A 72,089-nucleotide genomic window follows, 5' to 3' on the forward strand; every position below is an offset into this window, starting at 1 on the left:
AAAATAATAAATATAACAATACCAATAATAATAGAGAAAAATAATAAATATACCATATATACTTGAGTATAAGCCCACCAGGACCCTCACCCGAGTATAAGCCGAGGAGCGTTTTTTTTTCAGTCCTAAAAAAGGGCTGAAAAACTAGGCTTATACTCGAGTATATATGATAATTCTTTATCTTAACACTTTTTCCACTGTTTTAAAAAATACCTCTGTTTCTTTCTCCTCTCCACTTTCCTCTGCTGTTCTGAGCTCATTCCAATTGCTGAAAACAGAGTTCAGAGTACAAAAGTACCATATTTACTCAAGTCTAACACCTTCTTTGGCTAAATTACATCACTAAAATCGAGATGCACATAACTTTCTATGGAGCATTGTACTCAAGTAAATATGGTAGTTGTCATTCAGTTAACTCAAAGGGGAGAAGGTGGAATATTGTTTTTCCCAGTTGGCTCAGGAAAAAGCAAACTGCACTGATTGTCCTAGTTGGTGAGTTCATCCTACATTAAGAACTTCTGCTATCTCAACCATTATTTGATTCTGCTGAAGAGTACTCTGTTTCCCCGAAAACAAGACACACCCAGAAAATAAGCCGTAGCAGGCTTTCTAAGAATATGCGCAATATAAGCCATGCCCCAAAAATAATACATAGTGATAGGTATGGCTATGCAGTGTACAAGGTTGACTCCCCTTGACAGGTCCCGGTTGTTCTGTGTATTTTTTATTTATTTATTTATTTACATCACTTTTACCCCACCTTTCTCCCCGAGGGGACTCAAAGCAGCTTACAATAAATAGGCAAAAATTCAATGCCTAAAAACAATGTAAAAACAACAATTCATATAAAAAAATCTACAAAACAACAATTCATATAAAACAGATACCATTGCAAAATAAAATCACATTATATAAAATTTTAAGCATGTCCAAGATGAAGCCTAGAGGGAGACATAGAAAGTGAAAGTAAAAGTCTCCTCAGTGAAGTGAGGAACAGGACAGTCTGCTTTAGGTATTGTGTGTCCTCAGGGGGAAGAAGTAAAGTTGTGGCTACCATTTTACTCAGCACTGTGGGTCTGTCTCCCACCAGCACCAACCAGCAACAATCTGTGGGTCTCTCTCACCCCCCACAAACACCAGTAAGCTGCTGCTCCCCAGCACTGACCAGCAACAGTCTGCGTCTCTCTCACCCCACACAAACACCAGGTGATCAGTAGCAAGCAGTCTGCTACTGAGCCCAGAGAGATCATCCCATAAATATGGATTGTTGTACCATCTATATATATAAAAGAGTAATGAAATTTCGGCCTAGGACAAAACAACAAAACTACACATCCCAGAAACACGAAACTTGGCAGCACAACCCCTCATCCATGCCTCTACGTTCATACAACAAAAGGAAAAGAAAAATAAAGACCTAATTATAGAGAGAGGAATAATTGTTTTTATCCAATTGCTGCCAGTTAGAAGGCTAAGCTCCGCCAACTTGGTCTCCTAGCAACCCACTCAGCCCAGGGGACAGGCAGACTTAGGCCTCACTTAAGCCTCTTCCACACTGCCTATAAAATACAGATTATCTGATTTGAACTGGATTACAGTATATGGCAGTGTAGACTCAAGGCCCTTCCACACAGCTATATAACCCATTTATAATCTTATATTATCTGCTTTGAACTGGATTATCTGGACTCCACACTGCCATATAATCCACTTCAGTGTGCATTTTATACAGCTGTGTAGAAGGGGCCTCATATAATCCAGTTCTAAGCAGATAATATAAGATTATAAATATAATATGTAATAATTACTGTGATATAATCATACAGAACAATATAATCTCTAAAATCAGGACAGTAAATAAAGAGCAACACTCTGAAAGCATAAGCCACAGCAACGCGTGGCTGGGCAAAGCTAGTCTATATATATAAAAGGAGAATGGCATCGCTCCACCGGGCAAAACAACAAAACTAAAGGCCCCCCAACCTCAAAATTTGATAACAGAACCCATCATCTATGTCTCTAGGTTCATACAACAAAACTAGACATCCCCAACCTCCATGGGGCCTAAAACCCCCCAAAAACTGGAACGCTCCGTCTGCGCCTGCCCCCAGGCTTACAAGCAGCGAGTCTACTCACTGCAATTCCAATTGGCTACAGCAATGCGTGGCAGGGCACAGCTAGTACATAATAAAAATAAGACATCTGAAAATAAGTTATATTGTGTCTTCTTGAGGAAAAATAAATATATGACAGCGTCTTATTTTTGGGGAAACACTGTATGTCTTAATTGTCAAAAATACCAATATGTTTCCAAATAGTTTTCATAATAACAACACTACATTCTCACTAGGAAAGTAGATCCCATTCACCCCACTGTGAGGAATGCAGGGAGAATAAGGAAATTGGAGAGTGCCAAAAAATATTATTTTTACCTCCATATTTAAAATTCCTGTTTTAATCCTGAGAGCCATGGGTGCAGTACACTACTAGACATAAATAGGCTTTGATTCTTCACATTTTACTCCAAACCTTCTTAATCTGGCTGTCAGAACAGAGATATATTTGTTTCTGATATTACACGGCGCTATTCTCCAAAATTAACATGGAATCCAGAAGTTTAGGAAACCATGACTGAAAATAAAAGAGTTGGTACTTTCTTGAAGAAACAATATAGCAGAACCCCCAGGGATATTTCTCTGGACTTCGTATGGATAGGCAAAGCTGTGCTCCTATTAAAATGAAGGACATCTGACCCAAGAATTTTAAAAAATGACAACGTAGATTAGCAAATGTAGTAATTTAGTAACATGAACATGTAGTACATGTTGGGCTGCAGTTAAAGGGATAGGGGTGGTAACTAAAAGTGAAATCAGGAAAATGCAAGCTGAGCCATGTAAGACAGAAAGGCAAAAGGTGTCTAAAAGGACTCAATGGGGAAAGAAGTTCTGCCACAACTGGAAACACCCCTTTCCAAAGTCCTCAGTCAAAAGGTCAGAACAGAAGAACCTTATCAACGCTCTATTCCAGGCAGCAAAGGATGCATCATCTCACTGAATAATTGAATCAGAGCACCTATTTTGCCTGAATCTCTTAACTCTGCATGTTACAAACTTTTGTGTTGTTTCCCTGCTGCAAATTATTAAGAGGTGCATCCAGGCCTGTAGTCAGAAAAAAAAAATTCAGTTGAAACTCCCCCCCCCCCCCCCCAGATGACTTTTGAGGTCAGTGTCTCCTGATCTGGCATGAGATCTCAAAAAGGCCCTGAAATTACCACCATTGCGCAAAGGTTCTTCACAGGTAATAGATACTGAATCATTGCTCCCTCTTTAAGCCAGTTCTTGTTGACTACAAAGGACAATAGTTTCCACAATTGGCAGTAGTTTCTTTCTGTTTTCTTCTGCTTTCTTCTTCTTTCCTTTATCATGATAATGGGTTACATCAAAACGTTTTCCGCTGTGAATTAGCAAGAATTTTCAGCCAAGCACAAGTTGTTCTGATGATATTCTGTTTTTTGGTGTCTGTTGAACACTTGTATTGCAACTTTCCATCACACAAATGGTTTAGCAACCAATACACCAAGCTTCGGATGACCACCTTTACCCGCAACTTCTCCTCCAAACATCACACAGTATTTACAGAGTGAACATCGTATATGAAATGAGTAGGCCAACCAGGGAAATCTGCTGAACCATTTGGGTTGGAAACTTAGATTCTTATCCACAGGAAATCATATCCTGGCAATGGAGTCTGTGGATTTTGTACTAACCAAGTTTTCTCTTGCTCTTCAGAAACAGTCATATTCATGTAAAGTCCAAGGTCTAACAACAACACGGCTTCTTGATTTTGCTCGTGTTCCATGGTTTCTTTGGCAGGGGTTCGATTTGAGTTGAAAACTTAGATTCCTCTTCTTTTCCACAGGAAATACATATCCTGACAATGGAGTCTGTGGATTTTGCACTAGTTAAGCTTTCACTTGGTCATCAGAAACAGTCTTGTTCATATGAAGTCCAAGGTCTAACAATGGCACAACTTCTTGTCTTTGCTCCTATTCCATGGTTTCTTTGGCAGGGCTTGATGATGAACCGGTGGGATAGGTCACCTGCTTCCCTCAACCATATAGCATGTACAAATGTTCTAATAAAACCTTACAGCCTTTTAGAATCTGACATTCGCGGGATAGTCATGCACAATATGCCGTGTTCATTACTCAGAACAAATAACTAACATTTCAAAAGTCTTCATTCAAAACTGTGGGGAGGGAGAAGAATGGATGCTCTTGAAATTGGAATTGAGGAATCCCCGAATGCCAGCTCTGCATTTAATCCACATACGTCAGTAACTGTGTGGATGTAATTGGGAGTTCTTGCAACATCTAAGTCAGGGCTGATAAGCAACTCTAATCAAGATTTGGAAAGAAAATCCCTTGTATTAACAATTCTTTGTATGTCACTAAGATTTTTGCCTGGCCTTTCCACACTCTAATCTAAAGCTTACCAATACTAGATATTGTTTTTGATCTCTATGCGCCACCTGCTGTTAGAAATAACACTATGTAACAAAATTTGACATTTTTTCTGTTTCTGGTTTGAAAGTGTTATTTCTTGTTTAATTTTGCAGTACAAGTAGAGTCTCACTTATCCAAGCTAAATGGGCCGGCAGAAGCTTGGATAAGCGAATATCTTGGATAATAAGGAGGGATTAAGGAAAAGCCTATTAAACATCAAATTAGGTTATGATTTTACAAATTAAGCACCATAACATCATGTTATACAACAAATTGGACAGAAAACGTAGTTCAACACGCAGTAATGTTATGTTATAATTACTGTATTTATGAATATAGCACCAAAATATCACGATATATTGAAAACATTGACTACAAAAATGGCTTGGATAATCCAGAAGCTTGGATAAGCGAGGCTTGGATAAGTGAGACTCTACTGTACTTACTTTGAATGTAGTTGTTATACTCCAGAAATTTCATTTTTGTGGCTGCCACAAACTATGTTGAACTGGTTGAGACTCTATGAAATATTCATTGAAAAACAATAGCAAAATGTGATGCAGGGTGCCCTGCAAAAACAAAGTTTTTCCAGTTTAATAAATCCTTTCCATTATTTTATGATTGAATCAATTAGGAAAAAAACATTTATAACCCAGGAACAAAAATCGTGTTACATAGTGTAATATGCTAATCACTTTTTTGGTACCAAGAAGGATGTAAGACAGGCCACAAAAATCCTGTGATACATTTGTTTTAGGGCCGCCATAAATTGGAAATAACTTGACAGCACACCATAGATAAATAGATAAATGTATAGATAGATGTTGAGTTTCTAGAAAAGGAACTGGTTGATTTCAAAGTAGCATTGGTGAAGGTAAAAATCATTGGTTCTGAATCAATAGGATGAGTACACACCAAAATACTGAGACAGGTAAGGATTCCATCTGAACATGATTACTATGGGCCAAGTTGCTGGCTAAGGCAAATGGTTAAAATGATACTCACCTGTTCTCCATTCAGAAGTAAACTGCACCAGCTGTTGTATTTTATATCAAGTTTAACAAAGGCAACGGGATTTATCCACCCTCCTAAGGAAAAGCAGTAGTTTAGGAGAGGCTGTGCTGGACCACTCTCTGCTTCAATAAAAGGGAATAGCCAAAGAGGTCAGAATTTCTGTGTCTTAGGATCTTCCTTGGAAAGTAGTCACCTCCAACTATCTAAGAGGCATTCCCAACACAATGAGGAAAAACTGGGGTCAACTCATGGCACTTAGCAGCAAAGAAGTTTTCTGCAAGTTGGAGGCACCTGAAGGCGATTGTACTTAAGAAGTAGCCCAGGAATTCTTCATTACTCTAAATTAATTCAATTCTACAGGGCCAGATGAACCAGTATTGAAGGAACTAGCAGAAGTCATTTCAGAACCATTGGCATTAATCTTTGAGAATTCTTGGAGAATAGGAGAAGTCCCAGCAGACTAGAGTAGGGCAAATGTGGTCCCTATCTTCAAGAAGGGGAAAAATAGGACCCAAACAATTACCATCTGGTCTGCCTGACATCAATACCAGGAAAGATTCTGGAATAGATCATTAAAGAGGCAGTCTGCAATCTCTTAGAAAGGAATGTTGTAATTACTAAAAGTCAACATGGATTTCTCAAAAACAAGGCATGCCAGACTAATCTTATCTCTTTTTTCGATAAAGTTACAAGCTTGGTAGATGCATTTCTTGATTTCAGTAAGGCCTTCAATAAATTCCCCCAAGACCTTCTTGCAAGCAAACTAGTCAAATGTGGGCTAGGCAATACTGCTATTAGGTGGATCTGTAACTGGTTAAGCAACTGAACCCAAAGGTTGCTCACCAGTGGTTCCTCTTCATCCTGGAAAAATGACTAGTGGAGCTGCAGAGTTTGGTCCTGGGCCCAATATTGTTCAATATCTTTATTATTTATTTATTTATTTATTTCCAATATTTCTATCCCGCCCTACTCAGGGACTCAGGGCGGCGTACAATTGGCAACAATTCAATGCCGACACCTCATTAAAACAAACAGCATATAAAATCTATTACAAATAGTTAAATACAGTATAAAATATAAAACATATGGTTAAAATCCGTTCATCCAATATCCTTGTGCTTTATCCATACATATTGGATGAAGGTTTAGAAGGCGTGTGCAGAGGACAGGAGCAGGGGGAATACACAAGACTGATATTTTGTTCATAAGGTGTTGTTTGTTAAATTAATTTATATTTCTTCTTTGCTACTACCAATTAACTATTCAGGGTTTTTTTTTTTTTTGCTGCCACCATTTAATTTCACTTCAGCCACCTCCTTGTCACTGACAAACCACCTCTTTGTTAGAATTGTCAGGAAGACACACCAACTCTTTAGATGATGTAAAACAATAATATGATGTTTATTTGTATTTGAACAGTAAAGATGCATAGTGGTTTCAATTAAAGATTAGGCTTAACTCTAACAAAGAATAGTTTTATAACTTGAATTCTGTGGAGATATGTTCCTTCATACAGGCGTACAGTTTAGGTCTATGAAACCCTTTTAAAAACCTTTTATCTTGTTGCTTGACATCAGCACTCTAAACTATAAAGTCTTAATATAGTTCTTAGCCCTTCTTCCCTGGAGGATCTTAACTATGTTTCTCAAAGCGGAATAATGGCTTTAAACTACAGGCAAGGAAATTCCACCTGAACATCAGGAAGAACTTCCTCACTGTGAGAGCTGTTCGGCAGTGGAAATCTCTGCCCCGGAGTGTGGTGGAGGCTCCTACTTTGGAGGCTTTTAAGCAGAGGCTGGATGGCCATCTGTCGGAGGTGCTTTGAATGCGATTTCCTGCTTCTTGGCAGGGGGTTGGACTGGATGGCCCATGAGGTCTCTTCCAACTCTATGATTCTATTATTAAAGTGGTATCTCTCCAATAACAGTTCCTAAAATTAGCTCTATCTTCAAACACCATCCAAAATAAAATCCCTAACTTAACTGAATAAATTCTCTGGCTGCCTAGCTCCAACTGTCACTTTGGCTCTGCCCATCTCCAGTTGCTAAGCAACTCTCCCCATTTACACCAGCCAATCAGACTGCACTTCCAGCAATGGCTGCCTGATCACTTCTTTCCCCTGCTCTGCTTAGCTTTAACTTGGTTAAAGATACGCAATTCATCACAAATTCCCAACAAAAATATCTTTAAAATTGTATTTTGAAGGGAACTAGTAACAGTTACTCTTTACACTGATGAAACAATGGTTTTCAAACATTATTTAAAATATGGTCTTATTATGCCTTCTTATACTCCCCCAGCAACCCAAGTGAATACAGATAGAATTATCTCTAATTTGTCACCTCTAAACTATGCTTTTAGGGCCACCTTACAAACTTAAAACAACTTCACCTTCCCAGTGAGAAAGATGACTAGACCTTCCTAAATACACTTATATACATTGTTTCCATAAACAAATGACGGAACCCTTGCCTAGACAGCTCCCTGACATGCTATAATTTTGTTTGGGGGAGAACTACAGAAAACCTTCAACCAAGCAAACTGCCACTGTGATCTCAATCCAAGTTGTAGCCTGAGCATATTGCCATCCAAGATCCTGCTGATTCTGTAAACAGTTTTTACATTCCAGAGCATTGTTGTAACTTTGGAAGTTGGGAGAACAATACTATTGTTGGACTGAGATACATGTCATATGAAAAGATGTAGTTTCAGCTTTCCAAAACATGGTGATTTGATAGGAACTGACTTTGTAGAATGTGGAACTTGTTGGCGCAATGACTGTTCTCTAAATGTGCTGTAATGGAACAGATTGCTCATTGTAAAACTGTCTTGGAAGCCACCTCCTTGGACATTCTAGCCAGAGCCTCAACATGAACCGAGCTAGTGAGTTTTGTATAGCCTTTGGCTGTCTCTTTGTATTTCATTCATCCAGTGAGATCCTTAGGGTTGTGATGTACATGAGATTATGCCATTCATTCAGACATGTTTGTGAGGTAGGTTAGGCTTGGCATTCCCAGGATCATTCAGAAAACCAAATGGAGTGAAAACTCACATTTCAACAGCCAAAACAGATCTAATATTATACTATTAGTCATACTAATCTTCTTATCCTAGAACAGTGATTCTCAACCTGGGGTCCCCGGATGTTTTTGGCCTCCAACTACCGAAAATCCCAGCCAGTTTACCAACTGTTAAGATTTCTGGTAGTTGAAGGCCAAAAACATCTGGGGACCCCAGTTTGAGAACCACTGTGCTAGAATCAGCTGTGGAACAGACACATCTTGAATATTGGTCTTTCAGTTATGGAACATCTTTCCTTCCAGTTTCCAAGGACTAGCTCATATCAAATTCTTTTAATACTATGCTGTGTTATTGATTTTTATCTCTTGCCTGTTTAATGAATTTGTTTTAAATGGCCTTCATTCAGTAGATCATTCAGTTGCATTTTAACAATAACATTTACATGTTTTATACATGTCTTTTTATCCATATTTCTTTTCATTTTTGTGGCCCACCTGAGGAAGAGATAGGAGAATACTAATAATGGTATAGATAATATAGTTTAGCCACAGTTCCCCATCCCCTGGTAATATTTAGGTTGGATTACTGCAATGCACTTTATATGGGACTGAAACCTACAGCTACTTCAGAATATCCTGGATAAACCACTGGCAGAGACTGAGCAAAGAGCTAACCCTATTTATTTATTTACAGTATTTATATTCCGCCCTTCTCACCCCGAAGGGGACTCAGGGCGGATCACATTATAACACACATAGGGCAAACATTCAATGCCCATAAACACATCAAACAGAGACTGAGAGACACACGCAGAGGCAAGTTAACCTTCTTCTGAGGGGATGTTCGATTCTGGCCACAGGGGGGAGCAGCTGCTTCATCATCCACACTGACGGCACTTCCTCATTCCAGGTCGTAAATTAGTTAATCTTGCCTCCCCACTTTATAAGTGGTACCTTATCTCCTACTTGATAGATGCAACTATCTTTCGGGTTGCTAGGTCAGCAACGAGCAGGGGCTATTTTTTTTTATTTTTAATTGACGGGTGCTCACCCCGCCACGGGCTGGCCTCAAACTCATGACCTCATGGTCAGAGTGATTTAAGGCAGCTGCTCAACAGCTGCGCCACAGCCCGGCCCCGACAGGACTGTAGACAGGACTAACCCTAGCTATGAGATAATCCCACCTGCTTTCATGTCTTTGTAGTAATGCCAGGAGAATTAATGCAAACTGTCTTGGTTGTCTTGGAAGTCCAAGATAGTATTTGTTCTGTCACGCGCTGGGCCTGTAACTATTGTTTTTGTATAGGACACATACTTTATGCCCAGCGGGAAGCCAGGGTGCCTCGAAAGAGAGGTTGTTGAGAATTTTCCTGAACAAGGATAGTCCTTTGGGTCTTTAATGTGATAACAAAGTCTTTATTGATGAACAAATAATAAATCTTCAAGGAGTCAAAAATACATCAAAGTTTCCTTAATAAACTGTTGGCCCTTTCAGTCCTGCCCCCAGGGGACAGGCAATTGGCTTTGGATAACTGTGAAAACCCTCTTATAACCTCTCCCAGGCTGTCTATCTTATGGGCTTAGCTGATGTGGGACCCACTACTGATTCCAAATGCGTCTGGGTATCAAGTGGACCTACCAGCTAAGGCTTGCAGATGTTTCAGCTGGAGTTCCGTGGATCTGGGGTGCTGTTCTCTCTCTGAGGTTTCTATGAAAACTTCAGGGCTGTTTCCCTCAGGAGCTGTGAGGCTGAGAGGCTGCAAGCTCTCAGCTAGAGCTTTTGGGACCTTTTCCCCTGGAAATTCTGTTTCTGTTTCCTCGGATATTCTATATCCCCGGATGTTATTGAGATATGAAGCTTTTCTACGGGACAAGCTGGTCTACGTCCTATAGCTTAGCTTCCTAAGTGAGACTGACTTTAAAAATGGCTCCTTCCCTCCCAGAGCCCTGAACATGGGGCGGAACCAAACTTAATGATGATTGACAGGTGGCCTGTCCTATGATTGCAAACATTTGCAGCAAGAAAGTAAAGTTGAAGGTTCTGGTACAGCCATACCAGCACAGTATTAAAGTATAGAATCATAGAATAATAGAGTTGGAAGAGACCACATGGTCCATATAGTCGAACCATGCAAAAAAGCACAATCAAAATTTGTTTAAAAGCTTCCAAGGAAGGAGCCTCCACCACATTCTGAGGCAGAGAGTTCTACTCTTGAACAACTCACAAGGTCAGGAAGTTATTCCTAATGTTCAGGTGGAATCGTCTTTCCAGTAATTTGAACCCATTGCTCTGAGTCCTAGTTTCCAGGGCAGCAGAAAACAAGCCTGCTCCCTCTTCCTTATGGCATCCTTTCACATATTTATACATGGCTATCATGTCTCCTCTCAACCTTCTCTTCTGCAGGCTAAACATGCCCAGTTCATTTGAGTTGCCTTCCTCAGGACACCTTCTAGCTTGTCAATATCTCTCTTGAATTGTGGTGCCCAAAATTGGACACAGTATTCCAAGTGAGGCTTGACCAAAGCAGAATAGAGAGGCACCAGGACTCTGCTAACAAATGCTCCAGGGTGTCAAATGTCTCTGCAAGTCAAAGAGCAGAAGTGAATTTATCTGGAGCTTTGTGCAAGTAAATGAAACATATATGTTCAGTTTAATGTCCAGTTTTACATGCAACTGAGCAGATAAAATCCAAAATTAGCCCCATGGGCTAAGAGTGCACCTACTAGAATAATTAGACTTAGGTTAGTTGTCATTAATAAGACAAATTCAAGACCATGGATCTACTGTAGACAGGACTAATGTATGTGGCAGCAAAGTTGACATTTTCAGTCTTCTTCTCTCCTTCACAGAGCTGATTGACAAGCAGCACCTGAGAATTCTGCTACAAAATGAAATCTTTACGGACTTCTTTAATACATTCTTGAACCTTCCTGTAAGTTTTTGTGTTATACCTAGCATCTTTTACCAATCCTTTTTCCTAACACAGCGGGACAAATTTGTGCACCAGGAAAATAAAACATGCAGTAGACTGTAGGATTTTCTTTAGTTTACAAGATGATCTTTCATTGGGAACAAAGTTAATTCTTTAAAAAGTAGATGGGGCAAAAATAAAGAAACAGAAGTTTTTAAAAAAACTACTGCTTCCTTTCAGTCTGTTAATACTAATTGTATATTTTGGGACCAAATATTCCATCTGTGTCCAAGGAGAATTCGAGCACACTTTGGATTCAATCATGTTGCTGCAAGGATGGTTAGCTATATCTGTGCAGCACTTTTTTGCACTATGCCTTCAGGCTTCACTACTGTATATGATCCTTTATTGTATTGTTGTAATTGTATTATGATATGTTGTTTTTATATTTTGTTATATTGTATTTTCCCCGGGCATGGCCCCATGTAAGCCGCCCCGAGTCCCCATTGGGGAGATGGTGGCGGGGTATAAATAAAGTTTTTTATTATTATTATTATTATTATTATTATTATTATTATTATTATTATTATTATTCACTAGCATCTTGAAAGTACCAATTTTCATCAACAAAATCTGCAATAACTTTTTGCCATTGCATACATTATATCTGTTATGGTTTAATCCACAGTACTCTCAGATCTCAGACACAATGCTAGTATCTCCAGTTCAAGGCTCAGTGAAGTTGTCTTGTGGCCGTAGAAAATAACAAATGGAGCCAAGTAGATGAGGGAGAAGTTTTTCTTGTAGTTTCATGTGCAGTAAGAAAATAAAATTTTAGAATAAACTTTGTCACTTTCTCTATATAAGACATTTCCCAGCAAAATGTCAAACATTAGAATATGGGTGAGTAATATGTGACTCTAACTGAAACTGTATGTTGTGTAATGGGAGCTAGCGGGCTCCGTGCTCTAAGGGAAGGCAAAGTGGAGCATGCTGCTGATTCTATCCCCCCATCTATTGAATCAAAAATGACTTGAAGGCACACAATAAAATGAGCTCTCATCTCTATCTTCTTCTCCTGGTTTTTTTTTTCTATGTAGGTATTTGGCCAGACACCCATTTTCATCAGCGGCATTCGTCAGTGGCACCTTTGGCCAGAGATGCCATGCAACCTGGTAGGTTTCAGGAATTTCTGGAGCATGGTAGACTTTTGTACAGATTGCTAAATAATGCTAATACTTTCACTGAAATTTGGCCCATATCCCAGTGATATAGCACAAGCAACTGTTGCCCTCTATCCCTAGCCATCCAGTATGAAGTATTTGTTGTTGGTGATATTTAGCAACATGTCTGATGCATGTAAATATAAAGCATATAAACAGTCTTCTTAAAGTCAAGCCAAAATGAAGGTGGTTATGAATGGAACATATGGTCCTCTAAATGTTTCACAACTCTACAAAAAATGGCAGCATTGTCAATAATGAGAGTTAATAAAAGATGAAGATCAAACACAACTGGAAGCTATAGGTTTCCCCATCACCGACTGGGAGTTAGATAATGGGGATTTTCTGCCTTGATATTCTGGGATATAGAGCCTCAGCAGGGGAAAAGACTTCAAAGGATTCTGCCAATGTTAAGCTTTCTCTTTTTTCTCCATAAGATGTTGTTCTTGCTCTTCTATGTCTCTCCTTTTTTTAAAGTTTGCCTTTGCTTTTCTTTGGCTGAGATGTTTTGTGGTCCTGACTTCTGGGGTAATGGTTAATTCTGAAGTGCACGCATTCATCATGAGGACTTCTCAAACTTTTTCAGCCACGGAGCCCTTTTTGAAGTAAAAGTTTGTCATGTAGCTCCAAGAAATGTTTATATATTCTATATCATATATGATATTGCATATAATGTATATATATCAGACATGGGAAAATGTTTGTACACAGGGGCCGCATTGCATTTTGCAATTTGACAGATGGGTCGGGACAGTGGCAGATGGACAGAGAGTGTTTGTGTGAACTAATTGAAAAAAACATGAACAAATTCCTATGGTTGCTGCACATATCTTGTTTGTAGTGCAAAAAAAGAGAGAATGCAATATTTAAAATTAAGAACAATTTTAACCAACATAAACGTAACAGTATTTCAGTGGAAGACCCAAGGGACCATCCAACCCCATTCTGCCATGCAGTAAAAGCAGAATCAAATCATACCAGATGACCATGTCTACGGACAACGCCAGCTCTTCGGCTTAGAAATGGAGATGAGCACCAACCCCCACTGTCAGACACGACTGGACTTAATGTCAGGGTAAAACCTTTACCCTTTACCTTAACTACCACCAATTCCTCAATACTTTATTTCCCATACCACCAGACTTCACCACAGCAGCGCGTGGCCGGGCACAGCTAGTATAATAATATAATAAGTGTAATAATAAAATATAATAATAATGTAATACAATTATAATAATATAATATGTAGTGCTATCTCTTGCTCACTTCACTGGGGCTCACAATAAAGATTTTCACTCTCAGTATTCCTCCTTTCCATGGCTAGGCCACAGAGCCTCAGCTTCCTGTAACTTACCAAGCCTAACTGAATGGCTAGGAAGCAGGCCTAGGTGTCCCTTGCAGCCCCTCCCACGCCGGTTGCTAAAGGGAGGAGACTGCTTGGCCGTTGCTAGCGCTGTTGGTAAGGGGAGAAGCCATCTGCTACGGCGGTTGCTAAGGGAGGAGGGGACTGCTTGGCTGTTGCTAAGGAAGGAGGAGACTGATTGGCCATTGCTAAAGGGTATGGTTTTACCTGTCTCAGGTGTGACAGGTTTGTGATTGTAGGTATGTGCATAGCTTAAAACACTCATCAGTTCAAATGCTACATTGTGTCCAAATTTAATAGCAATCAGTGAAATAGTTTGGGAGATATGATGTTCTCATAAACTGACATTTTCTATATATATAGATTGGTGCAGCTTTATTATTATGTTATTACTTTTTGGAACAATGCAGGTGCCAAAATACAAAGGCTTGTTAAACTGGTTGGAAAAATACCGAGTGCCTTTCTTCTGCAAAACTAACTTGAGCCTTCACTATATTCTCTGTGAGGAGCTCATCAGTTTCATCAGGTCTCCAGAAGCTGGTGAGAGTTGAATTCAAATATTAAAAGTAATGTTTATGTGCAAAAACACATGGAACTGATGTTGTTGACTGCATTTCAAGTTGACACTTACCAAAAGGGAGAATGATTGATTTCCAACAATAATTTTAAAATACATTCACAACCAATATCTATATCTAATGCTAGCCCCAACAAAAATACCCCAATTGAATCAATTACGGAGTGATTAATCAACATTTGCCTAAATCTCATTGGCTCACCACCAGTTGGGATGAACAATTGAAAATAGGTTTTAATAACCAGTAGAGATGAAAGCAATGCCAATTTTTTGAATAAAATATATAAATATGTCCATTGCTACAGCTACAATCAACTCTGATTTTATTATGATGGTTGAGCATATCATCAGTTGATGTCCCATCATCAGTAGAAGATAATTCTTACAAAAGTTATTATATGAACTGAAAGAAAGGGGCAATCAGACAGCAAAAATAATCTGGCAATTTCAAATAACAAGCAGAGAAAGGCATGGGGAGAAAGAAGGGCTGGAAATAAAGTAAGTAAATAAATAAATAAAAACAGAGCTGGAGGCTGGAATTAGCAGAAACTGGGGCAGAACAACACTCTCTACTAGTTTGTTAACGACATATCTGTTCTAAACGTTGTATGCTTGCATATTTGTAATAACACATATGCTACAAAGCATTAATTTGTTCTCATCCAAAAAGGAGAAAATTTGTTAGCTCCAAGGATAAGAATGAGAAACTCTACGAACAATGTGAAAAGATGAAAATCCCAGTGTACTAGTGGTGTGGTATAAGGTTCCAGAACCCATGTGAGGCTAGACATTTTCATGCTTGGTGTTTGCCTTATTTGTGACACTTCAAATATATTGGGAACTTAGCTTGTGAAAGAACTTCGGGACCTAAGGATTTGACTCTTAAGGAACTAAAGACTATACTAATCCAACTTCATAATTTCTTACCCACCTCTCCCTATGGATCAAAGTGGGACTATAACAGATTAAAATACAGTACGTAAAACCAATTGAAACATATAATACCAGTTAAAACATAACATTGCTTAAAAAACATATCAAATTAATACATATTCAAATCAATGTATTCATACATCAAAATTCAAAAGTCCTAGCTGATTGAAGTAAATGTCCCCACAGATGCTCTGAATGTACAGAGTGGATTATACATCAAGGGCAGACACACATATTCTATGCGCACAAAAATAAAGAGCAGCAGCACAACTGAAAATGAGTAACTTTACTGCCACCTTTCAGTGCTATAATAGTACGTGACTTCTTTTCTTAGTGCAACCTCACAATACTATGCCCACACCAAATGCTTTCTCACATGACTTAGTCTTTGGTTTCCTTTGCAGCCGAGATGCTGAGATGGAAACGGGCCGATCAGTGGCTTCTTGAGAAATGTATTGGTGGCAGCAGAGGAATGTGGCGTTTCCGCTCCTTCATGCAAGGAATGGCAGGTAAGACAGCATGAAGTCCAAAATCACATAGTTGGAGATGAACGGTCAATCGGGATGGAACAGCTCTTCTTCTTGACCAAGGGTGCAAATGTTCAATGAGGGGAGGAAAAGGTCCCAGTTTAATTACACTAGTAGAAGTACAGTAGAGTCTCGCTTATCCAACGTAAACGGGCCAGCAGAACGTTGGATAAGCGAATATGTTGGATAATAAGGAGAGATTAAGGAGAAGCCTATTAAACATCAAATTCAGTTATGATTTTACCAATTAAGCACCAAAACATCATGTTATACAACAAATTTGACAGAAAAAGTAGTTCAATACACAGTAACGCTATGGAGTAATTACCATATTTACAAATTTAGCACCAAAATATCACGATGTATTGAAAAAATTGACTACAAAAATGCGTTGGATAATCCAGAATGTTGGATAAGCGAGTGTTGGATAAGTGAGACTCTACTGTATTTATATTATTTATTTCCCTTATTTATTCATTATATTCATTCTGCTTTTCCTTCACTGAATTGAAGGGATGAGTATGTCTCACCTCTTCCTTCTTCCTTCATCTTCACAATCATCCTGTGAAATATGTCAGGTTAAGAGAGAAAATGATAGAACCAAAATCACTCTGTTAGGACCTTATCAGACGGCAGTGTTGAGAGGCATCATTCGTACCTTCCAGTCCTCCCCTGTTCATTTTCATTCATTTTCTCTCATCAGACTTTTAGTGCTTCCCTATAGGTGTCCACTATCTTCCTCATCACCAGAGCCGGCCCTAGGTATTTTTCAAGTGTAGGCGAACAGAATTTTGCCCCCCCCCCCCAAAAAAACCAATCACTGAAAAATAAAAGCGTTGGATAAGCAAAAATGTTGGATAATAAGGAGGGATTAAGGAAAAGCCTATTAAACATCAAATTACATTAAGATTTTACAAATTAAGCACCAAAACATCATGTTTTACAACAAATCAACAGAAAAAGCAGTCTCGACTGCGCCCCCGTATGTTTTGCGCCCGAAGCGACCGCTTAATTCGCCTCATTGTTGGACCGGCTCTGCGCATCACACATAGGCAATAAATCTCCGCCCCCAGCTTTTTTCCTTCATGCAAATCTGCCAGAATCCCTTTCTATGGAATGCAATAGTTCTGCATCTAAACCCATTGGATCCTTGAGGCAGGGATGCTGTTTTAAAGCATTGTTTTCCATGGGATTCAATTGTTCTGCTTCAAAACTCTCTGGACCCTTGAGACAGGGATACTGTTTTAAACCACTTCTTTCCATAGGAAGGAGTAATCATGCATTTCTATAAACAGGGATGACAGCTCTCTGCTAAGTACAATATTATAATTGGAACAAACTAGTAAGGAAAAATGCTCTGTTCTGATATGCTATATATGTCATTAATAATTTTAAAAAGAATTTTGTGAAAGGAAGGGGTTATTATGCACTTCTGTAAAGAGGAATGGTGGCTTGCTCCTAAGGACCGCCCATCAGAACATCCCTTTGACCATGGCAAGCTCTGAAACAGAACTGACCCCATCACATGTTGTTTTGAGCCAAAATAACAGGTCCTTAGCACTATTTTGGCTAAATTCACAATTCCTCCCTGTGATTACAAATCTGCCCAATTTCACAATTGCTCTGTAGTCCTGGAATGGGGGGAGGCAGGAGGGGGGCAGGAGTGATGACCAGAAGTCATCTGATGGCAGACATGACTCCCAGTAAATTTACGGTGTCTGGCAGTAAAATGGGTGGGGGGGGGGCTGTAAGTGTGATGAGCTGGTGGTTAGTTAGCTTCTGAGCAGGGCCGGCCCCACTATAGAGGCACCTGACGCCGCCGCCTCGGGCGCAGGCCCGGGGGGGCGCCGTCAGGCTGGGCGGGAGGCGGGGCACCGCCCTGACGGTGCCCCGCCTCCCGCCCAGTGCGCCCTGGCCCGTCTGGCCTTTTCTAGCTGGCCAGACTGCAGCGGAGGTCCCTCCAGGCCGCAATCGCGGCCTGCAGGGACCACCGCTGCAGTCTGGCCAGCTAGAAAAGGCCAGACGGGCGAGCAGGAGTAGCGTGGGAGGCGGAGCCAGCTCTGGCGCCGCCCCCCCGCCCAGCGTGCCTTGGCCCTGCCTCCCACGCAGTGTGGGAGGTGGGGCCAGGGCACCCTGGGCGGGGGGGCCAGAGCTGGCCCCGCCTCCCACGCTACTCCCGCTCGCCCGTCTGGCCTTTTCTAGCAGGCCAGACTGCAGCGGAGGTCCCTGCAGGCCGCGATTGCGGCCTGCAGGGACCTCCGCTGCAGTCTGGCCAGCTAGAAAAGGCCAGACGGGCGAGCGGGAGTAGCGTGGGAGGCGGAGCCAGCTCTGGCGCCGCCCCACCCCCCCGCCCAGCATGCCTTGGCCCTGCCTCCCACGCAGCGTGGGAGGCGGGGCCAGGGCACCCTGGGCGGGGGGGCCAGAGCTGGCCCCGCCTCCCACGCTACTCCCGCTCGCCCATCTGGCCTTTTCTAGCAGGCCAGACTGCAGCGGAGGTCCCTCCAGGCCGCGATTGCGGCTTGGAGGGACCTCCGCTGCAATCTGGCCTGCTAGAAAAGGCCAGACGGGCGAGCGGGAGTAGCGTGGGAGGCGGGGCCAACTCTGGCGCCGCCCCCCCCGCCCAGCGTGCCCTGGCCCCGCCTCCCATGCTGCGTGGGAGGCGGGGCCAGGGCACGCTGGGTGGGGGGCGGGGCCAACTCTGGCCCCGCCTCCCTCACTATTCGCCGTGGCCCCGCCTCCCACGCAGCGTGGGAGGCGGGGCCAGGGCACGCTGGGCGGGGCCAGGGTGCGGGAGGCGGGGCCGGTGGCGGGGGCGCTTTTCAGCACCCCCGCTTCACATTAAAAAATATCTCCGGCCGGCCCTGCTTCTGAGTCAAGTGGGAAATAGAAACTGTATCTCCCAAATCTCAGTCCAGCATCCTGACTATCCTACATGGTTTCTCTAATCGATTAGGCCAATTAACAATATTTTAAATATAAATGAGATTGTATTACTTATCACTAGCACAATTTAAAAAAATGCATTTCACCAGCTATCAGATTCAATGTGATTTTTTTTCAAAATGAAATTTTTCAGGAAACTGCAATGTTGTGCCAGGTACCAAATTTTGCAGGCAATTACAAGTATGTTGTTGTATGGAATGAAAATGATTTGTAACCTTTTGTCTGATCTACAGGGGAAGAATTGACCAAGTTCTGGCTTGCGGCAGAAAGGATACTTGCTATTGATGAAACAGATGAGTCCCAGCAGGATCTCTACATATCTCTGATGCAGGTCTTGATGGCCACCCACTTGCAGGAGGGCTCCACAGTTGTCACCCTTTGCAACACAAGTGTTGGTAAAATGCACATATGTGATCACCGTGTTTCCTCCACAAACCTTTTACCTCTCCTGGTGGCATTCTGAATTGTTCAGGCTCCGGCCTGGGGGTGCAGCTATTTCAATCTGTGTGACTAGGCCCCCGTCTTCACTGCCATTATAATGCAGATTGAACTGGATTATATGGTAGTATAGACTCATATAACTCAGTTCAATGTAGCTCAGTCTGCATTATACGAGTTTACACTGATCATATAATTTTCCTTTCATAATTCTGTGAACCACCCACTCCTCTGCTTCTAAACCTCTATTTTATTCACAGAAACACTTCTGAAAATGTCTCCCCATCACCCTCAACATGCCCGCACTCGGAGGGAGATCCTGAGTGAGATGCAGAAAGTGGCACTGTTTAAGATTGAGAGTTATTGGCTGCCTAACTTCTACATTCACTGCAAGCTGAGCATGGAGAATGAGCCAAAATGCCGCCATTTGCTCAAGGAATATCAAGAACGGTTACAAAGAGGAAGCGCTCCAAGGTATTCCCTGTCTCCTTCACTGACAATGACCATCAGAGCAAGTTGCCCTACAACCACATCATACTCCAGCATGAAAAGCAAGAAGATGGCCTGGGAACACATCAGGGGCAGAGTTGTTTCCCGCAAAGGGAAACGTAAGGGCCACCGGAAACAAAGATCACGCAAAAGCAGTCCAGCAGACAGGAAGCGCCACCACTCTGGGAAGCATTCCACCAATCCAAGTCCAACTTCTTGTCAAGCAGATCATGACAAGGATGTTGAGACCAATTCCGATATATTACCAAGCTTCAAAAGCAGTCCAAATAGCCCAGGTGGTTTCTCCCCCTCTCCTGTGGCCGATGAGATTGCTGAGATGGGCACTGTGAGTAGATTACGCTCCTCCACTCCAATGGTCCAGTTTCCCTCGATGCTTGCTTTGAAGACTCTTGTGAAGTCTCCCATGTGCTTAGACTTCCTTCCTTGGGCACTCACTGCTGACAAATGTGCAGGGCGCCCCTTTCGAGACTTTTTACTTTCTCGGACTTATGCCATGGAGGTGCACCTCCTCGATCTGTGGCATGACCTGGAGGACTTCCTGCGCATGATGTTGTGCTCCCTTGGTGAAGGGAACATCCTTCTGCGCCACGTCATGGGGGAAAGGATATGCGAGCTCTACCTGACCCAGAACAACAACTGGCACCTTCCTTTGAAGCTCACAACTCTCAGGAATTTACAGAATCTCTTGCCTTCCGGACACGTTATACCATGGGTGCTCAAGGCACAGAAGGAAATCTGCAAGGTGGGAAATCTTCCTTTCGCTCATTGACAATTAACAGCAAGAAGCATTCTTAATATTCCACACAGTGTGGCCTGTGCACTAATACATTTCCCATTCCCCTCCTCTTGTTCCTTTTATCTTTTTCTCCAAATTAGGACTCAAGGTGTCTGACCATGTTTTAAAAAGAGTAGTTAAGGTACTGTTCCATTATCTGGGTGAAGGCCACTAGGGGGTGCTAGAGAGAGAGAAGGATAGTCCATTTTATGAGAGGTTTAAAAGGGGGCTGTAGGAGTAAAATCATTTCCCCCTGTTTTCCTGTTATTCTCCTCACCCATGTCCCCATCATGGAAATAACCCCCGTTTATTATATGTTTATGTAAGGAGCCCCGGTGGCGAAGTGCGTTAAAGCACTGAGCTGGAGACCGAAAGGTCCCAGGTTCAAACCCCGGGAGCAGCGTGAGCGGCCGCTGTTAGCTCCAGCTCCTGCCAACCTAGCAGTTCGAAAGCATGCCAATGTGAGTAGATCAATGGGTACCGCTCCGGCGGGAAGGTAGCGGCGCTCCATGCAGTCATGCCGGCCACATGACCTTGGAGGTGACTACAAACAACGCCGGCTCTTCAGCTTAGAAATGGAGATGAACACCAACCCCCCAGAGTCAGACATGACTGGACTTAACGTCAGGGGAAACCTTTACCTATGATATGGAAAGAGGGGAGGGGGCATAACTAGGAAAAATGGTTTTCCTCCTTCAACTCCCCCTCCATAAAATTGGCTATCCTTCTCTCTCTACCACCTCCTAGTGGCCTCCGCCTGGATAATGGAACAGTACTGTAGTTAAAAACAGACAAATACAAGGGCTATCCAGAAAGTAGATTACGTTTTGGAATTAAAAATGAACAAAGTATAGTAGAAAACATTTACCATATACAGTTGAAAGCCACACAAAAATACCACTTCTCAACATAGTTGCCATTCAAATCTAGGTACTTATCATAGCAATGAATGCACTTGGAAACTTCCCCCACAACACTTTCCCGCTTGCGTCCTCAACCCCTTCTGCAGCTGCGCAGTGTCGCCAAAACTCTGCGTTGCCGCTTGGTTGAAGATGCTACCATTAGCCCAGAAAAGCCACGCCACTTCCCAAGAAGAGCTTGATTATTGGGGGGCAGAGCTGACATGAGAAGAGGGGCGAAGCCCAGAAGAGGCTGATCCCCATGTGTGGCCCCTCCCTCCAGGGCCTGCAACTCACCTTTCCAGTCCTGGCGCGGTTCAAGGGAGAAGAAGGTCCATTTGGTTGGGGCAATACCTCCAGCCCCTCCGTCCTGAGTGCTTTTCTGGGCTAATGGTAGCGTCCTCAACCAAGCGGCAATGCAGCGTTTTGGCAGCGTACTGTTTTATGTGTAGGGGCTAATGACGACCATGGGGCTGACTCAAGTTATATCTGGGCCCACACATCAGGCGGGACACACGTTGGACCTGGTTTTTATTGTGGACAGTGGGACAGTCAGAGTGGAAGAGCAAAATATTCTTCCATTGTCATGGTCTGACCATCATCTGATCTGTTTAAGTTTCGCCGTGGCTTCTAACCTCCGCAGGGGTGGTGGACCCATTAAGATGGTCCGCCCCAGGAGGCTGATGGATCCGGATGGACTTCTGAGGTCTCTTGGGGATCTTCCTGTTCTGGAGACTGGCGATCCTGTTGATGTCCTGGCTGATCGTTATAACAGCGAGTTGGCAAGGGCACTTGACACGATCGCTCCCGAACGTCCCCTTTCGCTGCGTAGAGTCACGTCGACTCCTTGGTTCACTGAGGAGCTGGCTGTGATGAAGCGTACGAGGAGGGGACTAGAGTGCATCTGGAGAAAATCTCAGGATGTGTCCGACCAAGCACGGGCTAAAGCCGCTATTAAGGCTTACTCCGTGGCTCTGCGAGCAGCCAGGAAAGCTTTCACGACTGCCCGCATAGCGTCTGCAGCCAATAGGCCATCGGAGTTGTTCCGAGTTGTTGGAGAGCTCCTGCGGCCTCCTGAGGCCCAGGAGCTTCCCGATGACTTGGCAACTCGGTGTAGCGATTTCGCACACCATTTCGCAGGCAAAGTTGCTCAGATACGTCATGAGTTGGACTCCAGCTTGACTGTGGTTTCAGCGGAGGTAACCGAGGCACCTGTCGGTTCCATCTTATGGGATTCTTTCCGGCTTGTTCTTCCTGATGACGTGGAGGGGATTCTTGGGTCTGTGAGGGCGACCACTTGTGCTCTGGATCCTTGTCCCTCTTGGTTGGTTAAACTGGCCAAAGATGGGCTGTTGGAGTGGTTTGTGGCCATAATAAATGCCTCCTTGGGTCAGGGGTCATTTCCATCCTGTTTTAAGCAAGCGGTGGTAAAACCGTTGCTAAAAAAGACCTCGCTAGACCCATTGGTTTGTGACAATTACAGACCAATCTCCAACCTTCCATTTTTGGGCAAGGTTCTGGAGCGGGTGGTTGCCACGCAGCTCCAGGAGTTCCTCGATGACACTGATTTTCTGGACCGCTCGCAGTCGGGCTTCAGGCCTGGGCACAGTACCGAGACGGCTTTGGTCGCCTTGGTGGATGACCTCCGCAGGGAGCTGGACAGGGGGAGTGTGACCCTGCTGGTTCTCCTGGATATCTCAGCGGCTTTCGATACCATCGACCATGGTATCCTTCTGGGGAGGCTCTCCGGGATGGGGCTCGGGGGCACGGTTCTGCTGTGGCTCCAGTCCTTCCTGGAGGGTCGTTCCCAGATGGTGAAGCTGGGGGACACCTGCTCAGACCCCTGGCCATTGACCTGTGGGGTTCCGCAGGGGTCTATTTTATCCCCCATGCTATTTAACATCTACATGAAACCGCTGGGAGAGGTCATCCGGAGTTTTGGAGGGCGTTGCCATCTCTACGCAGATGACACGCAAATCCACTACTCGTTCCCACCTGACTCCAAGGAAGCCCCTCGGATGCTGAACCAGTGCCTGGCCGCTGTGGCGGACTGGATGAGGAGGAACAAGCTGAGGATCAATCCTGACAAGACAGAGGCCCTCCTGGTCAATCGTGCGTCGGATCGGGGTATTGGGTGGCAACCTGTGCTGGACGGGGTTGCACTCCCCCTGAAATCACAGGTCCGCAGTTTGGGGGTCCTCCTGGATTCAGCGTTGACGCTTGAGGCTCAGGTGTCGGCGGTGGCCGGGAGGGCCTTCGCACAACTCAAACTTGTGCGCCAACTGCGACCATACCTCGTGAAGTCTGATTTGACCACGGTGGTCCATGCCCTAGTTACCTCCAGACTGGACTACTGTAATGCACTCTACGTGGGGCTTCCCTTGAAGACGGCCCGGAAATTACAACTGGTCCAACGCTCGGCAGCCAGATTAATAACGGGGGCAAATTACAGGGAGAGATCCACTCCCTTGTTTAAGGAGCTCCACTGGCTGCCGTTCATCTTCCGGTCCCAATTCAAGGTGCAGACCATCATCTATAAAGCCCTGAACGGTTTGGGACCCACCTACCTCCATGATCGTATCTCCTTCCATAAACCTGCCCGTTCCTTGCGATCATCCGGAGAGGCCCTGTTATCACCATTGCCTATATCCCAGGCTCGCCTTGTAAGCACAAGGGAGAGGGCCTTCTCTGCTGTGGCCCCCCGATTGTGGAACTCACTTCCCACTGAAATAAGGCAAGCTCCCACTCTGTTAGCTTTTAGGAGAGAATTAAAAACATGGCTCTTCCATTGTGCTTTCGGTGAGTAATGTCTGTCATATATCTCCGTATTACTCCCCTCCGAACTTCTATCCTCCAGATTACCCCTTCCAAATGTCCCTGCCCATAGTGGAGTACTTCTTTGTCCCTCTCACTCCGGGTTTTATCTTTGTGTTCAAGTGGCCTGCCCTTGATTTATAGTTTTTTTTTTTTTTCTTGATTTCTTGATGTTCTGTTTATTATTATTTATTGTATTTTAAATGGTGTTATGATATGTTGTTCTTATATTTTATTATGTTGTATTGCTCTGGGCATGGCCCCATGTTAGCCGCCCCGAGTCCCCATTGGGGAGATGGTGGCGGGGTATAAATAAAGTTTTATTATTATTATTATTATTAATTTAACTAATTTACGACACCATAAAACCTTCCAGCAGCATGCGGAAGAATGAGGAAGTACTCCATCAAGGACTTGGTATCACAAGTGGACAGTGAAGTGGCAGCTCTTCCTGTGGCCGGAATCGAGCATACCCTCCTGAAGCCAGAAGCTGGAATGTTTAATTGCCTCTGTGTCTGTTTATATATGTTGTATGTCTAATGGGATTGAATGTTTGCCATGTATATGTGCCTTGCGATCTGCCCTGAGTCCCCTTCGAGGTGAGAAGGGTGGAATATAAATACTGTAAATAAATAAATAAATAAATAAATATTTCATAGGATATGTTTAGATGATTGTGTGTTTTTAGTGATGTTGTAACCCGCCTCAAACCACGAGAAGATCTGGGTAAGAAATAAAATTACTATTATTATTATTATTATTATTATTATTATTATTATTATTACTACAGTAGAGTCTCGCTTATCCAACGTAAACGGGCCGGCAGAATGTTGGATAAGCGAATATGTTGGATAATAAGGAGAGATTAAGGAAAAGCCTATTAAACACCAAATTAGGTTATGATTTTACAAATTAAGCACCAAAACATCATGTTATACAACAAATTTGACAGAAAAAGCAGTTCAATATGCAGTAATGCTATGTAGTAATTACAGTATTTACGAATTTAGCACCAAAATATCACGATGTTTTGAAATCATTGACTACAAAAATGCGTTGGATAATCCAGAACGTTGGATAAGTGAGTGTTGGATAAGTGAGACTCTACTGTATTATTATTATTATTATTATTATTATTATTCGTGTCAGTAGCGACTTGAGAAACTGCAAGTCACTTCTGGTGTGAGAGAATTGGCCGTCTGCAAGGACGTTGCCCAGGGGATGGCCAGATGTTTTGATGTTTTTACCATCCTTGTGGGAGGCTTCTCTCATGTCCCCACATGAAGCTGGAGCTGATAGAGGGAGCTCATCCGCGCTCTCCCCGGGTGGGATTCGAACCTGGCAGCTTTCAGATCAGCAACCCAACCTTCAAGTCACAAGGCTTTAATCCACTATGCCATTGAGGGCTCCATTATTATTATTAATGGCTACTGTTTGAATCAAAGAAAAAAACTTTCATTCTCATTTCACAATGGTTGACTAATTAGGAGGGCTTACAGGAAGAGAGCATCTATTTACAACTGTTTTCTTGCTCTTTTAGATACTCAGCTTTCTCTATGAGGATTTCCTTCAGCATGATGACAAAATGTTTCTGTTTTATGTGGTAAGCATAGAACTAACTGTTTGGAACCAATGGAAACTTCATCCTAAACCCCTGACCTTATTGGAGTTTGACCAGGGACTTGCATGAGGCATTCCTTTTTGTACATGAAAGAGGGGTTCAGCACAGAGAGATAACTCAAAGAGCCTTGGTTAAAAACAGTGGGTTTGTAAAAAGTCCAAAATATGTGGAGGGTGCCAGTCTAGAAAATGCTGTTTCAAACATTCCTGCTCATATATCTTTGCAGAGTGGGAAGGAAAAGAAAACTTGCGAAGAATCACCTTACCAACATGACGAGAGCCTCCGACTGGTCAGAAGGATAATTGAATCAATGCATCTGAGCCAGGCCTTGGCTGGCATGAGAGACTTTGATCTACTTTCTGGAGAGCACTGGCGACTGCTGGGCACCCAGGATCTGAACACGGGGGGCTCCGTCTTCATGGAGGTGGAGCCTGTTGTATGGAAACATGGTAAAAATAAGGGCCATCTCATGGTTCAGTCAGGAGAAGGGTTATATGGGACAAGAAGCCTTGGTAGGGATGGCCACTGGAGCGCACCTATACATGATTGTGTGTGTGTTTAACTGTATAATATCATGTCTTCTACCCTAAAACTATCTTAGCAATTGTAGCTTTTCTGACTGAAATTTGCATGCATGCAATCCTCAAAATTGTGATTTGATTGAATACACTGATTTCATATCTAATTGCTCAGATGAGTTTAAGATGAGTATATAGTCAGTCCTTTACATGCACTAGTGTTAGGGGCTTAGGACACCCATAAAAGTGCTATTTTTTTAATTTAAGGGAACATCTCTCTAGAAATATCTAGGTCTTCCAGCATGGCTCTGTGGTCATATGGAAGCTTAACACAGAAACTCATTGGAGGTCCTAGAGCAGAGCTTTCCAAACACTTCATGTTGGTGACACATTTTAGACCAGCCCCCTCTTCCGCCACTTCTCTGGGCGTTAGGACAAGGCAAAGCCCTGTCCTGATGCTGGCAGAAGAGAGAGTCAGACAGGAGCTGAAGGCTGGGCTGGGACGGAGGGCTAGGTTAGGAAAGAGGGCAGGGCGGGCCTGGGAGGAGACGGTGCTGAAGCGGGACAGGCCCAGGAGAAAGCAGGGCTGGGATGGGGCATGCCCAGGAGAGGGTGGGGCAAGGAGCTGGGGGTGCAAGGGGCAAGAGGGGTGGGGTCAGATCACCCTCTGGCTTTCCTCCCAGCATAAGAATGGAGCTGCTCGCCCCATCCTTATGCTGGGAGGAGGCTGAAGCTTTGGAGCTCCTTCAGCTACTGTCTGCCTCTCCCTTCTGCCAGCATAAGGAGAAGGCCTTGACTTGTCCTAATGCCAGGAGAAGGGAGAAGCAGGTGGTGGAGGAGGGGGCTTTGGAGCTCCTTTGGACACCACCTGCCTCTTCTCCCAGGCCAGGCTTCTCCCGGCATCAGGATGGGGCCATGCTATTAGGAATATATTCATAACCTGTTAGGATTATGATACCAATATGGTTAGATATTGGTGCAGATTAACAAAAATACAGAAGTCTAGGGGTTTATGTGAGCAGAGGTGAGAAAAAGCAAAAATAGCCAGCCTCCCTTTCCCTTTAAAGAGTCATGTGCATAAAATAAGCATCAGAGACATCAAAAGTAAAATAGTAAAAATATGTTTACTCACAATCTTGTATGATGATGGTCATACAGGTAAAAACATATTGGTTCCAAGAGAATACAGTTCAGGATACTACATATCTCTTAACAAGAAGTTAACATTAGGCAGCATGGCTGGATCAAGAAGGAGGAAGAGGTGAAAAGAGAGAACAAAAGAAAGTCTCTTCTTTTATGCCCCAAATTCTAAAGGCATATGTATACTCCCATTTCCCACATCACATGCAAAACCCCTAAAATGGTGCCATCAACTCTGGAATGCAGCTTTGGCTTCAGGTTACTAAGCAATGAACAAAACTAACTACATAAACCATCTCACATTGAAAATGCATGCATGATTGCTAGATAACCCAACACATGCCTCTCCCAGATTAGTTTAGTGTTTACACCTTATTTTTTGTTATTTAATATTTAATGTTTATTTTACTTAAGTGATATTTGTCTTTACTGTTCGAATACACAGAAAGGGAGAGGCAGGCAAGGGCGCTTTGGAGCTCCCTCGGTCCCTGCCTTCCTCCTCCCCAGGGCCAGGCTTCTCCTGGCATCAGGATGGGCCACGCCTCTCCTGACACCAGGAAAAGGGAGAGACAGGTGGCGAGGAGGGGACTTTGGAGCTCCCTTGGCCCCCACCTGCATCCTTCCCTGGGCTGTGTTTCTCCTAGCATCAGGACAGGGCTGCTCACCCCATCCTAATGCTGGGAGGAGGGCCCGAGGAAGGCACGCGTTGGACGGAGAGCACTCCAGAGGGCTCCCAGCCGCCATGTGCCTTCCTCATTCTTTCAGTATAACAACATGGTGAGCTGCCACATCCTTATGCCCAGAGGATGGGGGAAATTTGGAGGGCCGGGCATGAGTGCCCACACACCCCAACTAGGGTTGCCAGATTTGTCATGCCTCACGGCAATTCCGATGGTCATGTGACAAGGCCCTCGGTGTTTAATTGCTTAGTGGTGGCCACTAAATGTGTTAGTGATGTCTATGCTTCTTGACTCATCAACAGACTACAACAACATGGCCTTTGATGAGTTGGCTTGGTTGAATCCCAAGATGGCTGTGGAACTTTTGAGTGAGAACTTCAAGACCTTCTGCAAGTCATGTGAAATTGGTGGTGAGTCCCTGGGGCTTTGGTTAGTTTGGTTCCCATGGGAATTGGGAGGAGAACAGAAAGTTACAGAAATGTGGACAAAATGCTTTGCCTGAGAAGGAAAATCAATAAGGGAGTGCAAAACAGGTTTCCTATAGACTACTTATATCAAATGCAAGGCCCACGGACTGAATCTAGCCCACCACATCATTTTATGTGACCTGCAAGGCTTTCAATATCAGGGAAACATAGTTACATTTATACAGTCTTAGAATTATAAATTGCTCTTTGAAGGAAACCATAAAGCTGATGTGGCCCTCACTGAAAATGGGTTTGACACCACTGCTATAGACAATCTATATAAATAAAAATGCAATGTCTGTCAGTGAGGGACCTCATATCTTCCAAACTACTTCACCGATCACTATGAAATCAAATTGCCTTGGATTTTAAGCCTACTCTCACAAACCTGACACACTTGAGAAAGGTAAAATCAAACCCCTAAGCAACAGCCAATCGGTCTCCTCCCTTCGCTAGCGTCCTAACAGATGGCTCCTCCCCTTAGCAATGGCCAAGCACTCCTCTCCTCCCTTAGCAGCTATCCTAACAGACGTCTCCATTCCTTAGCAATGGCACAAGAAACTGACACGAGCCTCCACCCTTTAGCAACCAATGTGGGTGGAGCCGCTAGACCTGCCTCCTCGCCACTCACTAGGAATTATGTGAGGCCGAGGCTCTGAGGCCTAGCCACAAAAATGGTTTCAGGAGCGACTTCAGAAACAGCAAATCTCTTCTGATGTGAGACAATTGGTCATCAGCAAGGATGTTACCCAGGGTCACCCGAATGTTTTACCAACCTGTGGGAGGCTTCTCTTTATGTATCTGAGGAAGGTCCAGGGTGGGAGAAATAACTCTTTTCTGCTACAGGCAAGTGTGAATGTTGCAATTGGCCAGCTTGATCAACATTCAATAGCCTTGCTGCTTCAAACCCTAGCTACTTCCTACCTGAGAGAATCCTTTTTTTGGGAAGTGTAAGCTGGCCCTCATTGATTCATGTCTGGTATTCCACTGTTTTCTGAGTGATGTTCTTTATTAACTGCAAGAAATGTTGCAATTGGCCAACTTGATTAGCATTCAATAACCTTCCCGCTTCTGGTGTGAGAGAACTGGCCGTCACCAGGATGTTGCCCAGGGGACACCTGCATGTTTTACCATCCTGTGGGAACCTTCTCTTTATATATCTGTGGAAGGTACAGGGTGCGAGAAAGAACTCTTTTCTGTGTTTTTTTAATTGAACCAGACTGGGCCATAGCAACACGTGGCTGGGTACAGCTAGTGTTAAATAAAATTATTTTGTGTTAAAGCCATGAGATCTTGCAAGATTATCAACATCATGATGCCTCAGAAAGCAGCCTTGGCTCTAAACTTTCTGAGCATTCCTTGATCATAGCAGATAGCTCCCTAGAACAAGTGTAGTTATGACAAGATTTGCATTCACCTGGAGATATTGCTTCACATTCCCTACAGGAGTTTTTATCCGGCCAATAGTTGCAAGAAGGAGTCTTCATTGGACCAGATCAAGTTTGTCATTTATGAGGAAAGGGCCACCTTCAAGAAAGCCCCTGGTAAAGCCCAGGTATGGCACTAGCATACCATAGGGAAAATGTGTGGTTGTATATTTTCTCAGTCAGATGCATGCTACTGTCATCAGAAGTATCTGAATGCAGTTTACATGCCCCTGATTATTCAGAAAATGGCAGTTGCAGAAAAGCTTGAGCAGCCAGGAGGAAATGTAACTCTTTGTTGCCCTGGCACACTGTCCATAAAAATGGAGTCCCTGAAACTGTCATTGTCATTTCTAGGAAACCTCCATTGGTGGAGTGGGTGGGTGAGAGTGTAAAATCACTCAAAATGCAAAGAGTGTAAAATTGATTGTTGGGGACAAAGAGCAATAAATGTCAGGTAATGAAATGATGCTATTCGAGACAGAAAAATATAACCTGTCTCAAGCTCACTGTCTAAGCTTTACAGAGAAATGAAAGATTTTTGACTTATTTGACAAGTGTGAAATTGTCAAATAATACAACTATAGTATTATCACACTGACTATCATAAGGATTGGGAATTTGATTTTAATAGAAGTGTAGATTTCCAGGGATTTAAAAATAGTGCAACAAACACTGCAGTCACTATGCTGGAACAGAGACCACTTGTGGAGCCAATGTGGTGAAGGGTTGTTTTTTGTAATTGATGCCCCACCTACATCTGTACTTGAATTGTATGAAAGCTTTCCTTGTATCCAAACTGAATAGCTTTGCTACCTGCAACAATGACTTCCACTGGGCACTCTTGTACTAGAATAGGGAATGATTGAGAAAAAACATAATTCCACTTATTTGTCCCCATTTCCTGTCCTCCATTTGCAACATAAAGTTTGTTCATGACTGTACTAAACATAATTTCAAAGGAAGAGCTGTTCTCCTCACAGGGCCGGTCGGAGATAAATTTAAATATTAAGCGGGGGTGCTGAAAAGCGCCCCCCACCGGCCCCGCCTCCTGCGCCCTGGCCCCGCCTCCCACCCAGCGTGCCCTGGCCCCGCCTCCCACGCAGCGTGGGAGGCGCGGCCAGAGTTGGAAAGAGGGAGGCTTCGCTGCCCGGGGAGGGGAGGAGGGGATCCCTCCTCCCCTTCCCGGGCGGCGAAAGAGGGAGCCACAAGGCCAGGGCGCACTGATCGGGCGGCGGGGCACCGTCAGAGCGGTGCCCCGCCTCCCGCCCAGCCTGACGGCGCCCCCCGGGACCTGCGCCCGAGGCGGCGGCATCACGTGGCCTCTATGGTGGGGCCGGCCCTGTCTCCTCAGCAACCTGGAACATTATCATGCAAGGTTTGCAACACAAGTTGCAGTCTCCACATCCATGAGCAGAACCACTTATCATCACATAGCGATATTCATTCCAAGTCAGTGTTCAACTCATCTGGAACCAGTACTTTTCCAAAAATGAGAAACTCCAATTTTTAGGCAGCTGAAAGCATTTTGAATTTGTGTTCAGAGTGGTTTCAGGTGAATCCAAAGTTTTCCAGCAGCAAGTTTAGGAACGGTACTATGTCACTGCGTATGCTGGGAGTGTAATTTTGAACTGCTTCATTTCCCCATGGCCATAGTGCTAGTTTCATTTGCATTAGATTAGAACAAAGGGAGCACTGAGGCCCCTTCCACACAGCTGAATAAAATCCCATGTTATCTGCTTTGAACTGGAATATATAGCAGTGTGGACTCAGATAACACAGTTTAAAGCAGATATTGTGGAATTTTCCGCCTTGATTTTCTGGGTTATATAGCTCTCAGGAAGGGACCTGACTTTAAAGCCACAACTGTTCTCTTTTGCTCCGATTTCCTTCTTCTTCTTCTTCTTCTTCTTCTTCTTCTTCTGCTTCTGCTTCTGCTTCTGCTTCTGCTTCTTCTTCTGCTTCTAAAAAAATGATTAAACTGCACAGTTTTGGTGCTAATTTCAAGGCATTTATAGAATTTTCTCCTTTTGATTAGGCATTTCCATAGTGTTTGCTAACTTTTCCTTGTTCTTTTGCAAATGTTAAATCAATGTGTTGGAACCATACTGCCATATATTGCAACTTGAGCCAGTTTGGCACTGTAAATATCTCTTTCCCTGCAGAATGTACAAACCTGGGAAAGACTTCTACTTACAAAATGCATGTTTCTTTTTTATCAATGTTTAAAGGGTTTAAAGGGACGGTGCTTGTGTAGTTATGGAAATATGTAATTGCAAAGCCCCAGTATTATGAGATTTTGACCTTATGGGTGTGGTTCTCAACCTGGGGTCCCCAGATGTTTTTGGTCTTCAAATCCCAGAAATCCTTACAGCTGGTTAACTGGCTGGGATTTCTGGGAGTTGTAGGCCAAAAACATCTGGGGACCCCAGGTTGAGAACCACTGCCTTACGGGTTTGCACAATTCATCCAGAAAACAAGTGCGGAGGCATGGACAAACAGGCAATGTGTAGATTGAGAGGAGACATGTCTCAGCAGTTGCAGTAAGGTAAAGTGCTTGTAAGTTTCTTTTCAAGCACTTGGGGAACTGACTGGTGCAATATGAAGAGCTGCTGGCATGCTCCAGCTCACAACCAAGATGGGTTTGCAATGGCAAATTCATTTTTAGAGCCTTGTGTAATACCGTCCCTGGTCTCTCTTTGACTTTTCCAGATCACTTACAGATTTGCTTCAGAACCCCACTCATCTGGATTACTTCAGGCATTTCCTCAAGATGAATAATGCTGAAACCCCACTCCTTTTTGTGATGTCTGTGGATGAAATCGCAAATGAGACCAATACCAGGATTCAGCGTATTCTCATCCAAGAATGTGTTAGGACTTACTTCTTCAACCCAGTCCCAGCTGGTATGTAAGCTAAGTTGGAATGGTACTATGCTCTGGCCAACAAGTACCAGCAAATCAATCCACAAGCCATAGGCACAGATTTGGAGAGGCAGCATGGTGTAGTGGTTTGAGGGTTGAACTAAGACACTGGAAGCCCAGGGTTTGAATCCCCTCTTGGCAATGGAAACATAATAAGGGACCTTGAGCAAGATTATTTCATTTTTAACCGCCTTTAAACAAATTCTACCAAGAGAGAGTTGCTTTAGGGTTGCCAAAATTCAGAAATGACTTGAAGGCATACAGCAAAGGAAGCATGTCCTTTGCATTGTATGCCAAATTGCCCTCTGACTCAAGAGGAGCTTTCACCTGTCTTGTCACCTATCACTCAGGATGTGTGCTAGGAATCTCCAGGTCTATTAGCTATCTCACAGGACTATACATTATTGCTAGCTCTAACTTGCTTAGTCCTAATGAATCGAGGGGATTTGTAAATCATCATCATCATCATCATCATCATCATCATCATCATCATCATCATCATCTGGGCATATTGCAGCTGGACAACATCAAGCATGAACATGTCAAAACTGTGGTCAGCAAAGAATACACACAAAGGGTCAGAAAAATTCTCAAAAGCAAGCTCAATGGAGGCAACACCATCAAGGCCATAAACACCTGGGCCATACCTGTCATAAGATATACTGCTGGCATTATAAATTGGACACAGGCGGAACTGGACAATTTGCACAGAAAAACAAGAAAACTCATGACCATTCATCATTCACTGCAATCCCCACAGTGGTTGACTGGCTATATCTGCCTAGAAGATCAGGTGGCAGAGGACTCTTACAAGTAAAACAAGCAGTCAAAAAATGTTGTCGGGCAAATTTGAGGTTCGCCTCAAAGAGCAGGGGCGAACCGATGCCCTCTGACTGCAGGATTCGATCTTGGCCAGCAGGGGCGCTGCGAATTAAAAACCCTATTTCCCACAATAATCTTACCCAGATCTTGAAGAGAGAGAACCGAGTTGCCTTTATTTCGAGTCAGCTGACGCGGATGCCAAGACGCAATCGCTTGCAGTGATGACATGCCCCATAATACAGTGCAGCAATTTTTATAAGCAAAAAGACAGGCGGAGTGATTCAAATCTCCCTCCCCACCTTTATGATTATGATCTGCCAACTGCAAAAGGCCACCCTACTGGGATCTGCACGTATCATCCGAAAATACATCACACAGTCCTAAATGCTTGAGAAGTGTTCGACTTGTGATTTTGTGACACGAAATCCAGCATATCTATCTTGTTTGCTGTGTCATACAACGTCGTTGTGTCAATAATAATAGAGGAAACTTCTAGAGGCAACTGTATTCTCAATTCTTTTTTGACATGTTAAATAAATAACTCATAGAGGCCATTTGAAAGCTTCTTCCAAAAAGCATCTTGAGATTATTTTCCCCCACCAGCCTCTATTTTTCTTATGATTTCTATTTTGGAGACCAAGCCCATAGACCTTTTCCATTTTAACACGGTGCCGGAAGCTTGTAGAGCAGTTAATCTGCTTCCCCCTTTCTCACTGTTGTAAGCAGGTATACACACATGCAGTATGATCAGTCAGAGTAGAATCCTGCTTTTTCCCTGCTAAAACATTATTGTGTTGTTTACTGCAGAGTGCAGACACACAACTGGAAACTATTTTAAACACCCTTCACCATCCTCCCAGTACTGCCGCTGTTTAAAAAACACAGCTTACAGCTAGACAACAAGGAAGAAAAGGAGGCTGGGTGTTCAGAAAATGACTTTGTAAAGAGAAGCTTCTTCATCAGAGGCTTTGTTGACTGAAGTATACATGTACGTTTGGCTTAGGCTTCAGCCTACCTGGTATTAACATTAACCAGGCTTTGGTATTGTCTGTGTTACTCCCTGGCCTTAATTCAGACATCTCATTTGACAGATGATTAGCCTTCTTACACTGTCAACATATGCTTACTTTTCTTTTTGCCTGTATTCCTCATTCCATTGGAACTGATTTCAGTTAGTTCAATTGCTCAGATGGTAACGTAGCAAGTAGGTCATTGATGACTGGTGAATTAACCTGAGGTTGCTCACTTTTTTCGTTTTATCTGCCATCCAGAAGAGAAGCCCCAAGCAAAGTTTTATACCTCTTTGTTGTTCTTCTTGTTGTGTTTTTTCACTTAGAGACACTGCTGCAGTGTGATGCTGATATTATCAAAGAGATTCCAAGGGCAAATGTGGTCACTGTTCCCATGTTAGTCCTGGCACAAATGTTTGTCATGAATTCTTTGCAAGAGACCTGGTGAGTAAAGTAGAAGTACAGGAAAGGTTCATGGGATGTTCTTAGACCAAGTTCTGCTTGTGTAAAAGCAGGCAAACAATCCCTGAGTACAACCAAACCTGTTGCAAGGCGAAGTGGAAAGAGCAGTGATGTATTACAAAACTGCCTTTGGACAGCAACAGTTTCTCACATTTGTGGCCACAGCTTGGCAAATTCTTACAATAAAGTTAATCATTAAAGCCCCCCTTGCTAGGGATCTGGCTTTTTCTATGTATAATTTTCAGAGCTTGAGAAATGTTTGTGTGTGTATTTGATTTGGATAATAATTCCTAAGTGTAGGGTTCTGGGATTTGTTACTTTGCCAAGCTCTGTTTTTTTTTTTCTTCTCCCTGTGAAGCAGTATGTCTATCAGTTGGGTTAACATAGCTTTTTCGGTACTGTTCCATTATCCAGGTGAAGGCCACTAGGGGGCATGAGAGAGAGAATAGTCCATTTTATTGGTGGGGATTGAAGGTGGAAAATAATTTCTCCCATTTTCTAATTTTCCTCATCTATCTAACCACTTTCTTCTTCTTCTTCTTCTTCTTCTTCTTCTTCTTCTTCTTCTTCTTCTTCTTTTGCTGAACGTTGGCAGGTTTAAATCGTATCAGGGTTTATATCCTTCCAGTGATATTTCACTTGAAGGAACTAGTGCGAAGGCAAGGAGGAGCTCCGTGATAACAGACAAACTGGTAAGTGAACGCTGGGGGGTGGAATATGGGTTTGGATCGACATTCTTCTGCCATAAATTTGTACCACATTTGCAATTAAAGCCTATTAATTTTGTCAAGTTGTTGCCATGAATCTAACATAAAGATGCTTTTGCCTGGTTTTATCAGGTTGATGGTACAGGCAGACCTTTGTACTTAAATCTGGATCCATTCCAATCACAGAAAGCAGAGGAAAGGCCTGTTTTCACCTGACAAAGGGGCATACAACTGGGAACGTATTTCTCTTCCCCCCCCCCCCCCCCAATACAGCTTGTGTCCCTGAAAACTACTTTTGCACTTTGAACTCAATGAGAAGATTAAAAATGAAAGAAGAAGGAAACTCAAATATTTCAAAAGCAGCTGGAAACATGGAATAGCAGAGGAATATTTGGGACGTTTTCTGACAAATTGGGGCAGTTGGAGAGTATGCTAATCCAAAAGCTCCTTCCAAGCAATGTATCAACTACGTTAGAAATGTGGGGAAATAGTCACTTATTTTTCTCCTGCAATAATAGTATATGTCCCTGTCTCTATCCATCTTTCCATCTGTTCCATCTTCATAGGAAGCAGCTAGGATAGAGGGCATCATTTAGTCTGGAAGTCTTGGTAGTCTTTGAGAAGACCATGTTACTTTCTGACTTGTATGGTGAGATGACAGCAGTTATTAAGAAACCCCATCAAAGAAAAGACTCCTTCTGTGTTTGTCTAATAGTAACAGAAAAAAGGAATTACCAAAAAAATTAGAAGAAATTGCCAGAATGGAATACAGAAACTGAACAAGTCAAAGAATGTATGATAAAATGGGCAAAGAATGTAAACTGCTCAATAAAATTGGAGGAATGATAGAAGATCTGGAATTATAAATTGAAATATACATATGCCTACGTCTTGAAAGAGAACTGGTACAAAATGATGTACCAGTGAAATATAACCCCACAAAAATTAGCAAATTATTATTTTTAAAATGTGTAAGAAATACTCAAAATGCAAAATCCATGAGGGCATATTTTTCCACATGTGGTGGACCTGCAAAAAAAGCAAAAGACTATTGGAAAAAAAATTCAGGAAACAATTCAGAAAATACTCAATGTGCAAATACAATTTAAACCAGAACATTTTTATTGGGAATGATAGAGACAGATACAGACACAAAAAGGATATACTGTTTAACTGCCTAACAATGGCAGCTAGAATAGTATATGCAAGAACTTGGAGAGTAAAAGAGATATCTTCAATAGATCAATGGTTGTTAAAAGATGAAATTTAAGTCAACAATAATAGAACCACGATGAAGAAGATTGGAAGTACATAAATTCCCTTCCACCACCACTTTTTTCTTTTATTCCTTTTCTTTATACCCTTCCCCCACTCACAACCCCTTTCCGTTCTGGCTTATCCATTCTACATCTATTCTTTCTTTGTTTCTTTCTTCTTTTTCTACAATATTTTTATTAGATTTTCCACATACAAACATCATTTAAAAAGAAAAGGAAACACAATAGTATTGTAACAAAGTTGAGAAAGTGAAGTAGAGTAGAGTAGGGAAAAAGAAAACAAGAATTGTAATTTTTTTAATGATTTATAATAGTCCTTTAGAGTTTATTGAAAAACCGCAAAACAGCGAATCCACAAAAAGTGAATCGTGAAGTAGTGAGGGATAGCTGGAATGTAGCCTCCAAACTGGAAAAAGAAAAAGATAACCTAAAAAACTACTTAGTGAACTTCCAATCTGCATCTTTGCCATCCAAAATAAAGAAATGTTCTAATTCTATTAATGCAATACTTTTAACTTTTATTCAGCTTCCCTATGTTGTCGTAGTCTTCCACGCATAATAACATTTTATATCCATTTTTATGTTATTATGGTTTACTTCTCTTTTTTAATATAATCCAAAAAAAAGGTTGCCAGTCTGTACTTCTCTTCGGTAATCCTTGTTGTTTTGTTAATAAGTATGTTAGTCTGTCCATATTCCTTGTTTCCATTACTTTAATCAGCCAGTAGTCAGTGTCTTTCTTCTTTCTTTCTTTTTTCTTTCTTGTTTAATGACACTGTAAATAATATATACTTTAATAAAAATTATAAACTGTATACAAAGAAACTCCACCAAAGAACCAGTCTCTAGAACTCATGTTGTTCTTAGGCTTCATCTTTACATAAAGCGCACTATAGGTCCATTTGTATATTTGAAGACCTGTAGGCACTATTTTCTATGGACACCATACAGAAATACTTTCATTCACTTAGGAACCAGAATGGCGTGGTGTTTGAGCATTAGACTATGGCTAAAGATACTGAGGAATCCTGGCTCAGTCATGAAAACCTGTTGAGTGACCTGGGGCAAGTCACACAGTCTGCCTCAAAAGAAGGCAAAAGCAAATTCCCTTTTGAATAGATATTGCCAACAAACAAACAAACATGATACTATTGCCTTGGGGTTGCCACAAGCTGAAAATGACTTGAAGGCACACAACAATATGGTGTACTTTAGCCCTTATTTTTTTCTTTGTTATTGTTTGATTTTACACCATTCTTGAAATTCTGCTGAACAGCAGGATATAAATATATCCTGTCCAGTTACTCATGGAAAAACATCAGGAAAAGAAGAAACCACTGCACTTTGCATTCCTTGATCTTGAAAAAGAATTTGATTCTGTTCCCCGTGACCCGATCTGACAAGCACTATGGTCACATGGAATACCAGAAGACTATGTAACATGGATAAAGCTACTATAGAATAATACAAAAGGTATGATCCGCTGCCCTGCAGGAATTTCACCTCTCTTCAACATCACTGTTGGCATGCATCAGGGATCAGCACTCTCACCATTATTATTCATACTCTGCATGGACACTGCTACAGGCAATTTGCAGACTATGCATCGCTGGACACTCCTATATGCAGATGACATAGCACTCAGCCACCAAAAACATACAGCCCTCCAACAACAGCTGAAAACATGGAGTGATAGACTCAGTGAAAATGGACTTCAACTGAACATACCCAAAAGAGAGTACAGTGTTCCCTCACTTATCACGGGGGTTAGGTTCCAGGACCACCCGCAATAAGTGAAAAGCCGTGAAGTAGGGGCACTATATTTATTTTAATCTTTATGCATTACTAGCTGTGCCCGGCCACGCGTTGCTGGGCAAAGTGGTGGTGGTATTGGTTAAAAATTCTTGTGTAATTTTTATTGATGTTATTTGTATTTTTTAATTAATTTTATTGTAAGTTATCTTTTTATTTATTATATTTTATTATTTACTTGTATAATTTTTAGTTATTTTTTGTTATGGTATTTTATTGTATTAATTTTTTAGTGTTTTTATTATTTTTAGTGTTTTTTTATTATTTTTATTGGGTTGCTAGGAGACCAAGTTGGAGGAGCTTAGCCTTCTAACTGGCAGCAATTGGATAAAAGCAATTATTCCCCTCTCTCTCATTAGGACTTTATTTTTCTTTTCTTTTTGTTGTATCAACCTAGAGCCATGGATGATGGGTTGTGTCGTCAAATTTCGAGGTTAGGGGACCTGTAGTTTTGTTGTTTTGTGGGTCGCCGTGATGCCATCACTCTTTTATATATATAGATTTTAGTAGTTATACACTATTTTAAGTCATGTGTTGATAAATCACCACCTTCTCTTCCCGTTGCCACTTGGGCTCCTCCCATTGCTGCTTGGGCTCCTCCTGTTGCTGCTTGGGCTCCCTTTGGCTTCTCTTCCTCCCTTCCTTAGGCTGTAAATTGTAATTTTTTTAATGATTTATAATAGTCTTTTAGAGTTTATTGAAAAACCGCAAAACAGCGAATCCGCAAAAAGTGAACTGCGAAGTAGTGAGGGATATCTGGAATGTAGCCTCCAAACTGAAAAAAACAATCCAAATTAATGGACAAGCACTAAATAAGGCCACCCAATTTAAATACCTAGGGGTCTCTGGTCTCCATAGATAGCGGCACAATGCCAGACGTGCGGTCAGGATTAACTGCAGCCTGGTTGAAATGGCAGCAAACTACTGGCATTCTGTGTGACTCAAAAATGCCTGAAAAACTCAAGGCTAATATCTGCACTACAGTTGTTTGCCCAGTAGTCCTCTATGGGGCAGAGTGCTGGCCAGCAACAAAGAAAAATGAATAAGCCCTTAACACAATGGAAATGGAAGTGCTGAGATGGACACTTGGTCTGACACTTCTTGCCCATGTGTCAAATGATGACATCCGTCAAAGACTAGGAATAAAAGTGATCAGCAAGAAAATGCAAGAAGTAAGACTATGGTGGTACGGCCATGTCATAAGAAGAGAACCAACATCAGTAGCACAGACAGCACTACATTTGGAGATTGCAGGATGGCGACCACGTGGATGGCCAAAGAAAAGGTGGACACCATCAACAAAGACATGTGTGCTGCCAACCTGAGACTTGAGAATGCCCAAAACAAAGCCCTGTGGAAATGACAGTCACAATGCCAACCTTCTCCATGGGAAAATAGCTTAGAAAGAAGAAGAAACAGGATGTAAATATAAGATATAAGTTACTCCTCGCAAATTGAGCAGTAGTGCAGCTGAGGGAAAGCACAGTTTTTTGGCTGCCTTACTTACTTACTTAGGCAATCCCTCGTTGTCTGAGTATGATGGCCTTCCAAGTGTAGTGTCTTGGCGATGGATATGTAATAATAATAATATAATAATTTTATTTTTATACCCCGCCCCATCTCCCCGAAGGGACTCGGGGTGGCTTACATGGGGCCAGGCCCGATAAAACAAACAAAACAGTAACAAAGCAATAAAACAATTATCCCAGTAAAAAACATCAACATCAATAAAAACAATCATTAAAATCAACAAGCAGGATACAGTGTTAAAAACAGGAGACTAATTCGTAGATCCCAGGCGAGATGCAGAGTGATACGAAATGGGAAAAGGAAATTTCATAGTTGGACATGTAGCTCATTGTAGAGCCTGCATGTTCTTCCACTGTGAGGACATTGGTTTCCAGGTGGAAGGCAGTCCTGGTCAGGGTCGGCTTGACATGCCTTCCTCTTAGCATGTTTCTCCCTTTCACCCTCCATTCGTGCCTCTTCAAATTCCACAGCACTTCTGGTCATAGCTGACCGCCAGCTAGAGCGCTCAAGGGCCAGGGCTTCCCAGTTTTCAGTATCTATGAACAGTTTTTAAGGTTAGCTTTGAGTCCATCTTCAACTCTCTTTTCCTGTCCACCAACCTTCCATTTTCCATTCTTGAGTTTGTAGTATAGCAACTGCCAACCTAGCAGTTCGAAACATGCCAATGTGAGTACATCAATAGGTACCACTCCGGCGGGAAGATAATGGCGCTCCATGCAGTCATGCCAGTGGCCACATGACCTTGGAGGTGTCTACGGACAACACCAGTTCTTTGGCTTAGAAATGGAGATGAGCACCAACCCCCAGAGTCAGACACGACTGGACTTAACGTCAGGGGAAAACCTTTACCCTTTACTTTAACTACCACCAATTCCTCAATACTTTATTCCCCATACCACCAGACTTCGCCACAGCAACGCGTGGCCGGGCACAGCTAGTATAATATATAATTTAAAACCTAGAGACTGTAAACATTAAAGAGAATTAAACCTAGTACTATCTTAAATAAATAAAGCAATTAAAACCAATTTAAATATACATTTCATTGCCTGTGTTGACAAGGCCTAAGCTTGGACCAGGCTTATTTGAGAATGAACAGCTTCAGCACACTTTTCCTATCCAAAAGTACACTGATCTTCGATGCTCATTTTAGTCATGCTTTAAAAGCCTTTGAGTCCACAGGGTTAGAGAAGTGTCCTCTCTTTCCTGAGGCCAGTATGTTGTATTTCTGATAGTTTTCAGTGTGCTTCTAGATCCGAAGCCTCAACATTTCTAAGCGTCATATAACATTGTGCATAGGTTGAGGAGCACACCAGATCTTTTATCTATGACCAACAGAGATATAACTTAATCAGATTCTTAACTATGATGCTGAGAGAAGGGGTGCTCAATGATACTATATCATCCTCCCTATCATTTGCCAAAACTCTGACTCTCTTTTTAAAAGAGCTAAGTATGATTTATTTTAGCCATTAGCAAATACTTTAGTTTGCAGCTATGCTTAGAACCTCTGGTTTAAACTTTGGTTTAGCATTGACACAAGCGTATTAATAAAGTTGCGCCATCGATAGGAGACATTGTTCACAAGACTGTGTTTATCCAAAGGCTCTACCCCTAGTTCAGATTTTGTCTGTATCAGATCCTAAAAGACAAATAGAATTTAACCCAAATCTGGAATACAGGAAAGTTTCAGAATCTGAAATTGTGAATGATAAAACTCTTCAAATTTTGTTTATATTCACAACTGTACAATCACAGCAGATTGATAGCACTTTCATTGCCATAGTCCCTTCCCATGGAATCTTGAGATTTATAGTTTGGTCAAGAACTTTGAAATGTCTACTGTAGTTCCCTGAACTAGATTATTAGAGCTCTCTGGCAGAGAAGTACATTATGACATTATAAACTCCAGGATACCATAGAATAAACCCAAGACAGTTAAAGCATTATAATTCTGTCATTTGGATGTACTTTTTGCATTTGAAATGAAAGACATTTCTAAAAAGATATATCTTGCCTCAATGAATAAAAGGCATTGTGTTCTTCCATAGAAAAAATGCTGGTGTGCACTTGGAGGATTGATCAAGAGTGTCTGCAGGTTCCGCAAGGCAATGAGCTATGTGTCACAGCGCAAACGCTTTGAAGATTTCCTCCACCGGGAACTAAAAAACGATAAGGAAAGTATGTCTTCAGTTTCCTGTCATCCACAGTATTGGTCCTTGGGACAATCAAACCAGAAATCTCCATATATTTATTCTCAGCCCCTGTTTATTTAAGACAAGGGAAGAAGGGACTAGCAAATGCGGGATTAAAAGAATTCATGAATCAACACAGTTCACCATTGAGAATGAAATATGCTTTGAGAGTTCAGAGATGGCTCACTAATGTATATCCTGCTTTCCTTCCAAGACTTGGTCTCAAGGCAGTTCACAAGACTAAAAATAGATAAATTGATAAAGCAAGTAGAAATATAAAGAGGCACATTATTGTAATGCTAAAATAAAATAAAATAAAATAAAATAGGAACCCCGGTGGTGAAGTGTGTTAAAGCACTGAGCTGCTGAACTAGCAGACCGAAAGGTCCCAGGTTCAAATCCCGGGAGCGGAGTGAGCGCCCGCTGTTGCTTGAGCTTCTGCCAACCTAGCAGTTCGAAAACATGCCAATGTGAGTAGATCAATAGGTACCGCTCCGGCGGGAAGGTAACGGCGCTCCATGCAGTCATGCCAGCCACATGACCTTGGAGCTGTCTACGGACAATGCCGGCTCTTCAGCTTAGAAATGGAGATGAGCACCAACCCCCAGAGTCAGACATGACTGGACTTAACGTCAGGGGAAACCTTTACCTTTAAAATAGAATTAAAAAACATGATTGTGTTAAACCTCATTGAAAATCCCTTTCTCACTAGCCAGCAAAAGGAAAGCAGAAATATACTGTGCAGTCAGCATGATGTGGTGGTTTAAGTGTTGGAGTATGACTCTCAGAGGCGGTCCAACCATAAGGCGAAATAGGCATTTGCCTGTGGCGCCATCGTCCCGGGGGCACCATCGTCCTGGGAGGAGGGCACCACTCTCCACCTCCTTCTCTTTCGGGCCTTCCAGCGGCCGCGCTGGGCCTTCCGGCCAGCGCAGACCCACCTTCGCACCACGCAAGCCCACCTTTGGGGCCTTCAGAGATTGTGAGGTCTGTAGGAACTTGGAAGCTAGGTATGTGGGGTATATATATCTGTAGAAGGTCCAGGGTGGGAGAAAGAACTTTTCTTTGAAGCAGGTGTGAATGTTGTAATTAATCACCTTGATTAGCATTTAATGGCCCTGTGGCTTCAAGGCCTGGCTTCTTCTTGCCTGGGAGAATCTTTTTTTGGGAGGAGTTAGCTGTCCCTGATTGTTTACTGTCTGGATTTCTTCTGTTTTCAGAGTGTTGTTCTTTATTTATTGTCCTGATTTTAGAGGGTTTTTTTTAATACTGAGGGCTATCTGGGTTATCTAAGTCCACACTGCCCTATATCCCTGTTCAATGTTTAGTGCTAAATTTGCAAATATAGTAATTCCTACATAACATTACCATGTATTGAACTGCTTTCTCTATTGATTTGTTGTAAAACATGATGTTTTGGTGCTTAATTTTTAAAATCATAATGTAATTTGATGTTTTATAGGCTTTTCCTTTATACTTCCTTATTATCCAACATTTTCGCTTATCCAACGCTTTTATTTTTCAGTGATTGGTTTGGGGGGGGCGCCAAAATTCTGTTTGCCTACACTTGAAAAATACCTAGGGCCGGCTCTGATGACTCTGGGGTCAAGGGTTTGAATTCCTGCTTAACTATGAAAACCCATTGTGTGACCTAGGACAAGGCAGTCCCCCGGTCTCAAAGAAAGGCAGAGGCACGCCTGCTCTGAACAAATCTTGCCAAGAAAACTCCATTTTAGGTTCAACTATGAATGCCTTAAGTCAGAAACAACTTCAGGGCAGACATCAGGGCAAGGCAAGTCCCCCTAGCCATGAATTTCTACAAACTGGGAGCAACTACCTTCTCACATCCCCATATAATATGCCCCTGAGAGCATCAGGAGTAATAGAGCTTAGGCATTTGAAAGAAAACAGTTAATCAGAGTGCTTGGATCCAAGATACATTTTCAGAAGTAGAGGCCATAAGCACAAATCCTTTGTCTCATGGCCTTTAAAATTACACACTTTGTTTTCTGGTTTTTCCCAATGGTATTCCTGTGCTTCAGCAGCATCAAGACCAAAGGTCTGAAATAATTCTCTTTTGGGGTAAGAGACATGGGGCATTTGTTTTGTTCTCTCTCTCTCTCTCCCTCCCTCCCTCTCCCTCTCCCTCTCCCTCTCCCTCTCTTCCTCCTCCTCCTCCTCCTCCTCCTCCTCCTCCTCCTCCTCCTTCTTCTTCTTCTTCTTCTTCTTCCTCTTTTTCTTCTTCTGCCTCTTCCTCCTCCTCCTCCTCCTCTTCTTCTTCTTTTTTTATATCTGGTTTTATAGCTGTAAGCCACCCCGAGTCCCTCTGGGGAGATGGTGGCGGAGTACAAAAATAAAATTATTATTATTATTATTATTATTATTATTCCTCTTCTTCTTTGCTTACTTCATTCCGTAGTGCAGAGCCTGGAAAAGTCATTCTTTTGGACTACATATCCCAAATTCACCCATGCGTGCTGAAGGATTATTCAGTTTTAAACTAGTTGTTTATTTATTTATTTATTTACATCATTTCTACCCCGCCTTTCTCAACCCCGGAGGGGACTCAAGGTGGCTTTACACATAGGCAACTATTCAATGCCTTAAAGACAATGTACAATTAAAATGAACATTTAAAATAGAATTATAAAATATATTAAAACAATTAAAATATTTACAGCAATAACTTACAATTAATCACATGATCCACAAGTGTAATGCAAAATTATTTCATTATCATTTGTAAACTAAACTAAAAAACTAAAAAAAAAAAATCCAGGTTATGCTGCAAAGTGCCATGTGCTTCATATAGTTGCAATAAATGCAGAAATAGTTGGACACTTGAACATCCAATGTAGCTAACTTCACTCCAGGTTATCTTTACCCGAGATCATGTATCAGAAGCAAATTCTTCTTGGTGTTGTAGCTATTGGCATCTGGAGTGCATTGGGCTAATTATTCTAAGACATTTCCATCTAGAACAGCTTAGGCGCTTCCTGTCATGGTGAAACTCCAAACACCAAGTATTAACACAACATTGTGCAGAACATATGAATTGCAACTTTGTCAGCCCCTATTGGAGTCACCAGATGTTTGTAGTTAAAGGTAAAGGTTTTCCCCTGATGTCCAGTCGTGCCCAACTCTGGGGGTTGGTGCTCATCTCCATTTCTAAGCCGAAGAGCCGGCGTCGTCAGTAGACACCTCCAAGGTGGCCAGCATGGAGCGCCGTTACCTTCCTGCTGGAGCGGTACCTATTGATCTACTCACATTTGCATGTTTTCGAACTGCTAGGTTGGCAGGAGCTGGGGCTAACAGAGGGTGCTCATTCCGCTCCTGGGATTTGAACCTGGCACCTTTTGGTCCGCAAGTTCAGCAGCTCAGCGCTTTAACACACCGTGCCACCAGGGGGGCCCAGATGTTTGTGGGAGAGTATTATTATCATCTTGCAAGTAAGTTTTTCCCTTTCCTCTCTCAAGATATGCCAGTGACAACACGGCAAAGCATTAGTGGACCTAGTGGACGCTATGCCCCACCATCAGGTGGGTCAGATGATGTTGAAGTAATCCAAGTGAAGCGGAAGATCTTTGGGAACCGTATCATCCTGGTCAACTTCTTAGTTAATGACCTCTATTTTTACCTGGAGATGGAAAGGTGAGTGAGCCTGTCTTCTTTCTCCTACTATGCTGTGCATGCTTCTTGTATTGCCAAAGTGAGAGAAAACCCTACACTCCAGCACTACACTTGAAATGTAGACAGAAAAGCCTTCCTCTCCCCATCACATTCAATTTATTTGTTAGTTAGTAAGATGGTGGTTCCATTTCTTTGACAGAATCAGAACTGCAAAAGACAATTTCATTAAAAGATCAGTTCTGATTGTAGATTTTGCTAATTTGGTGTTTCCACTCAAGATGAACTTGCAGCTAGCTGTGCACCACCATTTCTAGATACCATTTCTAGATGGGAGATATGAGAGGAACTTCTTCCTGGACTCATTTTCTAGAGCAGTGGTTCTCAACCTGTGGGTTCCCAGATGTTTTGGTCTATTACTCCCAGAAATACCAGTCAGTTTACCACCTGTTAAGATTTCTGGGAGTTGAAGGCCAAAACATCTGGGGACCCACAGGTTGAGAACCACTGTCCTAGAAGATCATCATGGACCAATAGGAAACTAGTACTGAGCAAAGCTCCAAAAAAGTAGCATTGGGATGACAACTACAGGAATCCCTCTGCAAATGTAGCCAAGGTATTGGGACTTGTAGTGCAAATGTGTAATTTTCCCAAACTCATATATTGAAATTACATTGCTATTTTTCTCTTATCCAAGTGAGAAAAGTACAAATGAGGGAAACTTACCAATCCCAGTACACTGAGGCAACTATTCTGACTCCAGCACCAGGATCCAATTTACAATCACTGATTAGAATCCGATCCCACCTTAGGTTTAATGTTGTACTGTTCCCAATGTTTCCTGTTCATCTTCCTATGTTTTGCTTCTTTCTCTGACTCTTTATTCTTCCTCCAGATTTTTTCATGTGGCTGACTCGGTGGTAGTGTTGGCAGCCCTTGGCTTGTATACAGACAAAGATATTGCCTTTCTGAAGAGCAAAGTGGCCACCATCAATAAACTTTTTCTGAATTCAGATATCCCACCCAAACTGAGGGTAAGAGGCTTAGGAGCATGTTTTCCCAGGCCAATGAGATGCGTTGGTCTCCACTACAGTACTAAGTGAACGCACTTTGCGTTTTATTTATTTATTTATTTACAGTATTTATATTCCGCCTTCTCGGAAGTCCCGAAGGGGACTGAGGGCGGATCACATTATACACACATAGGGCAAACATTCAATGCCCATAAACACATCAAACAGAGACTGAGACAGACAGGTGCAGAGGCAATTTAACCTTTTCCCGAGGGGATGTTCGATTCTGGCCACAGGGGGAGCAGCTGCTTCAACATTTTCGCTTATCCAACATTCTGCTGGCCTGTTTATGTTGGATAAGTGAGACTCTACTGTATTTTATTACAGTCGATGACCAGCAACACCAGTCATGCACCTTTCATACAGTTTCATTCAACCCACTCGTCATATTTACCACAAAGCCAGGCTTACAGTGTGGAAAATGCATTACCATAGTGTGACCATTTCCTTGCACCTACTTTTCCATAGACAGCCTCACTTGCAGGCTCTGACATCCTGTTCAGCCTTTGACTTACATACCGACTCTTACAGGTTAAAGTCCAAGCACAGAAATGTATTCTCTTTTGAAATGTCTCTTGTGGATTGATGTACTTGCCACTCTCCTCATGCGATTGCCTCTCTTCCATGACCAGGTCAACCTCACAGAATCACAAGTGACTCAGATCCGGAATCAAGTTGCAGAAGGTCAAGTGAACAGAACTCTTTACCATGGTGCTATCATGTCTGTCTTCCCAGTTTTATTATACTTCTGGAAGAAGTAAGTGCCTCTCTGCTTTAGCTCTAAGATGTGCGTGTATATAATTGTCATGATCATGGAATAAAAGGGCCTTGAGTTCCATTCTTTGGAGAAAGACAGTGTATAAATAAAGTGACTGTTGATTGACTCAGACCAGCATATGGGGCTAAGCATATTACACACAGCCTCTGAATCAGGGCAAACACTTGTCTTTGTAAGCTGGCAGGGCCCACCCTTTCATGAGACAGAATAAACCTCAAAGCAGCAGTTTTTGGGTGTCACCCCAGTGGTGCAGCGTGTTAAAGCGTTGAGCTGCTAAACTTGTGTACCAAGGGGGGCGGAGTGAGCGCCCGTTGTTAGCCCCAGCTTCTGCCAACCTAGCAGTTCGAAAACATGCAAATGTGAGTAGATCAATAGGTACCGCTCCAGGAGGAAGGTAATGGTGCACCATGCAGTCATGCTGGCCACATGACTTTGGAGGTGTCTACGGACAACGCCGGCTCTTTGGCTTAGAAATGGAGATGAGCACCAACTCCCAAAATCAGACACAACTAGACTTATTGTCAGGGGAAAACCTTTACCTTTACTAAAAAGGTGACAAATTAATTGTTGGCTATTCATTTTGTCACTTTTGTATTTTCATTATCTGGGATAAAAAGAGGAACATATGGGATTCTGGCTCTAAATAACGTTTGGGGAACTTTGCACTTTGTCTCTAAGGAGTTGGGGCACTACCTGCTGCTCAATTTCAGCTAGCAAAATGTCTTTGGTCAGCCCCAAAAATTAAGCAACATATTTCTAGGGTTAAATATTTATGAATCTAGTGAGGATGTGGATTCATAAATATTTAACCCTAGCAATATGGAAGGCCATCTGCATGGCGGTGGGTGGGGGTGTTAAAACAATATAAGTTGCTAAGAGTTGCTTATTAACCATGCCTCTTAAACTTGTGCAGATTACATATGATACATATTATTAGCAGATTTTAAAAAATTATTTATATTAAAAAGAAAAGTAACCCCAGATTTTATTTAAAAACTACATAAAGAGATTATACAAACAAACATACAATTGTACCGTGTTAAAAAAAATTTGACACTACATAAAATAGAACTAAATTAAACACTACACTTAATGGTACTGTTCAGAGGGCATCTAGTCCACCTCCCTTCAGCCAGGTAGGAAGACACAATCAAAGCATCCCTTGATAGCCATCCAGTCTCAGTCTCGGTTTTAAAACCTCTAAGAGGATTTACTCATTATAGAAGTGTTCTGTTCAAGTAGTGTTCCCTCACTTATTGCAAGGGTTACGTTCCAGGACCACCCGCAATAAGTAGAAATCCGCGAAGTAGGGGCACTATATTTATTTGAATATTTACATATTATATTAGTTGTTAGGTGGCCTTTCTCCCCTTTGCAAGCCTTCTTCCTGCGCTTCTTCCTCTCCGGTGCCTGCCAGTTTCCCTTTTATGCATGCGTCTCCCGGCTTTATGCCGATGAGAGGGAGGGTGCATGCATAAAAGGGAAACTGGCACCTTTTGCGCATGCGCACCTCTCAGAAAAAACCACAAAGCAGTGAGGGAGTAAAAAGCGAAGTGCAAAGTAGGGAGGGAACACTGTATATGTACTGCTATAACTTTTATAATTTGCACAATGTGAAGGTTGATTTGCAGTAATGACCACAAAAATGCATACATTTCATATTAAGAAAAGGAAATGTGTTGACAGCGATGTTTGTGATAAACCACATGGAGAGGCCATAGAAGAAACTACGCAAGAAGTAACTATAGTACATCAGAAGTCTTGAAGAAAATATCCAAATCCCATTTATACATTAAAATAATATGAAATTAATATAATATAATAATAAATATATTGTTCATTTAGATGCTTACAGGGCACTGAAGGAATCTGCAAGCCTGGTTATACATCACTCCATCTCCAACCATATCTGCAAAATGTGTGTCGTGCAAAACACCGCACACACATGCCTGTAACAAATATCACATTGATTAAATTTGGCTTGTGTCAATAAACTTGTCCATATCAATCTTTTCTTTGCAGATATTGTCTCTGGAAGGTAATGAAGAGCTTTAAAAAAGTAAAGAGAGAAAAATCAACAATTTCTCCCGCATCACCACCAACTCCCTCAAAATTATCTAGGAAAATCAGTGGTTTCACTGCAGGTAAGTAGGAACTGATAATTTTTTAAACTATGTCCATGTTTCCATTACTACCTTTTCAGTTATATAAATCTTCCATGGCTACTTTTTTCCTTAATATTCGGATGTAATCCTGCTTTTGCACTCCTTTCTTTAATGTTACTCAGTAGTCATTCCAAGCCTTCGCTGTTGTCTGTGAGCAATATTTCACACCCCCTTCCACGAAGTTCATTTCTGCATTCCCTATAAAACTAGTTGAACAAGCAGCCTAAGATACACTGATTCTATGGGCCCTTCTACACTGCCATATAATCCAGAATATCAAGGCAGATAATCCACATTATCTGTTTTGAACTGGATTTTCTGAGTCTGCACTGCCATATAATCCAGTTCCTCAGATAATCTGAATTTTATACAGCTGTGTAGAAGGGGCCTATGTGGACAAAGAACTTGCAGCTCTTGCACTAATGAATTTACTTACAATCTGAGATTCTTTATAAAGATGAAATTATAAAGATGAAAAGTGTCTGCTAATGTAATCACTCCTTACCTCACTTTTCCTCTGGTTTTAACCAAAGATCCAACTCAATTCATCTGTTGTAATCACCTGTTACCATATATTTTATGTCCCAAGAATATAGGCGCTCTTCACTTCAAGCCTGTCCAGTGCTCTGCTTGTAACTAGGTGTGTCCTCAGACATGACTTCTAAAACTTCCCAACAACAACTACAATTGATATTAAATTTCTTGCTTCTGAAAAATTTAGTGAGAACTCTAAGAGGGATAGCAGCTTCCTCCAAGAGGCCCGAAGGTGGCAATGTTGCATCATTGGTTTGTAGGCACCGTTTCCAGCACCCTGGAGAAGTTTTGTGTGTATGATAGACGTGTTTCAGTGCAATTCACTAATTATTAAGCACATGACTGTTCACGGCATTATTGACCCACCCAGATCTGTACGTAGGTCTTTTAAAAGTACACCTCTCAATTGGAGCAATACTAGAATCACAAAGTTGAAGGCTGTGTTGTAATCCATCTGATCAAATTCTCTATTCATTATAGGAAATTGGACCTAGATAATGTTACAGCAGAAGTCAGTGACTTGTCTTGGCTTGAAGACCTTAAGTGAGAGAGGGAGTCCATCATGCTTTTAAAATTTGTGAGGGACCATAGAATCATAGAATAATAGAGTTGGAAGAGACCACATGGGCCATCCAGTCCATCTGCTGCCATGCAGGAAAAGCACAAAGGACCTCTGACAGATAGCCAACCAGCCTCTGTTTAAAAGCTTCCAAGGAGGAAGCTTCCACCAGACTCCGAGGCAGAGAGTTCCACTGCTGAACAGCTCTTACAGTCAGGAAGTTCTTCCTAATGTTCAGGTTGAATCTCCTTTCCTGTAATTTGAACCCATTGCTTCGAGTCCTAGTCTCCAGGGCAGCAGAAAACAAGCCTGTTCTCTCTTCCTTATGGCATTAAGGAGTGGAATATCTCCTTAACTGAAGCTTTTTATTTGAAAGATAGGCAAACTGCAATCTGTTAATGGTGTATCTCCCTAGAAACTTCATTTCTAATGCTGTTGGTGTGGGAGTGAGGGAGCCCTCCTAAGATCTAAAGCAGCGGTTTCGAACTTTTGGTCCTCCAGGTGTTTTAGACTTCAGTTTCCAGAAGCCCTGGCCAGCTTTTCTGAAATTCTGGGAGGTGAAGTCCATAACATCTGGAGGGCCACAAGCTGGACACCACTTGTCGGAGCATGCTTGAGTGCCTGTGAAATTATCATCCTGAAATGGTCAGTTGTATCCCCTTGAGACTTCTGGATATGTGATTATGTATTTCTTGCCAACACCATCCTTAATTTGTGGACTGGAGGTCTGAAATTTCAGATGAAGGTGTGAGTTGTGGCCTTCTTGGATTCAACAAGTAGGAGATTTCCCTTCAACTCTTAGAAATTTCTCATCCTTTTTAGGTCATCTAGATATACTCTTGATGGTGCAAGCAGGGCCGGCCCCACCATGGAGGCCACGTGAGGCCACCGCCTCAGGTGCAGGTCCCCGGGGGGCGCCGTCAGGCTTCCCCCGCCCCAGCGGGGACCATGGGCTCGCTCGCCGGTGAACAGGAAGGCCTGTTCGCCGACGAGTGAGCTCCACATGGCCGCTGCCAGCTGGGAAAGGCCAGCCAGGCCAGGGTGCACTGGGCGGGAGGCAGGGCACCGTCAGGGCGGTGCCCTGCCTCCCGCCCAGCGTGCCCTGGCCCCGCCTCCCACGCAGCGTGGGAGGCGGGGCCAGGGCACGCTGGGCGGGAGGCGGGGAACCGCCCTGACGGTGCCCCGCCTCCCGCCCAGTGCGCCCTGGCCTGGCTGGCCTTGTGGCCTGGCTGGCTTTGCCCAGCCGGCAGCCGGCCGGGCAAGGCCAGCTGGGCCAAGGCGCACTGGGCGGGAGGCGGGGCACCGTCAGGGTGGTGCTCCGCCTCCCGCCCAGTGTGCCCTGGCCCCGCCTCTCACGCAGCGTGGGAGGCGGGGTCAGGGCGAGTAGCGCGGGAGGCGGGGCCAGGGTTGGCCCCGCCTCCCGCGCTACTCACCCTCGCCCGTCTGGCCTTTTCCAGCTGGCCAGACTGCAGCGGAGGTCCCTCCAGGCTGCGATCTATCCAGAAAGAGCATATTTAGCCTCCAGGAAGTCTAAAAAGTAACTTATAGACAGGGCCGGACGGAGATAATTTTTAATATTAAGCGGGGGTGGGGAAAAGCGCCCCACCCGCCGGCGCCGCGGGAGGCGTGGCCATGTGCCGCGGGAGGCACATGGCCACGCCTCCCGCGGTGCCGACGGGCCCTGCCTCCCGCACCCTGGCCCCGCCTCCCATGCTACTCGTCCTGACCCCGCCTCCCACGCTGCGTGAGAGGCGGGGTCAGGGCGAGCAGCGTGGGAGGCGGGGCCAGGGTGCGGGAGGCGGGGCCCGTCGGCGCCGCGGGAGGCATGGCCATGTGCATCCTGCGGCACATGGCCACGCCTCCCGCGGCGCCGGCGGGTGGAGCGCTTTTCCCCACCCCCGCTTACTATTAAAAATTATCTCCGTCCGGCCCTGGGTGCAAGAGAACTAATATTTGACTTCTTACACAGGTCTTTTCTATCAATGTCTAAAGAATGCTTTCATGTTCCTTTATCCCCAACTTCTACCTTCTCTTCATTAGGCTCTAATTTTCTCTTTGTTTTCTTTACTAGTGATAATTACTGTTGCTCATTTCTGATTGTTTGGAAATGGTCAGAGTATTCCATATTATGTCTGAATGGTAGAGATATTATTTCTTGTGATGTTTTAGAGGACTTTATTTAGGCAATTTACAATCACAGCAGCCTTTTTCTGCAGTTTCATCGTGCTGCTGACTCACATCCAGCCTATGACCAAGTGCAATCCTGAGTTCCTTTTTCATGTATTCTGTTTGTAAGTTCAGATATCCAGTCTCTTTGAGAAGCACTGAAAAGGCAATCTTTTTCTTTCCATATATGGGCTATTTCACATTTTTGGCTTCTAAGCAACTTCTGGAGCCCCCGTAGTGCAGCGGATTAAGCCGCTAAGCTGCTGAACTTGCTGACAGAAAGGTCTGCGGTTTGAATCCAGGGAGTGGGGTGAGTTCCCACTGTTAGCCCCAGCTTCTGCCAACCTAGCAGTTTGAAACAATGCAAATGCGAGTAGATCAATAGGTACCACTCCGGTGGGAAGGTAACAGCGCTCCATGCAGTCATGTTGGCCACATGACCTTGGAGGTATCTACGGACAAAACTAGCTCTTCAGCTTAGAAATGGAGATGAGCACTAACCCCCAGAATCAGACACGACTAGACTTAATGTCAGGGGAATACCTTTACTAAACAACTTCTAAACCTATCTTCCTTAATACTATAGATTTTAGACTTCTTGGAATGTGAAATCATTGCAGAACATTTTTGCATTTAGTAATGTACAATAATAGTAAAATAGCAAAGTAGAAATATAAGAATACTAAAAAATCACTACAAATTTGCACCATGAAACAAAGTTCTGATTTGATTTTTCCCCCAAAATTTATCTGTAATTATCTGTAATTTATGAAGTTTTTTCTTTGGGTGAGCTTGATAATAGCCTTTGTTTTATTGTCTCCTATTCCATATTTAATTTGAACATTGTTTTGTACATTTTATAGCTTTTTGCCATAGCCTTGTGCTAATACAATAATTATATTGATCAACCGATTGATTGAAATTTGCAATAATATAGTTTTTAACCATGCTCTTATCTGTAATATTTTAAATGTATCCTGTCTTGGGATAATTTGATGCAATAGTTTGGAGAACAATGAATATTAAGATCAGCAAGTGATATATATATGTATATATTTTCTCAGTAGAAGACCACCCAATCATCAGATTTACTATCCTGAAAGGAATCCAGCTGTTGCTGCCACAGCCTAGGGATGAAACAGACGAATTACCTGGAGAGAAATGTAAGTTATAATGTTGCAGAGGTATGGTGATCTCTGAACTATAATGTTTGGAAGCCTCCTGAAAAATGTTGGGCATTTCTGCTGTTTTCCTAAGGCCACACTTGATCATTTAACAGCTCTGAGAAAACTTTAGTTTTCCTATCTTTTCAAGCTATGCCTTACTGTTACCAGGTGAGAGTATAGCGGAATCAGTAGCGTCCAGTTAACACCATGTGCAAAAGACTCAGACCAGGCAGAGGAATTTAAATGAACAAAGGAAATTTTACTCTTGCTTGTAGAGTTGAAATACAAAACAGTTCTGCAATCATACAATGTCCATGTAGTTGCATAAGATCAATAACCTAATCAATCAGCATCAATACACAGCATAGCATATTAATCAGCTACTTAACCGTAGCTATTAGAGAGCCTTCTTTTTCCTGTGCTCTCCCAGCAAGCTCAAATCCCAACTGACATTTCTCAGTCACTTGCCAGAAACAGATACATTGTTTTAGGCATGGCCTTGCCTCTGCAAAGAGAGCTCCTCTGCAGAGTTCCCTTGCAAACTAACTTTTGCAAGGATTTCTTTACACACACACACACACACACAGCAATTTGGCGCAATACTTACTTGATGGGTGTGTGATCATTTTTATGTAGCAATTACGTATTTCTGGTTATGAGAAGACAGAAAATCTACCTCGTTATTTACTGTACTGTCCATTACACAGAGAAAGACTTCTTTCTTAGATCTTCTGATTGAAAGAGCCAGTTGTTTCTACACTGCCATATAATTCAGTTTCAGAATGCAGATGAACTGCATTGAACTGGATTATGTGACAGTGTACTAATATAATCAATTTACATGCAGTTCATTTATATTCTGACACTGCATTATATGGCAGTGTAGATCCAGCTGTTGTCACCTTTTGTAGCTTGCAATGAAGCTATTACAATTAAAGTAACATATCTAGAAACTTGCAAAAGTAGCCACTACATTTTTTTTAAAAAGTTGGAAGTGGATGGCAAAAGAAAAACTGTTTCATGGATATTGCCCCTGTTACCCTGTAGTCATATAGTGTTATTGCATTATTTGCTTTTGCTCTTTTATTTCCAACCTTGCATGCGATTTTGCTGTCATATACAAGTAAATGTTTTAATTGCTTTTGTGACGAACTTAGAATTGTCAACCAGAGAACTCTAAATGCAGAGAAACACATCAAAAATATCTTAATTATTTCACCAAACTGTAAGTTCCACTTACAGATGAAGTGATGGCAATTAAAGTGATATTAAACTGCTACAATTGTACAATGAGAAAACATTCAGATAGTCCAGAACAAATTGGAAATGTACAACAATTCAGTTGCTAGGGAAACTGGGGCTTTGGATGTAAATCCAATCGGTTAGATAGAATTAGATCAGACTGTGAAACTAGAACAAAAAAGACAAAAAAGATCCATTAAGGAGTTTGATTCCGACACTGGGTGATCATGTTTTACATCCATGCATCCCTTGACTAACCAGCCACTAGAATAATTCAACCATGGCATGAATATGGGCAGCCAAAGTGTTAGATGGTTATCTATATACAGTAGTACCTTTATTAGCTGGTGATGAAAGAAGAACTAGATCTACATCCATAAAAATTATTCAGGTGATTGATTTGGAAGAGGCCTCAGATATAATACATCCCATTTTTCCTCCTCAGCTTCAATTGGAAGTTTAACTAACTACAGAAAATCCTCATCTGCTTTCTATGGAACACAGAGGCGGTAGGTATCCAAAAAATTGAGACCTTTTTATTTGGTAGGGAAAACAATAACTTTGTCAAATGAAATTTGGGGTCATTGTCTAAAACTATGAAGGTGACAATGTCATAGAGTATTATTTATTTATTATTTATTTGCGACATTTATATACCGCCCTTCTCACCCCGAAGGGGACTCAGGGCGGTTTACAAGTATATATACATACAATATATTATATTATACAACTATATCGCAATATTATTAGTAATATTGCATGTAATATAAATATACAATTATAATAGTGAATTATAATAATTATTACATTGTATTACATCATAATATTATTATTAATATTACATGTATATACAATGTATTATAGTACCTATCTTATAGGCCTGGTTATATGTGGATTCTGCAAACAAACAAAAATTCTGGAGAATTAAATGATCCTATTGTACTACATAATTGTACAAAACCAAAATGATTATTCTTAGGATCCCATAAATAACTGGTGGCAATATTACTTTCTTTATGTTGAGAATAGAAGTAAGTTGCAACCACTCTGGCTCAATATGTGTGAGGCATCCAGACCATGGCAATCTAGTGCTAGTAGGGTAGCTTTTTATTAACGCAGCTGCATATCTACTAACTTTTGCATATCTCATCTTGGAAATACTATAGCTTTATTTTTTTTATTTAAAAAATAATAAAAAATACTAAGTATTGTTTTTATGATTTTCTAAACAGAATGTCATCACATATAGGAATATCATCATGACAAGATCCATAATCTTCTTGTTTGGGCATAGTGGAAAGGACTATTGTGGTGCCAACCATTTTCTTTCCAGAGGATAAAACTCGGCTGTAGATCAATATAACTGCTGCAGATTCCAGAACTGAAAGAGGTCAAAAAAGATATTTTTATGCTATGTAATAAAAGGATAATTTCTCTCCTATGAACTTTTTCCATCCTTCCAGTAGAAGTCCTAAAATAAAAATTTGCAATATGTATGTTTTGAGGCCATTGGTTATTTTTTCTAACAATTGCTGTTTTCAAAAAGAAATATTAAAAAATTCATAAACCTAGAGCTTTGAAAAGTTAAATTTTGACCTATAACTGGTTGGGAAATTCTGGGTATTATAACCGCCCCCCACCTCAATTAATTTTTCCAAACTATGCATAAACTTCCCACTACAATCCTTGATTTGAGATTTGTGGGAGGTACCCCTTGGTCATGTGATTAAATAAAGCTTTTCCTAGCCTCTCACTTAGACACAGACAAAATATCCCTAGCTATGGTTTGGCATGTGGGATGGGACAATGAAACTTGTAATATGAGAAATGAAACTTTTCCAAGCTTTCTATAACCAAATATATATTTGATATAACTGTTGCTTTTTCATATCTTATTTATTATTGTTATTGTTACCCAACTGTCTGTTGTTCCCACTCACTTCCTGCCAGCATTCTCCAGTACAACAATCGGAAACAGAATCCCTATTACAATTCCTCCTTGCATCATGGGACAGGATGGGAAAATCTGTCTGCTGCATCCCAATCAAAAGGAGGACAGACCTCTTCAGTTTGCAGAAGCTGCTGCCTGGTAGAGTGGGTGCGGGGGTGTATGATCTCTACATATTCCGTAAACTATTGGTGTGACGGTGCGAGTGGCGCCATTTATATGTCAAACTATAAGTTTCAAGATTTGAATTGCTGTATCATGCCTGATTTTGCCCTTACCCTGTAAATGTAGTTGGATTGGTTATTTATATCTGTCAATCAATGTTGTTTGTACCTGTTACATTGCTCACTCAGCAAAACTGTTTGGCTCCACCTCTTCCTGGAGTAGGACTGTGTTTCCTCCTTTTCATTCCACTCTATCGGATGGACGTGAAAGAGAGGCTTGGCTCTGAAAGCCCTTCAAAAGTTACCTCTCAGCACCAATTCTGAGGTTCTTACCCTTGGGACTCACACTTCATGTTCAGGGCCAACCTGAATAACGTTGAGGAGTCTCAAGCGCCTTCACATCAGTCCTTTGGCAACAGAGGAAGACTCTTGTCTTCAGATATAGGTCATTGGACTGAGGCTGAGTTTGCTCCGGCATTCACAGCCAGAGAAAGAGGGATCTGGACAAGCTTCATGGACTTAAACAATCAAAGACTGTAATGTATATTTTCTTTTACCCCCCTTTGTGAAGAATAAACCCAGTTTTGAGTTAACTACAGTGTTTTGGTCCTTGGGAGTTCCAGTTTCCCTAAAGGAGGGCAAGAAGCAATCCCCTGGGGAAAGATGTCACGTCCATGCCTCTTTCACTAAGAGTTTACAGCCCCAGGCGCGACGGCACAGTGCTGAGAGAAGCCTTCTTTTCCAGAAGTACTGAGAGAGAAGCCTTCTTTTCCAGAACTGCTGAAAGAAGCCTTCCAGAAGTGCTAAGAAGGGAAAAGAAGGAGCCAGGAAGGGCCTTGAATTTGCCAAGCCCATAGTCTCCTAAAGATAAAGAAGTCAAAAGAAGCCTGCCTTTGCCTCCAGAGGGAAGCCCAGCCTTCACAAAATTGAGACATTTGCAAGCTTTCCCGCTCTTTTTGCATCTCAAGCCACCAGCAAATTGCTACATTCAGCTCTTGTAGCTGCAGCAAGTTCAAGCCTTCTGCAAAGTGGATACATTTGCTAGAAGCCTAGCCTTTGCAAAATTGAGACATTTACAAGCTTTCCCGCTCTTTTGCATCTCAAGCCACCAGCAAATTGATACATCCAGCTCTTGCAGCTGCAGCAAGTTGAAGCCTTCTGCAAAGTGGATACATTTGCTAGAAGCCTAGCCTTTGCAAAATTGATACATTTGCTAAGTTTCCCGCCTTTTCTGTTTCTCAAGCCAGCAAATCGCTACATTCAGCTCTTGCAACTGCAGCAAAATCCAGGTTTCTGCAAAGTAGATACATTTCTCCAGAAGTCAGCCTTTGCAGACCAAGCCTCTTCCAGAAACCAGTTTGCAAAGCAATAAATTCCAACCTTCTGCAGTTCCTGCCATTTCTTCAAAGCCTGCTGCAAGTTTATGAAAGCCCAGGCTTAACTTCCCAGTTAAGCAGCTGTTTTAATTGTCTTGTTTAAAATATTGCATTGCCCTTTTGTGTGCCTTTAATTGTATAGTTATATAGTATTGCATTTTGTACTGTTTGAAACTTGGGATAAGTTTCCTTTTGAATTACAGAATGTCAAGTCATAGCAATGAGATTTTGCAGACAAGGGTCAAATCCCCCCTTGTAGAAGGTGCAGAAGAAAGGGTTCAAGGCTCCCCATGTGTAAGCCTTAGATCCAGTCTGCTCAAGATTCCATCTAATGCTAGCCTTAAATCCAAGCATTCATCTAGGCATAGCAGTTCCTCCCAATCCACACACTCATTCATCAGTACTTCTTCCAAAGCAGCCCACTACAACAGAGAGGCTGTCCGTTTGAAAATTAGAAAAGAGGTTTTAGAAGCAGAGGTGTCTGCAGAAATGGCTAGGCAAGACTTTGCCTTCAATGAAGAGGAACTCCTCCTTCAACAGGCTAAAGCCAAGGAGAAACTGCTTCTAGCGCAGGCTAGGGCCCAGCAAGAAGCTGATCTAGCGCAGGCTAGGGCCCAACAAGAAGCTGACCTAGCGCAGGCTAGGGCTCAACAAGAAGCTGACCTAGCACAGGCCAGGGCCCAGAGAGAAATAGAGCTTGCAGTGGCTGAAGCCAAGCAAGAGGAGCTGCAACGGGATCTAGATCTGCTTCAAGTAAAAAGAGACACAGCACAAAAGATAGTCAGAGTTAACATTCTAGCCAAAGCCCTATCACAGGAACTAACACAAGAAAACCTTAGTTTCCTGCCAACACAAGAGCCTACAGCAAAGGTTTCAGCACATCTGCAACTGGAATCACCTGTAGTGCAGAGTCATATCTCCTTTTGCCACCTTGAAGATCGCTCACCTGTTCCAGTGTTCGCAACTTCAAGGCCAGCCCATTCCTCAGAAGTACAGCAAAGCACGGCCGGGAGAGTGCCATCTCTGTCAGAGTCCATTCCTGTACTTAGGCCTCAGAGATACCACTTGTCTACTTGGGAACAAAAGGATGACGTCTTTCAACAACATCCAGATGTCCATTCACATTGGCAAGGCATGGCCGGGAGTGAACCACCACATTCATCCCTGCATACCAAGTCAGTTCTCCCATCGCTGAAGATGAAGGCTTCAGAGGTGCTGCCTGCCAGCAATCTGCTGAACCCAGCATCGCCTACCATCGCGAAAAGATGTGTTCAACCGAAGAACATTGAGTTTGTCACGCCACATCACACTCCTCAGATGTACCCTTACACACTGGAGTCTCAATTGGGTTCCCTCTTGAGAAATCCAAGAAGAGACATCAGAGACAAAGGCGTCCAGAAATTCACTGACCGACCGGATGACTACCTTCTGTGGAAAATCACCTTCATGAGGGCCATTCGAGATTTCAAGCTAGAAGCGGATGAAGAACTGTCCCTTCTTATGGCGTGGCTTGGACCCAGCTCAGCCGAGCAAGTAAAAAGACTTTATGCTGCTCATGTAGCAGACCCCCAAAGAGCTTTGTCCACAGCGTGGTCTCGCTTGGACCAGCGCTTCGGTGCGAGCACTGAGATAGAAGCATCCCTCATGGATCGACTCAACAGGTTCCCATCACTGAAGATGAAAGATTGCAAACAGCTTTGGGACTTTAGTGATCTTTTACTAGAGCTAGCTTCAGCCAAAGGAAATCCAGAGCTGCCAGGTTTAGCATGTCTGGACCAGCACACGTCACAGAGTGCCATCCTCTGCAAACTTCCTTTTCCTCTTCGAGAAGCTTGGGGGAAACAGGTGTTCAAGTACAAAGAGGAGAATGCAAATGTATACCCGCCCTTCACCTTTTTGGTGGATTTCGTCACTAGAGCAGCCCGTGAGAGGAATGACCCTCAAACAGGTCTTCTCGCTTTGTACCAAGACCTAAAGCCTGAAAAGACCTCCAAAGAAGACAAAGCCCAGGGCAAAGATCTTAGAAGGAACCTGAGTGTCAAGATGACAGACGCAACTCCTGCAACTTCTGCTCAACCAGTCAGCAACAACAGCATATCCTGTCCCATTCATCAAAGGCCACACAGCCTAGCTGAATGCAGAGAGTTCGCAAAGAAGCCTTACAAAGAACGACTCCAAATAATTCAAAAGGCCAAGGTGTGCTTTAGATGCTGCGGCGCCACTATTCACTTCTCCAAAGACTGCAAAGAAAAGGTTAAATGCCAACACTGCAACAGCATCAAGCATTGCTCTGCAATGCACAACTTCGATTCCCCTCAATTCAAAGCAAAGTCAAATTCTCCTACCAAAGAAGAAACCAAAGAAGACCAAAAGCCTACAGAACCTCAGGTAGCCCTCAAGGCTCCTGCGGTTGCCTGCACCAAGCTTTGTCAAAATAGCCACAAGCCCAGGATTTGCCACCCAATCTGCCTGGCAGAGGTGTATCCAGACAAGCAGCCGTGGAATAAGAAAAGGGTCTACGTCGCCTTGGATGCCCAAAGTGACGCATCTCTTGCAACCCCAGAGTTCTTCGACATGTTCGATCTTCATACAGAGACAATAGAATACACCATATCCACTTGTTCTGGAAAGAATAAGATGAATGGCAGAGTTGCAACAAAGTTCAAAATCTCGCCTGTCAGACAAAAGGTCAGGTACGATCTTCCTGACCTTATAGAATGCAGCCTGATTCCCAGGAACAAAGAACAGATAGCCACGAAAGAGGTGGTACAAGCCCATCCTCATCTCAAAGGTATTCAAGATCTAATTCCAGCTTTGGACTTAGAAACAGACATCGTAATGCTTATCGGTGCAAATTGTCCCACACTGTTCCGTGTTAGCAACCAGATTGAAGGTCCTAAGGGATCACCCATGGCCCAGCAGTTGCCTTTAGGATGGACGGTGTTAGGCCCAGTCTGCCTGAACAAGATGTTCCAGCCTGTCACTAAAAGGCCTTCACTAATGCAAGGATGTGCCAGCCACATCTCAGTTTGCTGCCAGGGAGTAATGCCCGATTACTCTTCCATCTTTGAAGTCACAGAGAGAGATGAGCAAACAGCCTTCTCTAAAAATGAACAGAAGTTTCTTGAGATGATGAACAACCAAGTCACTCAAGACCCTGAAGGTAATTGGATAGCACCTTTACCTTTCAAGCCGGAAAGACCATCTCTACCCAACAACAGAGATGTTGCCCTTCATCGTCTCCTGTCCTTAAGAAGAAGGATGCTAAAGGATCCGAAGGTAAAGACCCAGATCACCCAGTTTGTGGAAGACCTCTTCAGAAGCAACTACGCTGAACCAGCTAGCGCGTGTGCGGAGGGAGAAGAGCAGTGGTTCCTGCCGTACCACAAAGTGACTCATCCTCAGAAACCTGACAAAGTCCGTATTGTTTTTGATGCTAGTGCGGAATGTCAAGGTAAAGCTCTAAACCATGTTCTTCTTAAAGGTCCCGACTTGCTTAACAGCCTGCTTGGAGTTCTTTTAAGGTTTAGAGAAAAGAAGTATGCAGTAATAGCCGATATACATAAAATGTTTTACGCATTCTTAGTTTGCCCAGAACATCGAAGGTTCTTGAAGTTTTTATGGTTTAGAGATCCTGAGTCCCTCTCTGATGTGACCGAATACCAGATGAGGGTTCACGTGTTTGGTAACACTCCGTCTCCGGCAGTTGCCAATTATTGTTTAAAAAGGACTGCAGACAAATTTGGCCATTTGTTTAGTCAATCAGCATCAGTGATTGTCAACCAGAACTTTTATGTCGATGATCTTCTTGTATCCTATGATTCTGCGCAGCAAGCTTCAAAGTCAGTCAAAGAAATTCAAGAAATGCTGGGCAAGGCCAACATTCGCCTTCACAAAATAAACTCAAATAGTCCAGAGATACTTCAGGCTTTCCCACCAAAAGACTTGGTGGAAAAGGATGCATCAAAGTTGTTTCAAGACTTGAACGCTCAAGCCAGTTTAGGTTTGTTATGGAACGTAGCTACAGACTGTTTTACTTTAAGAGCCCCTAAATTGGCCAAGGTCACCTCCAAAAGACTTATGTTATCTGCCATCAATGGCATTTACGATCCACTGGGTATAGTGTCTCCAGTAGTCATCTCAGCCAAATTGCTTTTCAAACAGGCAATTCAGCTTAAGCTTACCTGGGATCAAGAGCTTCCTCAGGATCTCATGTCACAATGGAAAAATTGGACTTGCCAAGCCCAAGGCATAGAAAACATACAACTGTCAAGGCAGTACATAGCAAGCAGTTCCTCACCTTCAGAAATCATGGAACTACACATATTCTGCGATGCATCCACCAAGGCTATCGCTGCGGTCGCATACGCCCGACAAAGAAGTATCAGTACCTGCTCTTCAGGATTTGTGATGTCTAAGGCTAAAATAGCACCCATGGACACTACAGTGCCCAGATTAGAACTCTGCGCTGCCGTCTTAGCCACTCAGTTGAGCCAAATCATCAAAAGGGAGACTGGACAATTGTTTCAAAAGATATTCTTTCACACAGACAGCATGGTTGTGTTAGGTTACCTGCAAAACACCACCAATAGATATAAAGTTTATGTTTCGAACAGAATTAACACCATCCTGAAGAGCTCTAACAGCAAGCAGTGGCATTATATATCCACTTCAGAAAATCCGGCAGATGTGGCATCCCGAGGAACATCAGCCGCAAAGTTGTCCAAGTCATCCTGGATCACTGGACCCAAATGTCTCCAAAATCCTTCCCTTCCAGAAAGCATCTCCGTGCTCAAGTTCACAGAGTTGCCAGAAATTCAGTCCTGCAAATCTACCATCAATGGCCAAGACTTATCAAGGCAAGGTTTAAATCCAGCCAAGTTTGAAAGATTTTCAAAATGGACTAGACTTCAGGCAGCCATTGCCAGGCTCATACATTACATCACTACAAAAAACAGTGGTGCAATTCAGCCCCAAGATCTTTCGAAAGCCTCAACAGTCATCCTGAGATCCACTCAAAGACAGTGTTTTTTAGAAGAAATAGCTTGTCTAGAAAGAAAAGCATCCTTGCCCAAAAATAGTTGTTTAAAGGACTTGAACCCCTTCCTGGACAATGAGGGTCTCCTTAGGGTTGGAGGTAGACTAAAAAGAGCAAAGATTAGATCCTGTGTTAAAAATCCTGTTATTTTGCCACACCATAGCCACATAGCTCTGCTGTTGACACAGCATTTCCACGCAAAGGTCAAACACCAAGGAAGGTCATTTACTGAGTCTGCCCTAAGAAACTATGGGTTTTGGATTGTTAGGTGCCAACGTAAAGGTTGGGGATTTGGTGTTACTTAAACCAAGATGCTCCTAGATCCCAATGGGCTAAGGGTATTGTGTCAAAATTATATCCTAGCTCTGACAATAGAGTGCACAAGGCCCAGGTTAAGGTCGTCTCTAACGAAAAGGTTTCTTTGTTTGACAGGCCTATCAGCGACATGGTTGTGTTATTTTCAGAAGACATACAGTCTTAAAGTTATTAGAGTTAAAGGTATTTAACTCCATTTTGTTTAGATTTCCGAAAGTCCGGAAATCTAGGCCGGGAGTGTGACGGCGCGAGTGGCGCCATTTATATGTCAAACTATAAGTTTCAAGATTTGAATTGCTGTATCATGCCTGATTTTGCCCTTACCCTGTAAATGTAGTTGGATTGGTTATTTATATCTGTCAATCAATGTTGTTTGTACCTGTTACATTGCTCACTCAGCAAAACTGTTTGGCTCCACCTCTTCCTGGAGTAGGACTGTGTTTCATCCTTTTCATTCCACTCTATCGGATGGACGTGAAAGAGAGGCTTGGCTCTGAAAGCCCTTCAAAAGTTACCTCTCAGCACCAATTCTGAGGTTCTTACCCTTGGGACTCACACTTCATGTTCAGGGCCAACCTGAATAACGTTGAGGAGTCTCAAGCGCCTTCACATCAGTCCTTTGGCAACAGAGGAAGACTCTTGTCTTCAGATATAGGTCATTGGACTGAGGCTGAGTTTGCTCCGGCATTCACAGCCAGAGAAAGAGGGATCTGGACAAGCTTCATGGACTTAAACAATCAAAGACTGTAATGTATATTTTCTTTTACCCCCTTTGTGAAGAATAAACCCAGTTTTGAGTTAACTACAGTGTTTTGGTCCTTGGGAGTTCCAGTTTCCCTAAAGGAGGGCAAGAAGCAATCCCCTGGGGAAAGATGTCACGTCCATGCCTCTTTCACTAAGAGTTTACAGCCCCAGGCGCGACGGCACAATTGGCATGATTAAGTAAGGTAAAGGTTTCCCCTGACGTTAAGTCCAGTCATGTCTGACTCTGGGGGTTGGTGCTCATCTCCATTTCTAAGCCAAAGAGCCAGTGTTGTCCGTAGACACCTCCAAGGTCATGCGGCTGGCATGACTTCATGGAGCGCCGTTACCTTCCCGCCGGAGCAGTACCTATTGATCTACTCACATTGGCATGTTTTTGAACTGCTAGATTGGCAGAAGCTGGAGCTAACAGCGGGCGCTCACTCCGCTCCCGGGATTTGAACCTGCAACCTTTCGGTCTGCAAGTTCAGCAGCTCAGTGCTTTAACACACTTTGCCACCGGGGCATGATTATGGATACATAAAGATCACAAATGTGAAATAATAACAATATTAAGTTATGCATTCATAACTGTTATTATTAATTCCAGCCATCATTTCAAAACAAAAACACAACATTTTAAAAGTGACATAGTTATCCTAGACAGCTTGAACTATACAAAGGAAATAACTGCATGGAATGACTCCAGTCTTCTGTCAACCGTGGTGCTCAGCAAATTGAATAGATCTAGCTTTCTGATCTGTTTTAGTCCCTCTGTATTTCAGTGATTTAAAAGTGCTTCAAAATGATACACCTGTCTGTAAAAAGGTAAAGATAAAGATTTTCCCCTTACATTAAGTCTAGTCATGTCTGACTCTGGGGGTTGGTGCTCATCTCCATTTCTAAGCTGAAGAGCTGGCGTTGTCCATAGACACTTCCAAGGTCATATGGCTGGCATAGCTGCATGGAGCGCCGTTACCTTCCCGCTAGAGCAGCACCTATTGATCTGCTCACATTTGCATGTTTTCGAACTGCTAAGTTGGCAGAAGCTGGGGCTAAGAGCGGGAGCTCACTCCGCTCCCCGGATTCAAACCGCCAACCTTTCGGTCAACAAGTTCAGCAGCTGACACCTGTGTGATAAAAACGTAAATAATCATATGAAACTCAGCATAGGAATGGACTTCGCTGCAAGTATGCTGATAATGTTAACTATGAAAAGTAGTCCAGAGTGACTCATCTGGGCCACTGTTCAAATTTCAGAAGTCATAGCTGATTAGTCATTAAAACATATGTAAGTTTATATCAGGCTTTTCCTCCAATATGTTCAAGATGATTTATATACTTTTTCCTTCACCTTATCTTAACAACAGCCATATGCAGCACATCATGCTGAGAAAGAGGAATTGATTTAAAGCAGAAGTGGGGGAAATGGGCAATTTTGTGGTTCCCTGGACCCTTCCCGGCAAACAGTTCCTCCAAATGTTATCTAGAGAGCACTGGGACATTTTTGCCATCTTTTTGACCCCCTCCCCCCGACTGTGAATGAGCCCCCTTCCAACTGTTCTGGGTAGATTTTTTCCTTAATGGAAATAAATCAGATGTTGGCTGATGGATCATTTTCTGCTGTTAAAAAAAGAAGGTTCTCCTTTGGAACTAAAACGGCAACGGCAAATTCGGGTGGGGGCGGGGGAGGGGGGGAGGACATGACAAAATTACCCTCTATGCTCCCAGGCAAAAAAAAATTTTTTAAAAAAAAAACATCAGGAGGGGAATGGCTCTCTGAAGTTTTCTGGAGAACCAGTGGTTCCCCCAGTCCACAATTGGCCACCTTAACAAAGTCATCTAGTGAGTTTCACAGCTCAGTGGGCACTTGGATCTCCCAAGTGCCAATATATTTCTAACCACATTAATCACCACCCTCCATTTTGTTCTCTGTTTTGATGTGGATTTTCCACACATTCAGTTCATTTGTAAAAGAAACTAAAAGCTCTAGAAGGGGAAAACAGCTTACATATAAGCCTGGATAACTTTTGGAGTGAGCAACAGAAGCAAGCAGACCAAGGAGTCACTAAAACAGATGACTGAAAAGTAAGGTTCTTTCTGTAATCTGCACACAGAGAGAATTGAATCATTACCCATCTTCTCTTTCTGCACCTTCTGGATCACGCAGTCTCTCAGCTAAAAATGCTGCAACCAGAACAAAACCAAATTGGTTTGAATACTGTAGGACTGGAGTAGGCAACTCTGAGGGCTTAGGATCCATTTTTCTTCTACCCTCCTGCAGAACAACCTCCACCACCATTGGCATATCAGAGAAATGGCATATTTATCTCTGTCCTTCCCAAAAATTGCATCACTTCTAGTTATTTTTTGGAAAGGATATGGTTGAAATTATTATTATTATTATTATTATTATTATTGACACAACAACTTAGTCTGACACAGCAAACAAGATAGATATGCTGGATTTCGTATCACAAAATCACAAGTCGAACACTTCCCAAGCATTTAGCACTGTGTGATGTATTTTCGGATGATGCGTGCAGATCCCAGTAGGGTGGCCTTTTCCAGTTGGCAGATCATAATTTTGTCAATGTCTATTGTTTCCAAATGCCGGCTGAGATCTTTTGGCACAGCACCCAGTGTGCCGATCACCACCGGGACCACCTGTACTGGTTTCTGCCAGAGTCTTTGAAGTTCAATTTTGAGGTCCTGATAGCAGCTGAGTTTTCCTGTTGTTTTTCATCAATTCAACTGTCACCTGGTATGGCGACATCAATAATCCAAACGTTTTTCTTTTCCACAACTGTGATGTCTGGTGTGTTGTGTTCCAGAACTTTGTCAGTCTGGATTCAGAAGTCCCACAGTATCTTTGCGTGCTCATTCTCCATTATCCTTGCAGGTTTGTGATCCCACCTGTTCTTTACTGCAGGGAGGTGGTACTTGAGGCATACGTTCCAATGAATCATTCGGGCCATATAGTTGTGCCTCTGTTTGTAGTCAGTCTGTGCGATTTTCTTACAGCAGCTGAGGATATGATCAATAGTTTTGTCAGCTTCCGTGCACAGTCTGCATTTTGGGTCATCAGCTGATTTTTCGATCTTGGCCTTAATTGCATTTGTTCTGATGGCTTGCTCCTGGGCTGCAAGGATCAGGCTGTCTGTCTCCTTCAGTGTCCCATTCGTGAGCCATAGCCAGGTCTTGTCTTATTATTATTATTATTATTATTATTATTATTATTATTATTATTATTAACAATTTTATTTATACTCCATCTTTCTCCCTGTGGGGACTCAAGGCAGCTAACAACTGGAAGCATGATGGATGAAAGGAGATTTTTAAAAACCCTTTTATATTTAAGGGAGGAGTCTTCCCACAGGTTGAACCTTAACAGGTTAAGAAAAATCCAATGGGCTTTTGACAGGACTGTGGAAGAGGCTTTGGATATGGTTTTGGAGAATATGGTTAATTATACCAAATTCTGACCATTTTTAAGGGAGGCTTTGGATATGGAAAGGTAATGGCACTCTATGCACATGACCTTGGAGGTGTCTACTGACAACGGCAGCTCTTTGGCTTAAAAATGGAGAGGAGCACCAACCCCCAGAGTCGGACACGACTAGACTTAATGTCAGGGGAAAACCTTTACCTTTACCTTGGGTGAAGGTTGGCAGGGAGCTTAATTTGCCAAAAATGTAGACTTTGGAGAATGCATGAAGCCTTAGAACCCACACCTCAGCATAAAATAAAGCAGAAATGCTCAGCAACAATTTCTTGTTTTAGTTCTTGCGTGAACTGAAAATGAGAAGTCATTCCTACTCCATTAACATTTCAGATTATTGTAGAAAAACACAGCAATGATCTGAAATCCTGTTCTATCTTACATGTTACATTATGCTAGCTCAATGGTTCTCAACCTGTGGGTCCCCAGGTGTTTTGGTCTACAACTCTCAGAAATTCCTGCCAGTTTACCAGCTGTTAGGATTTCTGGGAGTTGAAGGCCAAAACATCTGGGGACCCACAGGTTGAGAATCACTGTGCTAGCTGACACTCAGCAGTAGGTCTCAACTGCTTGTAAGGAAAGAGAGGGATTTATAACTAGCCAAATTATTACATCAAATGAAGCCTGCGAAGTTATATACACAGTCCAGTCTAGACTAGCTTTCTGGAACTGAAGAAACAGTTGTGCGGACTACGAGAACATTGGTAGAAGCCCAAGAAAAGATTAAGCAACCCAGTGTGGACATTGGGGTGGAAAGAGAACCACAACGGGGAGAACCTTGCTATATATTTCCCTGCTTTTCTTTCCTTGACAAGCTCCCTCGCCCACTTTAATTCCTGACAGCAAGAATTGCTACTCACTCTCTCTATTCTGCCAATCTGACTGAAATCATCAATGTGCCCATTTTCTCAATGTTCCAGTGCAGCTCTTCTTGTTGGGAAATTAAGGAAATAAGCCAAAACCCCAATGATCTCCAGAAGCTAATTAGACTTTGCTATCCCTATATTGGTGGCTACAGCTGTTCCGTGAAAATATTGTTTTTCTCTATGTGTGATGATGAGCTTTCTCATTATGTGGGCAACAAAAGTTTAAGGATCAATTGATTTTAAGTTACATTTATTGGGGGTCAGCATCACAGAGGTGCAACAGACATCATGAGGGACAATTGCTCAATGAGGATTGCTAATCAGAGGAGAAGACTGGATGATTTGAGATGCCTAAATGATGTGGCACAAAACAAGGAGTCAAAGGGCCTCATGAGAAAGGAGAGGTGAAGTGTCCCGCTTTGCCGAGAAAAGAGAGGGGCAGAGGGGTACATACATACATATATATTAGTTTTGGATAGCATAGGAGAGGGTTAACACCCCTGTAACATTTGTTTTGCTTTCTGTGCCTCTGTTCAGAAGATTTCATCTCACTTTCTGTCCCTGTGATAATTGGCTTTACGTGGGGGGTATCTCTATACCTTCTATTAAGACCCTTAACATACAGAGGCACTTTAGGCAAGATGAAAGTTAACCAAAACGAGTTTACTGAAAATAAGATGAATGAAGGGTTAACTCCACCCAGGGCTATTGAAAGATAATTTAAAACAATACATTACAAAAGTAGATTTTGCTGGTCACAGTCATCTCTCTGGGATCCTTGAAAGTCTTTTGGCTCTGATGTAAAGTGATGGACTTGGTCTTCTACTTTATGAAACTTGGGCTAACCACAAGCTTCTGTTGTCACTGTGACTGATGGTATATGAAGAGCTTAGTGCTAAGGATACCTGTTTGGATTGCTAGGGCTTAGGATTCCCAGACAATATCCAGGCCTCTAAACTCTATAGGTCTATTACAGAAAGAAAAGGAGGGCCTAGCAAGAACGTTCTGTACAGGCAAATGGACTAAACCAACTAAGGTTGGCCTCTAGAGGTTTTTTAAAGCTCAACCCCAAAACTAATACAAATGGAGGCATCTACACTATTGGGGAACTTAAACAGAGGGAACTGAAGCAAAGGAGAGAAAAGGCAGAGACAAGACTTCACACCTAATGAGTTCTTTAGCTAAATATTAATGCAGAATTAATGCAGTCTGACACCAGTTTAACTGTCATGGCTCAATGCTATGGAATCCTGTGATTTCTAGTTTGGTGAGGCACCAGCAACCTTCAGCAGAGAACACTAAAGACCTTGAAAAATTACAATGCTCATGTTTCTATAGCATGGGGCCATGGCAGCTAAAGTGTTAAACTGCATTAATTCTACAAAAAAAATGTTTAAAGTGCCACTGGTGGCACAGTGTGTTGAAGCGCTGAGCTGCTGAACTTGCGGACCAAAAGGTCCCAGGTTCAAATCCCGGGAGCGGAATAAGCACCCGCTGTTAGCCCCAGCTCCTGCCAACCTAGCAGTTCGAAAACATGCAAATGTGAGTAGATCAATAGGTACCGCCCCGGCGGGAAGGTAACGGCGTTCCATGCAGTCATGCCAGCCACATGACCTTGGAGGTGTCTATGGACAACGCCGGCTCTTCGGCTTAGAAATGGAGATGAGCACCAACCCTCAGAGTCGGTCACGACTGGTCTTAACTTCAGGGGAAACCTTTATCTTTACCTTTATCTTTAGTCTTAAAAAACAGTGTCTAAAGTACCTGATGGGCAATTTCTTGCCTTAC

General features: G+C 42.6%; 2 protein-coding genes across 4 annotated transcripts in view; one reads left to right on the forward strand and one right to left on the reverse strand.

The window, feature by feature from the left end:
- Positions 1-8,339: 8,339 nt before the first annotated feature.
- rgsl1 (regulator of G protein signaling like 1) lies at positions 8,340-57,847 on the forward strand. Of its 2 annotated transcripts, none has more exons than XM_062980709.1 (22): positions 8,340-8,401; positions 11,389-11,471; positions 12,551-12,625; positions 14,447-14,576; positions 15,951-16,055; positions 19,250-19,411; positions 19,715-20,706; positions 25,993-26,055; positions 26,300-26,522; positions 28,714-28,821; positions 30,325-30,433; positions 33,015-33,208; positions 35,385-35,502; positions 36,116-36,212; positions 42,898-43,027; positions 46,518-46,692; positions 47,564-47,702; positions 48,374-48,498; positions 50,542-50,663; positions 55,008-55,106; positions 56,797-56,860; positions 57,584-57,847. In XM_062980709.1, the coding sequence occupies exons 1-22, from the start codon at positions 8,389-8,391 to the stop codon at positions 57,612-57,614; spliced, it is 3,357 nt and encodes a 1,118-aa protein (XP_062836779.1). In that variant the 5' UTR covers positions 8,340-8,388; the 3' UTR covers positions 57,615-57,847. The 2 variants fall into 2 exon arrangements, with proteins under 2 accessions (XP_062836779.1, XP_062836780.1); XM_062980710.1 differs by having other exon boundaries at positions 55,011-55,106.
- A 12,687-nt stretch (positions 57,848-70,534) lies between these two features.
- rnasel (ribonuclease L) overlaps positions 70,535-72,089 on the reverse strand; it is a 21,677-nt gene continuing 20,122 nt past the window's right edge. For both annotated transcript variants that reach the window (XM_008122362.3, XM_062980711.1), the window contains one exon: positions 70,535-72,089. This exon is cut by the window's right edge and continues 866 nt beyond it. The gene's annotated coding sequence lies outside the window, so the exon portion shown is untranslated.

Source organism: Anolis carolinensis, chromosome 4 (genome assembly GCF_035594765.1).
Source record: "Anolis carolinensis isolate JA03-04 chromosome 4, rAnoCar3.1.pri, whole genome shotgun sequence".
Taxonomy (NCBI): domain Eukaryota; kingdom Metazoa; phylum Chordata; class Lepidosauria; order Squamata; family Dactyloidae; genus Anolis; species Anolis carolinensis.

Coding starts and splice junctions, on each gene's coding strand:
- rgsl1 (XM_062980709.1), top strand. Junction 33,209..35,384: donor CTTCAACCCAGTCCCAGCTG/GTATGTAAGCTA, acceptor TTTTTCACTTAG/AGACACTGCTGCAGTGTGAT. Junction 55,107..56,796: donor CGAATTACCTGGAGAGAAAT/GTAAGTTATAAT, acceptor TTTCCTCCTCAG/CTTCAATTGGAAGTTTAACT.